Genomic DNA, 62,500 nt, shown 5'->3' on the forward strand with positions numbered 1-62,500 from the left:
AAGATATTGTTTCAAAAGGCAATTCGCTTCTGGTTGACACATTCATAACCATGGTGACGTAACGAGAAATATCGCTATTGAGCAATGACGCCACGATTCCTGCTTTTTTTTGTTTGTAGTAATACCCAGTATTTGTATTCAATCTCTACCATGTATATTCATTGCCCATATAATATAAAGAAAATTACACGTCAGCTAGAGGATATGAATTTTATGTTCTCCTGGCAAGAACAATATTCGCTGCCCTCACTCGTGAGATATTGTTTTTGCCACTCAAACTTAAAATTCATATCTTCACCGCATCGCGTTTCGACGAAGCGTAGGGCAAAAATGTTTGCGTTTTGTCGAAATCAAAGAAACTTGTTTATTTTAGCTGATTCAGTACCTGTTTGGCACAGATATCATGCAACTCCGCACAAGAGAGAGAAAAAGCTACAACAAGAGAACGTCACGGCGATCATATTGTTGGAGAGAGCAAGAGCGAAAAAGACTATTAGGAATTTGAATCTATTAGAGCGGTTTTCAATTGAGTGTCGAAAGTAAATAGTGAATTACTGTGGTCTTGCACTACTTCACTCAGTGATTGGTTCAAAGTTTTCGCGCCATTTTTTCAACCAATCAGAAGTGAAACCAAAACCAATCGTGGCTCGCGCGTACACATTTTCGCCCGCTTTGTGTTGGCTACGTGTAATTATTTCGAGTTTTGATTGGTTTACTGGATTGTCTCCGTCCTTTTTGATTGGCCAAAGTAGTTACTTTGGTTTTGGTTTTACGACACTTACTTGAAAACCGCTCTATTATGCAAAACTTAAGCTACATTTTTCTATTGTTTTGGCACCAATATGGCCGTCTTATCACGAGATTGCAATCAAAGAATAGAAAGCATAGGAAACCGCAATCTTTCTCTGATAATATTCACCATCGCCTCATACGTAACTCGTTACATCATTAGTCAGAGGAGATGTTGCCGGTAAAATCAGTTCTTAGGTTGAATCTGTTTTCAGTACCGAGGTTAAATTTGTGGTCGTCATTTTACCTAGGTTGAATATGCGCTCCACCTAGGCAACCCCCTAAAAAGGATTGGAAACACCTATACCTTCCCTTAAGCTCTGTCTTACGCGTCTTAACACATCTTCTTAATGTTTCCTATTAATCTCATCGATTTCTGTGTTAATTCACTTTTCCATTCAGTCTCAACATTACAACATGGTAAGGGAACAAAGAACTGTACTATGCACTTACCAGTACTCTAACTCGAACCCCCAGATCTATAGTCCTGTGTCTTCACCACTACAAGGAAGAACAAGCTCAACCCAAGACAGTTCTTTTCATTCATGATTTACTTTTCTATTATAAGTCAAGTGATATAAATGTATAATAACCAAAACTAATACTAACCTGACCCTATTTTTTCTCTAGGCTTAGGTTCCAAAAACTTTCCTCAATTCATCTGAGTGCGTATTCAACCTAGCCTAAAGATTGCCAATTTAACCTAGGTAAAAACGTATTCAACCTGAGAACGGATTTTACTGGCAACAGAGACTGGTTCTTTCTTCGATCCCTAAGAAATTGCAAAGTTAGCTTATAGTATCTGTGCTTGTTCGCAGCTGAGTGACGTTGATGCCGGAGGTTCGACGGTCTTCCTCGATATCGAAGAATTTGTTAATCCTAAAAAGGTTTGTTTTCTTGAAGTCCTTAGAATTCCCTCACCTACTTTTAATTACAGTTCTTATAACCATTCTGTGGCAATGTTGCAGCATCTTGTCCTAGAATGTATCGTCCCTCTAAGCCCCAGATACTCGTTTTTAACACTAAAACAGCTGATATATGCGCCTCCGTCTAAATCAATGCACGAGTATTAAAAGACAGCTTGTTAGACAGAAGTTTGATTGAAACTATTAAATTCTTCTTACAAGAAATGTTCGATACACGTCATGCAACGTGCAGGCTTTTTTTTCTTTCATACAAGTTATTTGTATGTAGCTACACTTTACGATGTTGATAGCTCCATAGCTGTCCGCAAGCTTGTCACTCCCTTGATCTTGATCTTGATCTGATCACCTTCTTGGCAGGTAAAAATTGTTTTAAGTATGCAAACATACAACGGAGGTAACAATAAACTCGTTCAAGACAGTGAAATAAAGTTGGGTTTTTGTTGGCTTTGTTTTGGCTATTTCCTGATCTTTAATATTGGCCTTAAAGCTTGCTAATATAAATTGCGCTCAGTTTGTTTTTTCCAGATCTCTTCATGGTTTCCTCGTCTTCCTTGATTTGTACTGGAAGGTCCTAATACGTGACGTAGCCCACAGTTTTGAGGGATCACGCGATAGAGACACGTGGACCCAGAGAACTAAGAAAATAGGGAAAACAATGGAGCTCATTTCCGTTCATTTCTACCCTTTTGCTTTAAAAGTGCGACTTTTTAAATATTCTCCAAAGGCAGTGACGAGCTTGCAACGTGTTCAACGTCGTTGTCTCGCTCCTACATCTCATCGATACTTTTGTTTTCGATTGTTCAATTTGAGTGGTCATTGAAAGTTATTGTCCGGCATGTTCAAGGCAAAACCGTACAATACTGTGGCGCTTAGAAATAGCAAAGGATGTCAAAGTGTGACCATTACGTCTCTCATTGCAGGGTGATGCTGTCTTTTGGTACAATCTTGATAAAAATGGTCGACCCGATGTGAGAACACGACATGCCGCTTGTCCTGTTATTGTAGGTTCAAAATGGGGTAAATATTTTCAAAGAAACATTTTCAATAGGTGAATCTAAACTGCTTCATGTTTATGTGGTATGCTTTTCTTGCTTTACATATATACTTATGTAAAATTGGCTGAGCATAATATATTCTTATCACATTTTGCAAACTCCGTTGGACAAGGGTAACGTAGGCTCTGGGGACGGTTTTAAGAAGCCGACTATTTTCTTTTTTTGCAGTCGCAAACAAGTGGATCAATGAAAGAGGACAGGAGTTTCGCCGTCCATGCACCAAGGGCTAATTTTAATTCGCCTTTGCAATTCACGAGCTGTCAAAAGTCATTGGGCTTTTAACTCCCGTCCATACTACCTCAGTTTTAATTGTCTCATAAATAACAAAATGGAGGGGTTTTCAAACGATTGTTGAATCAAATTGATTTCGCACATGCTTTTGCCGATGCATTGCACTTGGGGATTGCCTCAAAATCCTGTGCCTCATTCTTAGCCAATCAGGGTCAAAAGAAGAACTCAACTGTGACTTGTTCGCCACGTTTTCCCGCGCTCAGAGTCTGCTTCATGAATTTGGACTTTTTCACGTGACTGTGTCCGCGTCATTTCCTTCATGACCAACGACGTATTCAGAGTGAGGCAGTTCCAATTCCACCAGGACTAATTCTGCTTTCTTAGCTCGAGTGCAAAATAAATTTCACTGGATATAAAATTATGCTTGAAGCCTAAGAGGACATTAAATGGAGATTTTTAAAAAGGCTGCTGGTGTTTTGAAAAAGAACTCTCGTCTTTTTGAATTTCTCTCCGGCTTCCCGCACTTGTCGCACTTCTACGTCCTTCTACGTCCCCCGGGATCCCGTCCCCTCTCTCCCAGCTTTTGGAACAAGAATTTGTCAACAAGTGATTGGTCAAAGCACAGGAACCTTTCTGGAATACTTGTTGTCATGCTCAATCCATGCAAGCTCCAAGTGACCATGATAGCCAAGGGAATCTTCACAACAATGACTGCAGTTTCGATCCCAGTCGCCGTTTCATGTTACGGGCCACGTTCAAATCCATTCCAGTTTACTTTTTGCGCGAAACGAAAAACTCAAATTTTTGGGACATCTTGAGAACGTCTGAACACGTGACTTAAAAGTAAAGAGAAGAGTGAGGGACACCTCATGGCGTTTATCATGAAGAACAATTTTAATCCTGGAATGAAACTGATTAGGCTTTAACAGGCCTTTTGCAACAAACGATCACATGGTACAATATCCGCCATGCTGGAGGGCAAGCTCATGATTATTCCCCCACTGGGATATTAAAACAAAGAAACCTGAACCAGTCAAGCTTGACTTAATGGGGGAATAGTAATGAGCTTGCCCTCCGGCATGGCGGATTTTGTACCATGTGATCGTTTGTTGCAAAAGGATTTTTCTTGAGGTCGACTTGATCACCTTTCTTGTGCCTAAGAACCACTGTCGCATTTTTTCACCAATTAGACACCTTTAGACGGGTCAAATTTAAGAGCTTCCCAAAAATTGAGAATCTAGTAATTCCTTGTAATTTCTAGTAATTCCTTCTATGCGAGAGGACCTTGCTATTTTTGTTCATACTATACTAGGGTAATAGCGACCTTAAGCAAGGATGACGAAGACGGCTAGGAGAACGTCATATAACAATAGGTTTAATTAGCAAAAACAATAGTTCTGCATGCCCTGCACGTGCGTTTTACATTTTAATACATTTCTTTGCCTTTCTCGTCTTGAAAACGAGGGGAAATGATCAAATTTGATGCCATGTGGAGGACGAGACCACCTGACGATAAATTTTCAATTAAAAAAGAGGATTTTGTATGGTGTGGCTCAGTCCACAATAATCCGAATGTTTGTGCCGTGGATTAATTATATTTATTATATAAACACCAATGAGATACCAAGTGAGCTTTCGCGCGAAAACGTGATATCTTCACAAGTGAAGATAACATGTTATTTTCGCACGTGAAAAGATCACTGTTGTTATGGTTACACATAAAAGTCGCGCCTTTCGTTGCCTTTTGTGAATGATTATTTAATTAGTGTTTATATAATAAATAGAATATTACATGGCCGCTTGGAGATACGGAATTTCTCTTCTCGTGTTGACAAATACTTCACGAGTGAGCGCAGCGAACAAGTGAAATATTTTTCAACACTCGAAGAGAAATTTCGTATCTCCGCGCGGCCATGTAATATCCTCTATGTATTTAAAGTTCGGACAAGTTTGTATCTGGCCTTCCAAGGAAATTGTTCATAAGATAATGCCACCTGATTTTAAAGAAAAAATCCTTTTAACACGGGTCATCATTGACTGCACAGAGGTTCGATGTGAATTTCGAAGCAGCTTGTTCCTCAACTCAGAGTTATTCAGCTCATACAAACATCATGTAACTCTTAAAGGACTTGTGGGTATTTTTCCAAGTGGTGCATTTACTTTCATCAGCCAGTTATCCACAGGAAGTATCTCTGACCGGAAAATTATACAACGAAGTGGTTTTCTTTCACAGGAGTTTGATAATGGTGACAGTGTCATGGCTGATAAAGGATTCCAAATACAAGACATTTTACCTCTTGGTGTGAAACTTAACATCCCACCTTTCCTTGGAGAGAACTCTCAAATGACAGCTGAAGATGTTATGATAACACAGTCAACAAAGTGTCAGTTTGAGAATACACGTAGAAAGGGAGATAAATAAAATAAAAACTACCACATCTGGGATGGTTTGATACCCTTAAGTTTATTTGGGGTTGTCAACCAGACGAGGAGCGTTTAAACCTAAATAATGAGGCTAATGTCTATAATAAGTAATTTAAAATTATCTTGCTGCCTTGGCATTTTCATAAGAAAGTGTGTAAAATAGCAAGATTTCCTTTCCTTGGAGAGAACTCTCAAATGACAGCTGAAGATGTTATGATAACACAACAAAGTGTCAGTTTGAGAATACACGTAGAAAGGGAGATAAATAAAATAAAAACTACCACATCTGGGATGGTTTGATACCCTTAAGTTTATTTGGGGTTGTCAACCAGACGAGGAGCGTTTAAACCTAAATAATGAGGCTAATGTCTATAATAAGTAAATTTCAAATTCTCTTGCTGCCTTGGCATTTTCATAAGAAAGTGTGTAAAATAGCAAGATTTTAAATTTAGCACTCAAGTTATCCCAATAGTCAATGTCAAATGCAATACGTTCAATGTTTATGTCCTTGCTGGTATACACTATAAAGTCAACCCATTAGCTCCAGTGACATCCCATCATTCCTTGCACTTGAGAGTAGTATTCGTGATTTCTCTTGAGCCTAGGTTCACCATTTACTTCCTCCATAAAAAATCCATTCCCTGAACACGCATCAAGCGGTGTCACCAGGTACTTGGTTTCGGGACATTTTACCTCAGAGAGACCAAATGGTTCCGAATAGCTTGGGTCAATCACCTTGCCATCAGACGAGGCACCCAAATAAAGTGCAGTTAGGCTAATTACAAGTTCAGACTTAAAAACCCTGACAGGTCTTCTGATTCATATGTTTCTGATACTGCTTTAAAGCGACGGCTTCATATTTACGCCCATGATTTAAATACCTTGATGTAAACTGTTTAGGGTGCAAGAGGTTATTTACTAATGTGTCATGATTCATTTTTCTATTTCTGATTAATCCAAAATTTGAAGCTGTAAATCTAAACCTCCGTTCATTTTTCCATTCTTTACAGTCAGCCTGCCCCCTTGTGTTGCTTTCAACTTCATTAATTTTGTCACAGACAGCTGGTAGATTTTCTAGCAGGGCCTTCTCTGCTTCAGAAATACCAGTTGGTAGGCCAAATTGCTGTCTTTGGGTGCTGTAGGGAAATCTTGGGAAGCCGGGAAACTTTGGTACAGCTGTCAAGTTACAAAATACTTTAAGGACGGTGCCTACTATTGTTATTGCGCATACTTTCTGCGCTTCTCAAGATACTCGGATTTCCTATCGGTGATGCTTACTAATACTGGGATATTTTTGCGCGGTTTAAAACTATCTGGAGAAAGTAGATCTTAGTAAGTAGCCATGCATTTTTGAGAGATAATTAAGCTTCAATTTGAGAAAGAACGCCATACATTGCTTTGTATTTTAAACGGCTTTTTACAAATATTATTCATGAATTATCTCTCAAAAATGCGTGGTTGCCCCCAATTTTCTTTTTGGATTTCAATAACACTTGTTAAGATCTACATTTACTTCATAATCACACACCGGGGAAAAAATATCTTTAATTAGTAGGCACCGTCCTTAAAGTTATCTTCTGCGACAGCAAGTTGATAACTTGCAAAGGCCCCTGTTGGGCTTTTGCCAAATTTTGTCTCCATTAATTTCGGTACCTCCTCAGACTCAAGCACAACTTGCACCAGGGCCATTTTAGGGTTGCTTTCATTCAATCGTGACAGTAATTTGTGCTCATCTTCTTGCTGTTTTTCTGGCTTCATAAAGCTAGAAGGCACCTTAACCCAAGATCTCTTGTTGATGACATGTCCTGCTCTTGATGTTTGTTGGTGACAATTACCTCCATCAAGGGTTGTGGAGATATTGAATCCTCTCTTCCTCTTCTATGTCACTGCTGCAGAGTAGAGGGTACAGCTCTGCTTAGGCTGCATGTCATCTTCATTTTGAAGCTCACCCACGCTTTTGCACTCGTACAGGATGAACTTGCAAATTTTCATCAAAAGCGCGAGAACGTGATGGCAAAAACCGACCTTGCCAGCAACACATGTGCATGATTCAGGTCTCACTTCACTATTTAAGAGAGAAAGTGCTACTCTCAAGGAATGGGGTGGATCACTTTTGCAAAAACTATGATGACAATGAGCCGTAAAATAATAAAAAAAATTGAAGTCGCTTGTCGATTTTTATGTCTTTCAAATACTCGCCGTAAGGTTCAGAAATGTAGTTGTCTTTCTCACGCTTCTTGGCACATACGTTTTCTTGTGAGGGTCGATGTTTTTCCCCGATTTCGCGATGTATAAGTTCTTTTCTGCGCGCGTGAAAAATGGCATTGTGCGAAGATGGGTAGCCCAGCCATCTGAAGGAAAATTTGGTCGTATGCTGTTATCAGAGCCGCTATCTTCGTTTGCAATGCTCTGGACCTGTTTTCGTTTCGTATAATTTTTTTGCAAATGCGGGTCTACAGTATGATTTCCTTTCCCTGATTTTAGGGATTCTTCTACCCTGGTTAAAAGAAATATCGAAGCTATAAGAGTGTTAAAAACTTAACCAATATCACAATGTGTTCCAGATAAAGTAAACAAGTGAGAATTGCGAATTCGTGTCGTAGTCTTTTGCCTTACCTTTTCACCAACAATGCTTTCGTTTTTAATCGATATCCCTTTAATGGATCTCCCCTACATTTCAACCAAAAACGCAGTTCTTCAATTTTTATTGTCCCTGGTCCCCTCCCTGCCAAAGAGGCTCCTGGTATATCCTTTCCTGTCAAAATACAGGCCGCCCATGGCCAAACGTGAAGCCTAACTAGCCTCGCATTCGCGTAACTAGACCAGGGCCGTTCCAGTGGTCCGCCATATTTGCATTTGGTATCCTCTAGCGTGGCACAGATCGTGTGGACAATGTTTACGTCCATATCCGGTGCGCGCAGACTGACTGATTGGTTTTTGACAACTCGCTCAGTGTCGCATCAGCGGGGGTTTCTTGGGGGCGTCATTCAGAATTCTAAGCGATGCGGCAGGCTCTTCTTCCCGTTTTCCTTTCCTACGTATATCATCAGTTCCCCCGAAGATGCTGCTCGCAGGCTGACGAAATCCCCGTTGATAAACTTAATACGGTCAACGGACATATTCTGAAATCCCAACTTGTCTAATCCTTTATAATAATATAATCTATAATCTTCGTAATTGACCGAGCTCTCCTCCATCTCCATCACATATTTTTGACACTACACATGTTTACAAAATCTTTTCCCAGCGCGGAATCTCACAAAGCGCTTTAGGTATTAACTCACGATATTTTGTGTCCGTGCTGTGACAATAGGTCTTTGGCCTGGGAAAGCACTTCTGTTAAAAACCTGGGGAAACTAATGCTGCGGGGATTAGTACCAGAATCTGCTACAGGGAATTATCGTCAGAGACATCAACAGCACTCAGAAATTAGTTCCAACGAAGTCGTTTTAATCCAAGCACATAACTAAAGAATGTTTTACGAAGCACGACTATTTAGGCCGAAAGCACAATTATAAAGGATTACTGGCGTAAGGCTATTAAAAAGTCTAACTAAAAAAAGCACCTCATACGTTTCAGAAGGCGCGATTGGCTATAACGAAATTCATCGTTTGAAACATTAATAACTTTCAAAACAATACAGGTAGATCACACTTTAACAAAAGACTATCGCAGGTAGTAATTACAGTTCAACGGTTATTACATTACATACATAATTGACCGCTCCCCCCTAGGGGCTTTTCAGGGCCAATGGAACACAACGAAATGACGGAATTGAAGAACAAGAACAGCAACTGTTAAGAATCCCGACTGGCCGGAGGCAAACCAGTCGGCTATTTACAAGTACAGCAGGGAAGTTGAACCAGGGACTACCAGGATCAAATTCAAAGAGTGGTCAGAGCGGGTCTTGAACCTATAACAGGTGTTGTTACGGTTAATGAACTGAAACAGTAACCTGTAACTCAAAAATGTAAAACGAACTAAAACAAATACATCCATGTTAGATTTCTATTTTTTTGACAGGGAAAGCAAATATGTAAATTATAATAAACAATCTAATTTTCTCTCCCCACAGTGCGGAGATCGCCTCCTCCTCCGGAAATCGGGCGACTTCGACGCGCAAGAAAAATTGCAAGCCGGGGGAGGGGTTTGTAAATATTTGTCGTATCAAAATAACATGTCTGCATGGGAGATGGAGGGAAGCTCGAGCTCGCTGAATGAGACAAGGGTAACAGTAGATCATGTTGCGAAACAAGGGCATTCGAGCAAAAACTTGGCAAAAGACGCTAAAATTCTCCAACTGTCGTAAAAGTATGCAAGTGAATAAAGATATGAAAGATCATATATTTGAACTGCGGAGAAAAATATAAAGACATGACTGATGATCGCAGTTACACACAATGTATTTTTTCCAGGCCTTAAGAAAGTCAAGTATTTTCGTCTCTGTCCAGTTTGCCCGAAGTTTACAGTTTGATTTCAATATAATTTTCTATAGATAGGATAGCAACTAGTTTTTCAGCTGTAAGCCGTGAGCAGCCAGTGGTTAATGATATGCTGCTATTCTGGTGTTCCTGGTGTTAGCACACGTTCCGTAAACATTATTTGGTCCTAGTAGGAGAATTTTGTTTTTATTTTAGGCAGTATCCTAAAGTACCTTTCGTGATGGGCAGAAAGTGTGGGCACCTTCCTCCAAACAATAATCATGCATTGTTAGGAACAAATCGACTTAAACAGTAGTGTCTACAATACTACGGTTGTATAATGCATAGTTGCTTATTGGTCACTAGTTTGTAGACGAAACAATAAGATGAACAAGTGTAAACAGGTGGAAGCGTTTCCCCCGCAAACTAGGAGTAAAATTTAAGAAAGTAAACTGAATATTGGTTATGAGTTCAGCGTCAATGGTTTGAAATTGGAATACATATATGTCGTGACATTTCTACCTTGACTTATCAGTTGTATTCCAAAATAGCAATTCACTCTTGTTGTTTCTTCAGTCAGTGCATTTACCCAATTGAGTTCCTAGTATACAGCTTTTCATAGCTACGCTTCAAACATTCCGCAGAGCTTTAAAAGGAAGCTGGCAACAGTTTCCAGCACTTTTCCAAGTACCAATGTTTATCACCATACAGTGTCAACGGGCGCTAAGTAATCGATTTTATTCTAAATGCACAAAACTATTCCACGCTACCTTGTGTCCTCACCTCCGCCGCATGCTAGACATGTCGCTTTTTAAACAAATTTTGATTGTATGCCATTCGCGAAAGCAAGCGAAGTCGGCCAACGAAGAAAGCATTCTAATATACTAATTGAATCCCATTTTCGGAGACTGGCGGAAGTGGGGTGAAGGCGAGGGGATATCGAAACGGCAAGAAAACTAAACTCCGCGAATGAAAATTGAAGGCGAAAAAGAAGAGCTCTTTGGAATTGGCTGGCTACGGGACAATCTTTTTCACTTTCTTTCGCTATTTTTTTTCTCATCAAAGTAGGACTTAACCCAATAACTACCCAAGAAATACACTAATGAGCGACTGGGCTGACTGAAAGTGATTGTAATGAGTGAAATGGGAGCTAGGTAAAAATATCGATAGACAATTTATAGGACGAATTGACTGTTTTCTTTCTTCAGTGGAGAAATGCAAATGAAAGGCAACTCTTACGTTGCAAACCTCATTTCTAGGCTTGTAATGTGGCATGGCTATCTTTGTTTCGGAGTGACCCGAAGCAAGTAAGGTATTTCAGTTGCCAGAAATACGTTAAACTAACGGACGAAAATAAAACACATTTTTTTAACGAGAACATTCCTTGCCACCACAATAAAACACGAGAATGAAGACATGTTGTGTTTAAACCCGCCTGAAAGAAAGAAGTTAACCCTTGTGAATAGACTGTCCACTGCAATACTCAAAAACTTATCAATGAGCTTGCGGCGGACACGGCATAAAGTTAAGGTCTATTTATACAAGTGTGTAATTCGCTTTTAACAAAAGATTCCACGTGGAAGAGGAGGATAGACGATTTCCAGGGCAGTTCAGCCTCTATTAAACGCCTGGTTTATCAATAAGTTGAAACAGGTGAAATTTGACGTATATGGGCCTCTCATTTTGAAGCAATTCTCCAACTAAATAAAATAAAATAAAATAAATATTCTTTATTAAATACCAATAACGCATTAGCTGTGCCTTATTTACAATGGATATGAAATATGTGAAACAATATGAGATGAAAAATAGTTACTAACTACTAGCGAAAATATTAGACTAGGCTAAAAAGACATCTGTTTGCTAAAGTGGATTTAAAACGTGAAGTACAAACTTTAGGTAAGATGTAATCACGGCCTCTGCTGCATAATTGCTTAGTACGTCTCGGTGGTAAGACATCATCAAGTGCAATGGTGTTAGATGTGATCCACTTCCATAATTTGCTGTCTTTGGCGGTTAAAATATCGCAAATATTATATTTTTTCAAACAAAGTCCTAGCGAACAGTTTGTGTATTCTCTTTACATATTTGTCATGATAATAGCAGCAACACCGCACCTCAGTAGCACATGTGAAGACTGAGATAATTAAACTTTGGAAGAGCAGATCTAATTGCTCCTTAATTAATGTAGGCATAAAACTGAGTTACAAACTCCTTAACTATACAAACGACTGCCGACTTTACTAAGCATATAATCAATATGCGTGTCCCAGTTTACAGGGTCGTCCTCAAATGTAACATTGAGCAACTTGAGCTGGGTTTTACGCTCTACAATAGCAAGAGGAGCTGGTGGGACTTTCGGGCTTCTACATTTTAGGAACATTTCCCATGTTTTACTCAGGTTGGGTGTCATTTGATTCTTTTCAGCCCACTTACAAGTACCTTACACTTTCGACTACTTACAGTCGCACACGTGAATGTACCACATCATGAGAGGAAATTAACGCTCGTGTTAATCGAAATTAATGCGGCTTAAATTAACGTAAATTGCGATTGAAGGGAAATTTATTTCCCACTTAAGAAAATTAAGGCAAAATGAGGAAAATTAACATGACTAAGGAAACAATTTGCCGAGGAACACAATTTTGCTGGAACGAAAAATTTGATGTGAAAACAGTGTTCGTGGAATTGTTCCCTAACCTCGGGATTAAGCGAAGCAGCTGTGGCCGCTTTTGCCAGAGTCGATGATACAGGGGATATCTACCCTGAAAAAATAATGTTCATTTTCCTTGTTCTCTTCCAAGCCTCCCTACAATTCGTTCATTAGTTTCACCTGGCATGGCATAGAGAATTTGGGGCGAAAATAACAAATATTAAGGTCGCGAAAATTGACGCTCCTCTTAATTAATGACGATGAAATGATTGACTACTTTTAACTCGTAGTTTTAAAATTCACCTTAATTTCATGAAGAGTTAATTTCCTATTGTAAGTCAGGTAAACACTTCGTTTACAACATTTCATTGATTTGGCAGTAAACTTTGAGTAAAAGATCCTGAACCAAAATTTACTGAATTTGTTTTCGAACAAAATAATTTTATGGCGTTACTTGTCAATTTTCCTCTGGCTCTACTTAATAACTAACGAGATATACCCGCCTTTAATGAAACAGAGGATCTCTTTGAGATTATATTAGCACATTCGAGTCTTGAATTCTATTTACTATGTTTAAATAGACATTTCCATGGCTTTTTTTAAATTTCAACCTGTTCCATGTCACTAGTAGACCATGAACTCGATGGGTTTCACATTGTTCTCCTGGTTAACTAATTGCTGTGAAATGGTACCGGTCAAAATTGTGATTCTTAGCTAAGAAATAACGCGTTTTATAACTAATGACCGAGATCTTACTGGTCGCTGAGAATGACCTGAAATTTTTAAATGATAAGCTAGAAATTACGAGATTTGGAAATCAATTGAGATTCCAGACCCTCGATCATCGAGTCTCCCATAGGTTCGACCAAAGTTGGTGAACTGGGACATCCTTTATCTTTAAACAATTGCTTATCATTCTCATTGTTTATCTTTATCGTTTCCAAATTATTGGGTGTTATAATGATTAGGTATTATAGAGAAGGACATGAGTCACTCGTAAGAACCAACTGTATAAGTCATTCACTCGTAGCGGAGTGGTTAAAGTGTCGAATTGTTATTTGCAGGGTTTTTGGGTGGACTCCTTCCAAGACTCGAAGATTTTTTTAAAATATAATTTCATCATTCATATGATTTTAACAGAGCCAAGGCTGTAATTCCTCTTTATAATTTTCAATCTTTTTAGTTCTCCCTCTGAAGTTTTAGCACGGTGCACCTAACATTTTTATAGCTGCACTTTTTTTATATTTATTCAAAGGCGCCATTCACCAAACGTTATGAATCCATTCAAAGGAAGAATAAAGTTACAATGTAATTTTGGGTTCGGATCTTGGCTTGTCTTTCTCTGCGTTTGGTACGAGTTATGGAACTGCCTACACCCCGACTGGCGGCGTAAGCTCACGAAAAGAGCATTTAAAAGAAAAATCATAAGCTGCTTCTCACTATACTTGAGATTGAGGACTATTATGTTTACGTACATTCTCTGATATTGAATTTCAACACAAGTAATTATTGTACCTTATAGCTATAAGCTTCGCTTGTAGCCGTATATCTCATCTTTACCTTCCAGTTTGCTTTGCTCTTGTTCTTGATTATTATGTGTTGTTTAATTTAACTTTATTATTATTTTTAACTTGTAACTACATGATAAATGTATCTTTTAGCTTACAATGTTGTAAACTAACGCCAGCTTATAATCATAGTAAGCGGTGCCACTGTTTTCCACGCCCAAATGTCGCTGTGAGATTTGGAACTTTACCGACAGAAAAAATTTTAACAAAAAGAAAGAATGCTAAATTCGATCACCCGCCTCGACCTACATTTATTACCTACATGTGGTAGTAATGCGTGTAATCGCATTCTTTGTCCAATCGTTATCCAAATGTAAAGCAAACAGCGTGTCAGCCACTTGCACAAATTATCTCAGATGCTGTAAGAATAACAAATTAAGATTAATATATACTTTGAAAGAATCTCGTTTACCATACCAGCGCTAAACGACTTGGTTCAGAGACATCGGAGGCACCCAGCGAATTGTAAAGGTTAGCAGACTAGAACGAGACTTCACAATGTTGCGATTGATCACTATCTTTTAATTTAAATAGGTACACTTTAGGAGTCTTAGACGTCTTCACTCTATAATCTTAATTCTGTTTACAAGTAGTAATGAGGTGATTAGAGAAATGCGTTCAACCAAAAGGGGAGAAGTACCTTTAAGGGTTAAAATTTGTGGTTTGGTAAAGTGAAATGTGTCATTAAAAAATCTGAAATTACTAGTTTTAGAGTTATCTCAGTACCTTTCAGGTTATAAGCCGGAAAAATATGAGAACCTAGTTTTGTTAAATTGGTACCTTTTGGGATGAAAGTGAATTTGAGCCAGATCCACAAAGGGATATTTATATTAATTTTCGGCCAGGATGTGACCGCCGTCAAATGACAACAGAAACTTTCTCTCTTTTCAAAAACATTTGGTTACTTTAAAACAACAGTGCTAGTCACTTCATAGTTTTTTCGTGATGCTATTCCCTGCGATGGACTAACATCCCATCCATTCCTGGTCGCTTCATGCTACAGAAACCAGGTTAAGCTCCAGGCTGATGGGCCAGTTGGCTCGTATGCAGACTTTAACCTTTTTATACCTAACTGATTGTTAACTAGACGCTCCAGAAAGAGTACACTGGGTCGCCTGTAGTACGTGTTACACAAAAACAGAAGGCACTGAATAGACCACTTTCGATATATTAGGATTCAGCTTGGGAGCGAGGCCTAGAGGACACAAACAAATTAAACTCAATGAACATGTTTATTCATTTCTTTTGTTTGTGTCCTCTAAACCCCACTATCAAGCTGAATTTAATATATCGAAAGTGGTCTATTGGGTGGTATTGAACTTCAGCGTTCCAGGGGGTACCCAACGTCAATTTTCGGAAACTATCTGTTCGGAAGACGATTTGAGATCTAGAATTTTCGGAACATTTGTTGGAAAATTCCTTGCTTGCCTGCCAGTCCTAGGATTTTCGAACATCTATGAAACATGATATAATTGCCCATTTTTAACGGATTTTTACCCCAAAAAGGTCACCTAGAATTTTCGGGAGCCTTTTTTCTGGCTAAAATTTTCGAGAAGGTAAGTTTTGATCCCTATAATTTTCGGATCACTAGACTTTCAGCCAGGGAATCCGAACAGATGAAAACTTTTTAAGGGATAAAATTATGCCTATATCTACCGTTTAAATACTAAAATACGTTTAACAATGCTATATTTAAGTGGTTTTGAGCTATATTCTCGTTGAGTGCCCCTGCTTCTTTGTCGGGTTCCTGAGAAACGTATCTATTTTGACTTCAGGGTGAACTATTTACCCAATCATGAGGTTGAGTGGCCATGTAATTGAAAATCTAAACATCTATGAGGCCTTCCAAGGGTTTTTGGCGACAAGCGACATCGCTCCACAACTGCAAAAAATGTAGCGACGATCTTATTCTAGAACACCGACAGCCGACAGAACCTGACAGGAAAAAAGCGACAATTTGCGACAGCGACAATCCATTTTTAATTTCGATAAAGCGACATATTTTCAGTTTGTTATTTCGACATCGACATGGCCGACTCTAAATCTTCTCTTCTGATGGCGTTACTATATTTCTTGTGCAAATTACAAATCATTAAATAAACCATTAATGATTCAACACTTGACACACTTGTCATGCAGTGAGCGTCTTATGTCGCTTATTAACTTTTGTGGTACAAAGGTCGACACGTAGCCACGCTAGTGTGCCATGGTCGTTGCTGTCAGAGTTTGATTTTCTGTAACGCGGTGTCCCTTCATAAATCAGTCGAGCGGCCTGCTTTTCTGAAGCAGTCGTGTTTTGTCAGGCAAACAAATAGAATGACCGAGGGAGGCTTGGGAAGAGGAGAGAAAGAAGGGACTGCACTCGTTGCTGTAACCGACGCGTTCAGAATCAACAAATCTGCTAATCTAATAGACCTAATCGGCTAACTCAATGTTGTACCCAATTCAAACCCTTTGGGAATAAAACGTTTTGTTCCAGGTATTTCCACATCATTTAAATATGAATGCTACATTATCATGCAAATACAATACACAAAGAATCTTAATCCCGGGAGATTTGAATTGGGTACAACATTGAGTTAGCTGATTAGGTCTATTAGTGCTTAAAGTAATTACTTTTTGAGCAACAGTTTAAAGACACAAGCGTTAAAGCTCCTTGAAAACAGAATACAGAAAGGAAAATACTGGTTTCAGCCTTCTTAAGAAACACAACATCAAGCTACGCTCATATATATGGATAGACAACACATTAACTCCATTGGCTAGAATTCTAATAGCCGATCAGAATTTAGCAAGTTCGATCCTTCCATCGAGTACAAATAGAGACAAACACACATGGTGTTTGCAGACAAAGCTCTTCACCTTAAATCAAGCTATCGGCAACTGATGAGATCCATATGATAGGATCGAAACCGTGGTCTTGCCTGACCAAATGATATGTCAGAGAACCTCCGTCTAGAGTCGGGTCATCTAAATGCCTCAACAAGACATGGAAATCAAATATCAAAAGAGAATCGACGAGAACGAATTAACTCCAGAAGTTCAAGGAAGATAGTTACTGACCATGGCCACAAACCAAAACACGCTGAAGGAGTCAGAAGAACAAGTGAAACAATTTAAGAAAATAACGCCTCCAAAGAGCATAACGATCTGCTAAGAAACGCAGAAAAAAGGTAAACAAAGCCTGTAAAAAGCCAGCTATCTCACTGATACAGGGCACAATGTAACAGGCGTTCAAATCAAAATGAACCCTGGCCTGGGTCAAACATTTAAAACCAGAAGATCACTCGCTTCTACCGCCGATAAACATATCGGTCGAGCCTAGAATTAAATTGGCGCAAAAGCGTGAGGCCATAAGGTCACATTCACAATGCTGCTGAGAAAATCAACACCACGTAACTAAAACATTATTTTCGAGACCAACTATGTTCTTGAAAGAAAACGTATCACACAGCAGTATGGAGATTCAAATGTAAAGCCTCATAGGGCAAAAACCATTGCTAAATGAACCTTGCAGGAACCGCCTAAAAGAGGCGTCCATTCAAATAAGTACTTCAGAGAGCAAAATTGTGACAAAGGCAACAGAAACCAGACCATGTACAAGGGAGTCGTGTAGGCCTGTAAACCCTTTTTAGCACTATGAGATACAAAAACAGATTTGTGATGATTCGCAAGTTCACCGCAATGCTGACAAGCACAATGCTAACAAGCACAAAAGCAAAAGAAATGGTTCATAAATATGAAGCTTTTTACTATCTGAATGTTTTTTGGGTTAGAGTAAAGCGATATATTGTTGAAAAATATCCGTGGTAAAGGAGTTATGTCACGCAAACGATGTAATTTCATGACACTCAGACTTCGCAAAAAGCATGAGTAATTTGAACAATCATCGCATTAGTAAGTCAAAGCAATAAATTGGATTAACCTGGGGCCGGTTACTGAAAGGTGTAATAAATCTATTCTAGGGATAAATGTGCCTTATTCCGGCACATTTAACCCTGGAATAGAGCTATTACACCTTCAGGAACCGGCCCCAGGAAGTGAAAAATATGTTGTTCGCTTTCCAAATAAACTTCATTTTGCACTATAATCACAAAACAGATCTTTTTCTGAGAGAAAAAAAAAATCCTGTCTCCTCGCGTATCAAATTTCAACGCACGTATGCAAATTTGTTAAGATCGAATATTACACATGATGAATTAAAAAAGGCCACCTTTTCCAGCGAAAAATTCATTGAAACAAACAACATATTTGCTATTAGACGCAATAACCTTTCCTATTTCATTGCATGCGTGAAGACAAGAAACCGAATCGTGTCAAATTACCATACCAAATTACCAAATAATTATTGGCTGTCACATTTCCAATTATTTCTTTTGCCTGAAGACCGTGCAGAGTTGAGTACAAATAAATACAAATAGCCAGACAACAGAGATCACAGATCAAATTAAGGTGTTCGATTCCTTCTCTGTCTTTGTTGAACCCATAAGTTACCAGAGAATTTTCCATGGTTTAAATGTTGTACGTAACACCACACTTGGTGAAATATTACAAATACCGCTCATTTTGATTACGGCTCGACGGGCCAAAGATTGTTGGTCGAAGTCCATTACTCGTCGCTTTTAAGATTCCAGATATTTATTTTCCACCGCCTGTCTTGTTTATCCAATTGACGTTCTATTCTTGAGCTCCATAAAGTTGTATTTTGTTTGAAGATCCACCAAAACACCATTTGTGTTTCGATGACTTCGACACCATTGCAGGTTAATTAAATATTCTACTGTGTCCACCAGAGAAATCAACACATTTTTCCTCCCCCAAAACCCATCAAAATACACGCAGAAGACTCTACACACCTTGGTTTTTAATGCCTTGGGACCTTAGGTTTTAGTAGGATACCATTACTTGATAGTTAGTAGATTTCACATTTTTATTACAATGTAGTTTTAATGTTACAGTGCATTTCACAAAACTTTTGACAGGCGATTTGCGAAGTTCGTTGTTAATTTCATAATTAAGATCGCTTCTGTTAAACCCGGTAATGCATAAAGATAGTAGCAAAATTATCCGTGAACACAACACGAACACAAAATTGTAGTTTACAGTGGAACTCCGTTACTACTGGCACCAACTAGCCATGGAAATTTAAGAGACAGACGAGATGGGAACAATGGCACCAGAGCGAGGTTGGGGTGGACATTTTCATACATTTACTGTATTTTTGTCCACCCTGACCTCGACTGGGTACAATTGTTTGTTGGAATACGGGAAAGGTCTATTGCATTTCTAAACAATATTAACCATGGAAAGATGTCAACGACATGACATATTACGGGTACTTTGAATTAAAAATGGAGTATATTTCAACATTGTTTCTCGATATTTGTTTCTTTAGTCAATTACGAATGCTTACAGTTTGTATAGTGTGATCGTCCAGGTGAGGGTAGTTCTGAAAAGAACTGTTGTTGGTGACTGACGTTTCGACAACCTGAGCGGAAGTCATCTTCAGAGTCAAGTGAATAGTATTTGTCAGTCGATGACGATATAAGTCTGATCCGTTGAAATTTAGCCGTGATGGTATTGGCTGAAAGACTTGTGTAAAGTTTGTCTTCAGTCATTGGTCGGTTTCTATCCGTCCATTGTTAGTCAAATTGGTCGGTTTGAGGTTCGTGTATAGTTAGTCACATGAGGTCGGTCTGTTAGAAGTTCGTTTGTCGGTTTCGTTTACGTCGTGGGTAAGTCATTTGTAAGGTGACGGTAGTTGTTGACATCTGTTAAGAGGCGTTTCTTCTAAGTTAGTGTAACAGCTTTCAAGAGTCAGTGGTTGAAAATATTTCGTACTGTAGATGAAGCATTGAGCAGTGTCCCAGTCAACGTTGTGGTTTGTCAGTTGATGATGTGCAGCAATGTGATTGTTGCCATCACCATTTATCGTGGTTCGTTTGTGTTCATTCAGTCTCGTGTTAAGGTTTCTGCCAGTCTCATCAATGTAGGAAGCCTGGCAGTCGGAGCATTTGATCTTGTAAACTGCTCCCTGTCTGTTGTTGGGTTCGTCCCTGTCTTCGACGTTATTCAGCAAGTGTCGTAACGTGTTTGTAGGCTTGTGGGCTACACGCATGTTGCAGGGCCCGTGAAATGGTCTCAGAAGTGCCCTTAATGAAAGGTAGAGACACTGTAGTAAGAGGTGTCGGGTTCCTGTTCGTTGCGTCAGCTTCGGTAGGTCGGTAAATGTTTCCTCTAATAAAGTAAGTGTTGTATTTGTTCTTGTGAAAAACACGTTGAAGGTATTTGTTTTCGTCACGTAAACTGTCCGGTGTGTCACAAACTAGTTGTAAACCAATCCCTTTCAACGGACCAGACTTACAACATCATCGACTTACAAAATTATGCGTACGCTCACCATATTTGTAGAGCATGGTATAATGGCTCATAAGGCTGAGCCAATGAAAGCTCTCGCATTGCACTGTCCAATCATATAGTTTGTAATAAAATTGAATTTACAGATTGGAACTATAGAATGTGGCCACTGGCTGTATGAATTAATATGGGCGTTTCGCCAGAACAAACAATATTATAATATCGGCCGTAATAACGAAGTGACCGTAAGGCTCACCTGCAACCAAGCGTTTGATTTTGAAAAGGGAGAAGGAAATGATATGTAGGGAGGGAGGGTACAATCGCAGGTTACCGTAAGGTGAGCTTTCACTGTAATTTCATGCCAGTCATGCGGGAAAACAGTCAACCAAATTTTGGAGCACTCATCCATTACCTGTTTAGCGTTTAACCGCCATTAGAACCATCACTGCACTGCACTGCACTGAGCATTAGCCTTGTGTACCCTTGAGCTACCTATTTTTTCTCTTTACAGGGAAGCCATGTGTCTGATCACTTTTCTCATCACTCTTGGTGTTGCCGTTGTCACCCATGCTACCAAGGATGTGGAAACAGCCAAAGGTCTTAGATTTCTTGGTGTCGGCTATAATATTCTAAAAGGAAATCCTGACGGCGGCGGCAAATTGTCACTCGGTGGTGTCGACCCAGGTCTGCTCTCCACGAGAAAGATATTCGAACTGACATGGGATACAAATAAAACTTCTAATGATAGACTTTACAGGGTACCAGACCAGGTTGTCTTTGTTCATCGCTCATCCTGCGTCAAAACTACAACAAACGAAGTATTTTCCGGGGCCAAGTCTTATCAAGATAAACTCAAGGTTGATGTAGAAGCCAGCGGTGAGCTAGGACGTTTTATAATTTAAAACGATTGGACTTCAAGCATACAAATAGATTTGATGCAAACACCAGTGAAACTAGGAAGACTAATAGTTCTACAGGCAACACACTCAAGGCTGTATAAATTCCATTTCCATGGCAACTTACTTCTTTCTAGTCCCCTGAGACCTGTTTTCAAAATTTTAATGATTTTCATCTCGGAAAAATTGAACCAAGCCAAGAACTCGACTTAACATATTTATACGCTTGCTGGATTGTACAGATGAGGCACTATTGGCTAATACTAAACTGGAACGCCAAAGATGACCAGAAAGCCTTAAACATCGGGGAGGTGTGGAACCTAGTATGTTGCCATGGTAACAAAATTGTCAAGCTCATATTTTGGAAGACATCTAGCAGTTAATAAAACACTTCTGATAAAAAATCGGTTGAGATATATTTTTGTTCATAGTTGATAAAAATTTTGCTGAGTTTATTACGTTATATAACTTCGCTTATTTGCATATTTTAAAAACTTGAGCATATCTTAAACAAAAAGATATCTTTGAAATAAAGTAAAGAGCATTTTTTTTCGACATACAGACGTTTTTTAATGTTTTACAATAGCTTAGATAGGACAGCACCTTAATCCTCTGAGAAGAAGGCGTGATGGATTCAAACCTCTCCGATCTTTTTTGGAATTATGAAATAAGTATCTACCCCATGAGGCTTAAAGATTTCACGAGCTTTTCATTCATAAATTGCAGAAATTCTGATGTGCCAGTTGTGACATGCGGGCTTAGTCAAAAATAGTTTTTTTTTAACGTAATTCTTTTTTTTGATCTCAATTCAACATCGCCTCCGCAAAAATTCAGGATGACTGCCTTTTTACGATCCATAATCATTTGATTAATTTTTTCGTCAATTCTTGCTATCTTCGATGAAATTGAAAAAAATGCTGGAATGCTAGATCATGAAGCTACGATGGTGAATGACGTCATAAACGAAGAAATGACAATGTCATTTCAGGGCTATTTACTTGGTGCCAAATACTTGTGATGTTTTTTCCGTTTAAGAGAAAGCTTCGAGGTGCGTTAGATGGGGGAAAGGGTTCCTCCACAACCACCGATGGAGATTTGAATTTAAACACAGCATAAAATATTTATTGTTTTTATCATTATTAATTTTGCATAGCTGGTTACAACGCAGTTTTAGGGAGTGTTGCCTTCAGTCTCAGTACAAGTAAGAACTTATCAAATTTTTTAGGCCTAAAGATACTTAAAGTTGGTCATTAATGCGCGGACCAAATCGAAGCTTCAACATCCCCCCCCCCCCCGTCCTTCCTGGGCAAACCCCGGGCATTTGACTATCTTTCGTGCCCGGGGAGTGGGGAATTTGACCTTTGCGTCCGTGGAGTGGGGAAAATTGAACCGGAAGTGTCAAGTTTCAAATGATTTTTTTTTTCGGGCGCTGAAGTCGCTAACAGCTATAAAACACGTGTTTGGACGAGATGGAAGAGTTTAAAAGAAAGAGGTGGAGCATTTGTGAGCGATTGGCTTACAAAAAAGGTCTTCAAAAGGTCTTTATTAAAGACGGCGGGAGCCGACGACGATTGTTCTTTAGTAGGGTATGACAGACAAATCCGATGATAGGGTAGGGCATTTGAACACCATTTTTTCCCGAGGGCGGGAATTTGAACGATCCAATCTTCAAAAGTTCAAATGCCCGGGCTTTTCCCGGGAGGGGGGGAGGGGGAATGTTGAAGTTTCGAGTTGATAGGCGCATAACCATAGTGATTTTTAACATCTTTCATTTTCGTAACTAAAACAATGTAAGTTGAGTAATATCGTAGTTTAAAGGACATAAATTTCTCGCAATGACAGCTATCAGACAACAATATAGTATTTTGTTTAGGACCTAGAACCTGATGGTTTTCCGTCGAGATTTTGAGTTTTAAAAAGCAAGTATCAGCTCGAGAACGTTGTTTCGAGATGTTCGAGGACTTACATGTTCGAGGTTTTGTTCGAGCGCTTACATAAAATTTCCAAGGACAACTACCAGTCCACATACCCGAGAAATAAATTCTGTGACTTAACTAATGTTTCTAGTAATATTTTGGGGCAAGTTCTTATGAAATTAAATCTTGAAGTCGAGGAAAATAAAATATATCTTATTTGAACGTGCTCATTAACTCTTCAGAAAACGGAAGGGAAACGTGGAAACTGACAAGAAGTTCTTACTGTTCGTCTTTGTTCTCGATTTATTTTGATGTTATTTTTGCTAAGATATTTACATTACGACTCTCTTTTATTTTGGTAACAATTGTCGTTTGACTGGCAAAGCTTTCTTGTAAACAAATTTTATGTAATCAAAGAAACTCCAGCGGTTGGTAAATTAACCGGTCAGTATAAAACGCAGACTGCAGACTGCAGACCAGGGGTAAAATGCAGACTGAGGTTATAACGTAACTGTTGAAAAAGCCCAAACCCCTTAGAAATGCTAACCTTAGGCCTAATTAGGACTAAAACAATATTTAGGCTTAACTGTTAGCATTTCTAATGGGGTTGGGCTTTTTCAACAGTTAAATTATAACCTCAGTCTGCATTTTACCTCCGGTCTGCAGTCTGTAGTTTTTAGTCTGCGGTCTGCGTTTTACACTGGCCGATAAATGAAATGTGTCTGTTTCTGCCCCTTGTCTTTGTCTCCGCTTTCTCGCTTTTGTAGGTTATGAGAAGATGAAAAAAGAGACAACAAATAATCACAAAGTCTTTTTTGAAAAGAAAAAAGTCTGCAATAACGGCACAGCTCGATATCAACTGGACTTAGCTCGAGCTGAGAAGTATTCGGTTACGAAAGACTTTGCAGCTGCTGTGTGTAGTTTGCCCGAAGAGTACGATAAAGGAGCTTACCGTAAATTCATTGACAATTGGGGAACGGTGAGTGTGCTGACTACGTTTTTAGTGTAGCTGTTTGTTTAGATATTCTTTTTAGGCCCTTTTTGTGGCCCTAAATTTTTCGCCTTACGTCGACAAGTGTTTTACCGAGTACAAAGATTACATGTTACATGTTTCGAGTTCAAGACCCTTATTTCGACAACAAGCTCGTGCTGTTGGCGATGGTCACAGTTTTACCTACTGGCGTCTGAATTTCTAGCTTGTTTGGGTTATTAAAAATGTCTTGTTGTTCACTGAAATAGGTGAACGCTCTGATAGGTTAGTTGTATGAGGGTCACTTGTCAAAGGGCACGGAACTCTGATGTTAGCTGTTTGTTTACTGGTCTAAAGCTTCAAGCTAAAGATGAGCCTTGTTCTAACGACTGAGAATATTGAGATTTCGTGCCAGCTTAGAAGATGCGTATTAGAACAAATTGATTTTTAAAATACTCAATCCTATGTTACAAGTAGCAGGGTCATCACTTCGTAAGCGCGATGAAATGGACTTGATGTTGACATACCTTACACAGTGAGCGTCATTTTTGAGTTTTGGTCTTTTTGGCGGGAAATGACGTAACCACATTGTTGTCAAATTTTCTTTCAATTAAAGCATATCTAACGCGGTTTGTAAACATCTTACGATAAAGATATCGAAACTGAAGGAAGATTCATAATATGTCTATCCATTCAAAACTTATAGCAATTTAAAATTTGATTTTCCCTCATTTTGTGCTAGTTTTAGTAACAAGAATCATTTTCTTGCAGCACATTGTGCTAAAGGTGGTGCTGGGAACTAAGAAGACAGAACGTCGCGAAAGTTCGTACACTAAAATTGCCAAGTATGCCATGGAAAACGTAAGAATTGTGAAAAATTTTTAACACGGCTTGCACATTAATTAACCCACGATCAGTTAATGATTTACAAACTGAAGCCTTCAATCGACGTTATTAAACTATTGACTGCGAAACCAGACAAAATAGGGGCCGATGGTACTTACTCCACTTGTAATGTCAACAATTTAACCACAGGAGATGTCTTTAATGATCAGCTGATAGATTAGGGTTAGTCTTACAAGGTATATATAATAAAGAAATTAAGCCTACAATGTTTTCACTGTGAAAATCCAACACCAACTTGGCTGTTCTCTTCCTTTAACGCTTTTTGCCAAAAGTGCTTACTTGGCTCGATGTTTAGCGGAAACGTTTCCAAAGCACCCAATGTGGAATGAAGTTAAGGGTTCGTACTAAAAGAAGAAACGAAAACGAGAATGAATGAATGAATATGAATGAATGAATGAATGAATCGAATGAAAGCAAGTGAAGATCAAGGTAGGTACCTTAATCTTTTCTTGATGAAAGCAGTGTACTGCTGTTGCGTATATATACAGCAGCTCTATTCAAAACAGGAGTAATACGGGATAGACGAAAATTTGCTTTACAAGTTTGACAACTTGTAAAAAGTAATACAATATTCCTAACGTCTGATATTAAGTAAGTTTCTAATAGTAATGTTGTGGGTTCAGATTATAGTAGTATCCCACTACCCGTGTCGGAAAGTTTCGTAAACTATGTTTATTGAAGTAAATGATCTGTCAAGTTAAAGGCTGATTTGTACTACAAACTCAAAAACTGCTAGGCAACGATCGAATATGTTCAATCTGAGCAAGGCGATAAAAATTAAGAAGAAAGCTGCAAACGATAAAAGTCAGTTTGGCTTGGGACCGCGTCCAGGCGGCCAATAATGTCCCTGCCATATTAAATGAACGTGCCTCAAGCTGCTGTATAAACTGATCAGAATAGTGACCACGACAAAAAAACGTATGCATGCATAAACGACACCCCTATACAGTTTAAAATTCTGTTCAATTTTGTGATCGGTATATTAATTCGATAAAATCGTATGATGTAAGCGCTATGACTTTAACCAAAGTGAAATCTATTCCAACTAAATTTCCTTGCCTTACAAAAAACTTGGTTACCCTCACAAAAAGTTTGTCTTGCCAATAGAAACTGAATCATGTTAATGCTTTGGACTTGCAGATAGGAGCATCGGTGTCCGGTTCAGGTGGGTACAAGGGATTTAGTGCCTCTTTGAAAGTTGATGTCAGTAAATTCAAGGAATCCACCACAGACACGACTAACTTTACCGAGAACAAGGTGGAATTCACATCTGGAGGTCCCGACATGCCTGAGCCCATTAAATTAAAGCTGATGCCTATTGACAAAGCTGTTGAAGATAGTTTTTTCAGTGTCCTTGACCAGCAATATCAATGTGAAAATTTGGCACAGCGAAAAGAGAACTTCAAAAAGATCTTGCAGGAATACCCGCAGATAAATGATGTTTCTAGACCACAAGGTATGATTTCACACTATGCGTTAAAATATATTTACCGGTAAAATACTCAAACAAAACAGCCAGGAAAGCGTTGTTAGTAATAAATGTTACAGAAGTCCATGATCCTGTCATGGGTCATAGGTCATCGGCTCCTGGTGTTACAGCGACCTCCGGAATGAGAAATGAAAGTGCCACTCGTTTAATTTTCAGATCCTGAGGTACGCATTCCTCTTACTTGGCCATTCGGTACCTATGGTCTCCCCATGACAAAGTCAGGATGTCCGGATGGAGACTTTTGGCACAAGGGGACTCGTTACCATGACACCGAGGATGATGATTCAGACAACTATTGGTCTGACCCCTATGATTTAGCAGGCAAAGTCGATAAAAACAACATGGAACAAAAGTTTTGCATGAAGACAAAGAGCAAAACCTCTGAGTACGAGCTCCCTTGGCCCAAAGGAAAATACTGCATCTACAAGAAAGGAGATTGCCCTGAAGGTCAGTGTATTGCTCTTCTTGATGTACCCTACTTTAGTGATGAATCATTTTTGGTTAATCGTTCCGACTCAACAATATACATACATACATACATACATACATACATACATACATACATACATACATACTTAACTGACGCTTCCCACAGGGGCTTTTCAGGGCCAATGAAACACAACGAAAAGGACTGACAACAACAACCGATGATACACAGATCAACATCTTGCAACATTTGTTGCTCAACAAATGTCTGAAATGTTGAACCATGTTGCACAAACGTGTTGAACGGAATAGAGCTGGTCTCTATTTTCTTTCAACATCGTTCAACAACATTCAACGTGTTGAATGGCATATTTCAGCATTCAACATGACACGACATACTGTTCAACGTTTGTTGAACAAGAGCTGCAAGATTTGTTGAGCAACAAATGTTGCAAGATGTTGAAGCGTGTATCATCGGCTTTAGTAAAACTGACATGTAATTCTAGCTATACTTAAAATTTCAGAATCCTTTCCAGTAAAATTTAATTAATGTTCTGTATTGTGCCTATCAGGTTTCGGGAACGGATACGTTCGGTGGGACGATGCAGATGGCGCTAGCACGAACAAGGTCACCGGTCAGCTACCAGACGGCGTTTATGACAAGAACACAAAAATCTTCTTCTGCTGTCGGGATGATGGATACACAACTAATGTCATTAATCTTTCCACTAACGCGCCCTTCGTTTTGCTCAAGCATAATACCCATCAATGTCAGATGGTCAATAATACCAAAATCAAGGAAGAATTTTTCCGCTGGGACAATGAAGATTTCATACCCCATAATACTAAAGCTCAAGGCAAACACCCCTTTTTGGATATCGACAGTAATAATCTCAAAATCGACTACTGTTATTATTATAAATCGACATAAAAATATAAAGTTCTCACGTATGCATTATCTCCTGAAATGTATACTGAGAAATTAATGTACTAGAAATTTGTGAAACATCAAAGCAACGTGCTGAACAAGAAGGTTAAAAATAAAAGTGCAAATCAAATTGTTGAAGGTACAGGCCAATTTGATTTTATCATAATTGTTCTTTAAGAGAGAATTCATTAATCTCCTTATCATCTTTGCCGTTCGTTGTTACAGCGGGTGGCTCCCTTACAGCAACCTTGTGGCAGAAAGACCTTGAACTCCTTACGTCGCAAACACCCACGATACTCTATCCAAGATCTGTTCTAATACCATACGACTTATTATTCCACCAATCCGATGAGCATTCCTACAATGTAGTCGAATAGGTCGTGAGTGTTGTCTTCAATTATTCGCAAGTGGTCCCAGATCTTAGCTATGGCCCTAGTCGGGATATCTGTGCACTTCATCGGCGAGAATAGATACACTTGTGAAGGTGATTAGTATTTAAATCTTGGGGTCAAGATTGAGATTCTTTGGCCGTCGATGAGTGGCTCTTGACTTGTGATGGTACTCAGACGAAGCTTCGTTGGCTCGTCGCAGGTTTCTTTAAACTAAATGTAGCATCTATCTGGGTGTCCAACATTGCATAAACCAGTATTTCTTTCGGGTTTCGAGGATGAAGCGTGAAGGGCGACGGCAAAAGGCGCGGGAACCGAGTTTCGCCTACTGATCCATTCGACTATGCGTCAGCACTCATATCGCACAGCGGAGTTCCGTAGCGAACATTTGGAACCTCTGCGGAGGAGAGAGAGGCATTCAACTGATGATTCATGTACTTTTGGAATATTCACTGCAGTTGCTTCTTTGGAGTGTCATTTGGCTCTTTAGAACAAACTTCTGTTTTCTTGGTGGCATGAAAAATCTTGCAGGTTGCTTCTTTCGGTTTTGGTTTATTGACCAGTGTCGTCTCGTCTACCGAGTCTACCGCCGTTTCTACCTTCTTCACTGCATAAAAAGACGAAATGGGATTGCATAAGAGATGTCTGCTTCGTTATTGATGAAGTTCATAGAGGTCTTGAAATCTCGATACTTCTTTTCCTCTTTCATGCTTCTTGTGGCTTCTCTGTTCTGGGAACTTGGTTTCAGTGTTGTACATAACAGGACATTAATAAAATATTAACGAGAACTCGACGAAGAGGTAAATCAGCGACTAAAGTTCCTGTGCGAGTGGCAATGTTTATTTCACGCTTCGTTAGCAAATTTTTAACCTACAATGGCTTCGAAAGTCATTGTAATGCGAATGGCGTTTTAGTGGATCTTTAAACAAGATATACCCTTATGGAGCTCAAATGATAGAAAGTAAATTGGATAAACAAGACAGGCGGTGAAAAATAAATATCTGGAATCTGCAATTTTTTGACAGAGAATATTAAATTACAAAAAATATTCCACTTAAGGGTCGTTAAAGAGCTTTATTTTTGGGCGTTCAATTGAACGAAAAATGTCACACAAACCTTTTCCAGCGTAAAATTTATTGAAAGAAACAGAATATATGCTATTAGCTGAATTTTAAACCGTGAAAGTGATTATGGGAGCGGGATCGGTTCGCATGAGTTATAATACTTGCCTTCTATAAATGATCCTTCCTATTTTAATTGCGTGCGTGCAAACAAGAAAAAAAAACAGCAATTAAAGTAAATTTCAGTCTCACAGTTCAGGATCTTAAAACCCTTTTTGGAAGAACTTTGACCGTGAATAATGAAGCACAAAAAAGACAACAAGCTTTGTTTCAAATAATTCTTCACTGTAACATTTCCATTTTTTTTTTTACCTGAAGACTGTGCAGAGTTGAGTATAAAATAAATATAAATTGCCAGACAACTGAGATTCGACTTCAGTAAACAATGTGATGCATTCAAGGCGTTCGATTCCTTTTAAACTCATTCATAATTCGCCATTTGGTTTCAGTCTTGTACATAACATCACAGTTAGCCAAATAACATTAGAAACAAAGCTCACTCACAAAGCTCGCCGTCATATCCGACGGCGAAAAATGCAATTGTTGTCAAAGACGATTACTCGTCGCTTTGAGTATTCCAGATATTTATTTTTCACCTCTTGTTTATCCAATTGACTTTCCATTATTGAGCTCCATAAGGGTATATTTTGTTTAAAGATCCACTAAAACGCCATTCGCGTTACAATGACTTTCGACGCCATTGCAGGTTAAGTTAAATATTCTACTGTGTCCACCGGATAAAATCTACCCATTTCTACGACCTCCTGAAACCAACAAAACATACGCCCAAAGACACTACTTAGCAAGAGAGGCATACGGAGGGCTTTTCCCAACACGGAAAAGAAAAAGAATAATAATAAGAAGAAAACGACGAAATTCCACCCATTTTCCGACTGGGATTGCCATACTGGCAACCCTGTATTGACCGCTGACCAGGTACTGGTTTCTCGATTGGATCGCACGCTCAAGCCAGGTTATTACTCTGGGAGAGAAGGAGGGAGTACGTGCAAAGGCAAAATTTCGCCGGAGAATAATCCCAGGCGCGTTGTTCACTTTTCTTCCGGCATATTCCTCGCACAATCTATTCCTGTTTCTACAATATTGGGTACACTTATTGGGTATAGTTTGTTAAAATAAAACGGGGAAAACTAGTGAAACCACACGCTGAACAAGTACATGCTCACCATTGATCATTTTTTGAGTTTCTGATCCAACAACAACAACAATGCCTTATTTGCTCTAAAGGCTTAAAAACACATTATTAGTAACTTAAGAAATAGATGTGTTTAAAGTCGAACCAGGGGGATAAATGAACCTTGCGGTTTTCTAGTTATTCCCCTGCCTTTGACGTGAAAAACAAAATAAGATAAAGGCAATGAAAGAGACAAGTAGATAAGGTACAAACACAAGGAGACAGACAGAACTATATGAACAGTGGATATTCGAGAGAATTGAATATTTAACATGTTAGTTACTTCATGATAGTTCCGATTTGTTCAGAGGAGAGTCATTTCTTAATTTGTTTCAAAAATTGGTGCACATTTAGATTTTTTCAAATGAGAAGGAATATTATGCCTAAAGATGGAAGCCATCTTGGGATGTAGTTTGTTTCCCGGTGTTTGCTCTGACTCGTGATTTGTATAGATTTTGGCTAGCGGTTAGGGTTAGTAATATAAAATCTAATATAAAATCTAGTAATAACTTCTTTCTAACCGAGCGCGAGGGCCGTACTGGGGAATACTGGCCCTCGGTCGTGGCAGTACGGACCGAGCGCAGCGAGGTCCGTACAAAAACGACCTAGGGCCAATATTCCCCAGCACGGCTCGAGCTAGTTCGGTTAGTAAGTAGTTTATTATATGGCTTTTTAATTACCTTTTGCTTTGCTTTTGCAAGCCCGTAATCGGCCCGTGGGCATTACGGGAGAATAATGCCCTACAATTCAGTCAGAATTAGCCAACCAGGGCGCATGTTATATCGGCCACAAACACAACCATATAATAATATAATATAATATAAGTATTATGGAATTCGATGTATGTATGTATGCTACTAGCGTACTGGAAATTATCGTAAAAAGCGTTTGGAAGAAGGTTTTATGCCATAAGTGAGTAAATCTTAATGCATGTAAACGGTAAACAATGTTCACTGTGAGAAGTTCTAAAGGATTTAGGAGAGGGAGAGCGCTATCACTTTGTTCACCGAGAACTCTTGCAAAAAATATTAATCTAATGACATGGTTTTCCTTGGTCTGCTTGGTCTGCACTGATCCAAGAAACAAATCTCTTTTTTTCCGTTATGGTTAATTATCGCAATTAGGAGCTCCGTTCCTAGGCTTGGCTAAATCTATATATTATATTTGAAATGCGGAGAAGGATATGAAGACATGTATAACTGCGATGATCAATCATGTCTTCATTAGCACTTTGTTTATATCTTGCCATATCTTGCCTCACCATTTAGATCCAAATAGCGGGATCTTGTAACTAACAATAAGAATCTCAGAGGCTATGTAGGCTTATGTGCTCGATCTTGTGATCTGGAGTCGCACAAGCTTTGAAAATTATAAGCTATGTGGTATCCAACAGAGATGGTTGTGGAATTCGATCCAACGATTGGTTTATTACCTTTCGACCGAAGCGTGAACTAAAAGAACATCTGCGTGGCTTCGCAGGCGTGGTTTCAAAAACTATTCTAGATCAACAAGAAGCTCCTTTGGAGAGCTAAAGTCGTGCTTATATATGTGCTCTGTGCATTGATTATTTTTAGCTTAATTTATGCAATAGCAGGCGAAGTATTCAACAAGCCAGCAGAAAAGAGTACACTTATAGCTTGCTTGAAAAATGACAAGCGCACAGCAAAAAAACAAACAAAGAAACAAACAGAAATAAGGAAAATTTGAAAACAACAGCAAAAGAAGAAAACGTACCTAGCCTGCGAGGCTCTTTGCGCATGCGTGGCAAGAAAGAAGTATAGGATAAGAGGATGAGCCTGCCTGCATTGCTTAAAATTCTAAATCGGTGCGTCAAAATTTTGACTGATTGGCTGAGATTAATACGATGATATGACGACGCTATCAAACTGTGATCTCAGAATTCTTTAAATTTCTTTTAATTTCGAGCAACGCAATGCGGCAGCCTCTTTGATAAAAAGAAACAAGATTCTTGCTGTCTTATACAGGACTCAGGAAAAGTTTAATTTTCCAACTCTTTGTTTTTGTGGCTGAAATGGAACGTCGCGTTAGTCACGGTCTGGCCTTTACAGGACATTATCGACAAGCAGACAGGTCTTTCAGCTGCATCAATTTTAACGTAGGAGGACTTGAGATCGGCGGAACTTCAGCTAATGTTTGATTCTGCCGGAAAAGTGAGTGTTCAAGCAATGATCGCTGAATGTCCTGAAAAAGAATTGTTCTTCGCTCTACCAAAATTTGGCAGTTGTGTTTTTTCTCTACATGGGGACGGTTTACAGCCGGACTCTTTCTGAGAAGTACACAATAATAATATGCCGCCATAGAAACCCAGCTTGCCGGATGAAACACATCTTCTGAGCACACGGTTTTCAGTGAGGCTTTAAAGCATTTGTCAATAGTCGTTTGGTCTAGGTTTTCTTTGCTTGCCTATCTTATTTTGCATTAGCCATCGCCAGTCCTATATCATACACCGAATGCAAATACGGCGGACCACTCGGACAGCCCGGGTCTAGTTACGCGAATGCGAGGCTAGTCAGGCTCCAAGAGAACTTGGTCGAGCGAAAGCGATGCTCTCATGCCCTCGAGTTGTTGCGTGCCTGAGTGCCACCAAAAAGGGGATTTCATTCCAGCGGGGACTAAACTTAATTACTTCAACTTTCCCAAAATCCTTTTCCAAAGAAAGCAATAGCTTCACGCGATTCGGCGCGTAGAAGGAAAGTACTTCACTATCGTAAAGAGAACTAGGTATGTTCGCCTCACTTTAAAAGAAAAGACTTGCGAAAGTCTTTTAACGGAAGAGTTTATGTAAGGGATGGTGCTGTTCCATCAAATTTTGCATGGTCTGACCCTTCTCCAACAAAAAGAAAACCTCCTGGAGAACGAAATCCTCCACTATCATCTTCGCGATCTTTAGATTTCACACCTGAAGCAGCTGCAGTTGTGAACGGACCACTCCAACACCCGGCACTACTAATCCTACTAGCGTTGCCTGTGAAATCGAGAAAGAACCCGAAGAAAGTGACCTGTGCGCTGATGAACGATGTGATAAAAGGGAGGGATTGGAGGACCTTTCAGAGGAGCTATCGAGAACTGAGAAAGAACTGAAGCGTCTGCATAAGGACACTAAAGATCGCCTGGCTTAGAAAGAACTTGAACTGCAAGCTCTTTCTTCGCGCGTGTTCTGTCTTACCAATCTGCAGAATGATTCAAACATTAACTTTTATACCACTTTTCCAAACTTCCTGAATCCAGGCGAAATTTGGGAAAACATTCGGCCTCAAGGTACAAATTTTACAGATGTTCCAGAGGATTTTTGTGATTCCGACTGCTCGAATGATGACCAAGACACCTACAACACTGCATCTGCCAAGAGAGGGCCTCGCCGAAAAATCAGACCTTTGGACGAGTTTTTCATTGTTATGTGTCGATTTTCTCTCTAAATATCCACGCCGTGCTCACCAATTTTATTAGGGAGCTTACGAAACAAAGACGGCGACGGCTACGTGGACTTCATTTAAAAATACGACTTCGCGTTATTCATATCACTACGAAACTATTTCATGTCGTTCCGCGTTAAAAATGTGTAGCAACTAACAAGGAATTAAACTGGTATGAGTGAGTTGGAAGCGTAGAGAGAGAACTGAAAATTCATAGTCATGTGCTAACGTCCTCCACAGAACCTTGAATTTAGTCATTTCACGTCGTCATTTAGGCGATGGCGGCAAAGAAATATACCAAAACGTAAAACGCACGTGCAGAGCGTGCAGAGCCATTGTTTTTGATAACGAAACCTATTGTTTTGTAGCGTCGTCGTTGCCGTCGGCGTCGTCGTTTCGTAAGCTCCCTAAAATTCTTGGAATGTGTACTCACACTTTCCAAGCCGCGCGTCGACTCGGACGGTAATGGCAAAATTATTACAATAACGGGAATTAATATTTTTGGACAACGTTCTCGCAGCCGTTGTCGCCGTCCTTGTACGCATGTGCGTGCCGAAGCTCAAAACTTGAAAAATTCTGCAGAACATTTCAAGATTGTCCCGACTAAAACATGATGGCGGATGCAAGTGGAGGGACGATTCAGGTAAACTCGAATTGCAATCGTTATTATTTTTGTTAAAATGACAACTTACCCTATTCTTACAGGGTTTTTCTCTCGTGCCGCAATTACAATTGTCTCCCCCAATAAATTCTGGCCTTTGCACGGACATCCTCTGTTGCTGTTTCCTTTGCGCTTCGTGCTGCACGAGCTCTTACAACGACATCCATGTGATCTTTTCTAAACGATAAGAGTTTGATTTTGCGGGTTCTAGATGTCAAAATAAAGAAATCGAGGACATTCCATGCAAAACATTCCCACTTACCGAAGAATCTATCATAGCGGCCTTGATAAACAAGAGCGCTGTAAGAGCGATTTCCCGAGCATGCGCAACTCATGAGACTGCCCCTTTAATATCTCCGAGCAAACGACACTCAACAACAACAACAACAACAACAACTTAAGAATCGATCCCAGCTCGCCAGAGGCAAACCAGTTGCTATTTAAAAGTGCAGCCGCGAAGTTGAACAACAAGGGATCACCAGTACAACATGTCTTCTTCCTCTCAAACAACGGTTATCGACAATCTCTAATTTTCTCTGGATTGACTGTTATCGTCAATTTAGATTACTCTGTCCCAGGACTTGTGGTAGGAGATGAAAGGAAAAAAAGTAAAAGTTACATTCCTGGACGGTATTTCAACCCGGAGCACCCACTGAGAAGGAAATGTTTTCATCCACTTAACAGCTAAAAATCAACTGGCTGACAATTCTACCGATCATTTACCAACACTAATTAGTATACATGAAATCATTGCTGAATAGCGGTTAAGTCTAGTGTTTGTTTTTAAAATGGTTAGCTTTCTCTTGAGGTTTGGTAACCGACATTTTCTCCTGTTTAAACTTGTTTCTTAGGGCGGATGATAATACACATTTACAGCGGCATTCGGAAGAAAAAAAAATTGACATATCAAAAAAAATGGACTGGCAGTCAGCGATGTGGTAGTCTAGTGTTTAAGCGAAAGAGACAAACTTATTATTTTGAGCAAGAGCCGATACAACGTAGATTTGATTTTAGTGGTGTACTATATTTCGGCTGGCCAAACCAGCCTTCTTCGGGTACAATGAGAGTTTACATTGGATTCCTTCTTTTTCCATATATAGAGTAAATGGATGTTGACGAAATGCTGGGAAAAATGTGATAAAATATGGTAGTTACAACAAATTTGAATTCAAATACTAAGAGTAACAGGAAAATAACGGAAGTGACTGTAAATAATAATCTAAAATAAATACGTTTCTTCGCGGATATTAAGACCGTTGGGATCGATTGTCCTACCTTTTGAAATGAACTTATTAATCGAACATTCCCAGGTTCGAGTCCTGCGAGTTCAGTTGCGTGGTGGTTCGGAGTTTCAAAATATATATTCATTTCCCAAAATCCCTATCAAGCGCTGAGCGTCCAAGCTTGAGAATAATAGTCAATTTGGAGAAAATTAGGAATTGTCGATAATCGTCATTCAGAGGTTGAGGATGGGTTGACCAGGATCAATAGACCAATTTCGATATATTAAAATTCATTCCTAAACAAAAGACATCAACTCGAGGCTCAGGGGAATAAAAATACGGATTTGCATGAGTTTATACACCTAATTCCAAAATGGCCGCTGATTTATGAGCATACAAATTGGCCCTTGTTGCCTCGTTCAAAATAAAATATTCTTTTAACCCTTTGGCTACTAGAGATTTGACCAAAAAACACGTTTTGAAGCTAGTTAAGGGGTTTTTTGGTCACTGTCGTGCTGTTTAAGAGCCTGAAACCTCCCTACAAACCCGTCTCCAGGTTTTACACTCCGTGGCCTTTTCAGCCAGGTGCGAAATAAGCGCTTGCAAAGTTCGGCATGCGCAGAAAGCAAAATTTCGACATAGTTTTTGGGTTTAAAAGTAGCACAACACTATCGACTTTCACTTTTCGCTTTCTCTCCTTCCCTCTCTTTTCGTTTTCTTTGCCTCATTGTCTTTTTTTTTTTTTGAACTTGCTGGGCATTTGGTAGGCTTTATTTTGGTGGGAAGAGTTTCTGAGAAACCCTTCATCATCTTAGAATTAGGTGCTCAGAAAGGTAGGTGGGTAATGGAGCAAGCTTTTCATGGAGATTTTCAGGTCAGTCTTACATGGTTTTTTTGGCCGTTTCTCCAGTTTCCTTGACTGAATTGTGCTCATTCTGGTATAGTTTGAAAGATCTCTTCTCCCTGCACAAGTTAGTGGACAAAGCTGTTCCTGACCGTTAAAAGTGATGACGTCACAAGATGGGACCGTGGATAAAGCTGGACGTATTTTTCCAGATAGTAATCAAAGGCTTTGACAAAAAAAAAATAAAAAAAATAAAAATATGGCAAAAACTCTGTTTGGGGTCCCCCGTGCTACTTTCATGCATTCGTAAAATACGTATTAACCCTTTGGCTACTAGAGATTTGGCCGAAAAACATGTTTTGAAGCTAGTTGAGGGGTTTTTTGGTCACTGTCGTGCTGTTTAAGAGCCTGAAACCTCCCTACAAACCCGTTTCCAGGTTTTATACTCCGTGGCCTTTTCAGCCAAGTGCAAAATACAAAAATTCCACACAGTTTTGGGTTTAAAAGTAGCACAACACTTTCGACTTTCACTTTTCGCTTTCTCTCCTTCCCTCTCTTTTCGCTTTCTTTGCCTCATTTTTTTTTTTAACTTGCTGGGCATTTGGTAGGCTTTATTTTGGTGGGAAGAGTTTCTGAGAAAAAAAAAAAAAAATGGCAAAAGCTCTGTTTGGGGTTCCCCGTGCTACTTTCGATCCAAGGAGGGAGAGATTAATCGGTCCCTGAGCCATGCATGATTAACCCCTTGACTACGGTAGCTCCTTGATTAGTTTACTGAAAACTAAGGATAGTCCATAGTTTTGAATTTTTTTCCTTCTTCTTGTTCATGTGGTAAGCAGTAAGCAAAGTTAGTACAGAACGCATGCGCATTCGTAAAATACGTATTAACCCTTTGGCTACTAGACATTTGGCCGAAAAACACGTTTTGAAGCTAGTTGAGGGGTTTTTTGGTCACTGTCGTGCTGTTTAAGAGCCTAAAACCTCCCTACAAACCTGTTTCCAGGTTTTACACTCCGTGGCCTTTTTAGCCAGGTGCGAAATAAGCGCTTGCAAAGTTCGGCATGCGCAGAAAGCAAAATTTCGAGATAGTTTTGGGGTTTAAAAGTAGCACAACACTTTCGACTTTCACTTTTCGCTTTCTTTGCCTCTTTTTTTTTTTTTTTTTGAACTTGCTGGGCATTTGGTAGGCTTTATTTTGGTGGGAAGAGTTTCTGAGAAAAAAAAAAAAAAAATGGCAAAAACTCTGTTTGGGGTTCCCCGTGCTACTTTCGATCCAAGGAGGGAGAGATTAATCGGTCCCTGAGCCATGCGTGATGAACCCCTTGACTACGGCAGCTCCTCGATTACTTTACTAAAAACTAAGGATAGTCTATAGTTTTGAATTTTTTTCTTTGTTCTTGTTCATGTGGTAAGCAGTAAGCAAAGTTAGTACAGAACGCATGCGCTTTCGTAAAATACGTATTAACCCTTTGGCTACTAGAGATTTTGCCGAAAAACACGTTTTGAAGCTAGTTGAGGGGTTTTTTGGTCACTGTCGTGCTGTTTAAGAGCCTGAAACCTCCCTAAAAACCCGTTTCCAGGTTTTACACTTCGTGGCCTTTTCAGCCAGGTGCGAAATAAGCGCTTGCAAAGTTCGGCATGCGCAGAAAGCAAAATTTCGACATAGTTTTGGGGTTTAAAAGTAGCACAACACTTTCGACTTTCACTTTTCGCTTTCTTTGCCTCTTTTTTTTTTTTTTTTTGAACTTGCTGGGCATTTGGTAGGCTTTATTTTGGTTGGAAGAGTTTCTGAGAAAAAAAAAAAAAAAATGGCAAAAACTCTGTTTGGGGTTCCCCGTGCTACTTTCGATCCAAGGAGGGAGAGATTAATCGGTCCCTGAGCCATGCGTGATGAACCCCTTGACTACGGCAGCTCTTCGATTACTTTACTAAAAACTAAGGATAGTCTATAGTTTTGAATTTTTTTCTTTGTTCTTGTTCATGTGGTAAGCAGTAAGCAAAGTTAGTACAGAACGCATGCGCTTTCGTAAAATACGTATTAACCCTTTGGCTACTAGAGATTTGGCCGAAAAACACGTTTTGAAGCTAGTTGAGGGGTTTTTTGGTCACTGTCGTGCTGTTTAAGAGCCTAAAACCTCCCTACAAACCTGTTTCCAGGTTTTACACTCCGTTTCCTTTTCAGCCAGGTGCGAAATAAGCGCTTGCAAAGTTCGGCATGCGCAGAAAGCAAAATTTCGACATAGTTTTGGGGTTTAAAAGTAGCACAACACTTTCGACTTTCACTTTTCGCTTTCTTTGCCTCTTTTTTTTTTTTTTTTTGAACTTGCTGGGCATTTGGTAGGCTTTATTTTGGTGGGAAGAGTTTCTGAGAAAAAAAAAAAAAAAAAATGGCAAAAACTCTGTTTGGGGTTCCCCGTGCTACTTTCGATCCAAGGAGGGAGAGATTAATCGGTCCCTGAGCCATGCGTGATTAACCCCTTGACTACGGTAGCTCCTCGATTAGTTTAGTGAAAACTAAGGATAGTCCATAGTTTTGAATTTTTTTCCTTCTTCTTGTTCATGTGGTAAGCAGTAAGCAAAGTTAGTACAGAACGCATGCGCTTTCGTAAAATACGTATTAACCCTTTGGCTACTAGAGATTTTGCCGAAAAACACGTTTTGAAGCTAGTTGAGGGGTTTTTTGGTCACTGTCGTGCTGTTTAAGAGCCTGAAACCTCCCTACAAACCCGTTTCCAGGTTTTACACTTCGTGGCCTTTTCAGCCAGGTGCGAAATAAGCGCTTGCAAAGTTCGGCATGCGCAGAAAGCAAAATTTCGACATAGTTTTGGGGTTTAAAAGTAGCACAACACTTTCGACTTTCACTTTTCGCTTTCTTTGCCTCTTTTTTTTTTTTTTTTTGAACTTGCTGGGCATTTGGTAGGCTTTATTTTGGTGGGAAGAGTTTCTGAGAAAAAAAAAAAAAAAAAATGGCAAAAACTCTGTTTGGGGTTCCCCGTGCTACTTTCGATCCAAGGAGGGAGAGATTAATCGGTCCCTGAGCCATGCGTGATTAACCCCTTGACTACGGTAGCTCCTCGATTAGTTTAGTGAAAACTAAGGATAGTCCATAGTTTTGAATTTTTTTCCTTCTTCTTGTTCATGTGGTAAGCAGTAAGCAAAGTTAGTACAGAACGCATGCGCATTCGTAAAATACGTATTAACCCTTTGGCTACTAGACATTTGGCCGAAAAACACGTTTTGAAGCTAGTTGAGGGGTTTTTTGGTCACTGTCGTGCTGTTTAAGAGCCTAAAACCTCCCTACAAACCTGTTTCCAGGTTTTACACTCCGTTTCCTTTTCAGCCAGGTGCGAAATAAGCGCTTGCAAAGTTCGGCATGCGCAGAAAGCAAAATTTCGACATAGTTTTGGGGTTTAAAAGTAGCACAACACTTTCGACTTTCACTTTTCGCTTTCTTTGCCTCTTTTTTTTTTTTTTTTTGAACTTGCTGGGCATTTGGTAGGCTTTATTTTGGTGGGAAGAGTTTCTGAGAAAAAAAAAAAAAAAAAATGGCAAAAACTCTGTTTGGGGTTCCCCGTGCTACTTTCGATCCAAGGAGGGAGAGATTAATCGGTCCCTGAGCCATGCGTGATGAACCCCTTGACTACGGCAGCTCCTCGATTACTTTACTAAAAACTAAGGATAGTCTGTAGTTTTGAATTTTTTTCTTTGTTCTTGTTCATGTGGTAAGCAGTAAGCAAAGTTAGTACAGAACGCATGCGCTTTCGTAAAATACGTATTAACCCTTTGGCTACTAGAGATTTTGCCGAAAAACACGTTTTGAAGCTAGTTGAGGGGTTTTTTGGTCACTGTCGTGCTGTTTAAGAGCCTAAAACCTCCCTACAAACCTGTTTCCAGGTTTTACACTCCGTTTCCTTTTCAGCCAGGTGCGAAATAAGCGCTTGCAAAGTTCGGCATGCGCAGAAAGCAAAATTTCGACATAGTTTTGGGGTTTAAAAGTAGCACAACACTTTCGACTTTCACTTTTCGCTTTCTTTGCCTCTTTTTTTTTTTTTTTTGAACTTGCTGGGCATTTGGTAGGCTTTATTTTGGTGGGAAGAGTTTCTGAGAAAAAAAAAAAAAAAAATGGCAAAAACTCTGTTTGGGGTTCCCCGTGCTACTTTCGATCCAAGGAGGGAGAGATTAATCGGTCCCTGAGCCATGCGTGATTAACCCCTTGACTACGGCAGCTCCTCGATTACTTTACTAAAAACTAAGGATAGTCTATAGTTTTGAATTTTTTTCTTTGTTCTTGTTCATGTGGTAAGCAGTAAGCAAAGTTAGTACAGAACGCATGCGCTTTCGTAAAATACGTATTAACCCTTTGGCTACTAGAGATTTTGCCGAAAAACACGTTTTGAAGCTAGTTGAGGGGTTTTTTGGTCACTGTCGTGCTGTTTAAGAGCCTAAAACCTCCCTACAAACCTGTTTCCAGGTTTTACACTCCGTTTCCTTTTCAGCCAGGTGCGAAATAAGCGCTTGCAAAGTTCGGCATGCGCAGAAAGCAAAATTTCGACATAGTTTTTGGGTTTAAAAGTAGCACAACACTTTCGACTTTCACTTTTCGCTTTCTTTGCCTCTTTTTTTTTTTTTTTTGAACTTGCTGGGCATTTGGTAGGCTTTATTTTGGTGGGAAGAGTTTCTGAGAAAAAAAAAAAAAAAAATGGCAAAAACTCTGTTTGGGGTTCCCCGTGCTACTTTCGATCCAAGGAGGGAGAGATTAATCGGTCCCTGAGCCATGCGTGATGAACCCCTTGACTACGGCAGCTCCTCGATTACTTTACTAAAAACTAAGGATAGTCTATAGTTTTGAATTTTTTTCTTTGTTCTTGTTCATGTGGTAAGCAGTAAGCAAAGTTAGTACAGAACGCATGCGCTTTCGTAAAATACGTATTAACCCTTTGGCTACTAGACATTTGGCCGAAAAACACGTTTTGAAGCTAGTTGAGGGGTTTTTTGGTCACTGTCGTGCTGTTTAAGAGCCTAAAACCTCCCTACAAACCTGTTTCCAGGTTTTACACTCCGTTTCCTTTTCAGCCAGGTGCGAAATAAGCGCTTGCAAAGTTCGGCATGCGCAGAAAGCAAAATTTCGACATAGTTTTTGGGTTTAAAAGTAGCACAACACTTTCGACTTTCACTTTTCGCTTTCTTTGCCTCTTTTTTTTTTTTTTTTTGAACTTGCTGGGCATTTGGTAGGCTTTATTTTGGTGGGAAGAGTTTCTGAGAAAAAAAAAAAAAAAATGGCAAAAACTCTGTTTGGGGTTCCCCGTGCTACTTTCGATCCAAGGAGGGAGAGATTAATCGGTCCCTGAGCCATGCGTGATGAACCCCTTGACTACGGCAGCTCCTCGATTACTTTACTAAAAACTAAGGATAGTCTATAGTTTTGAATTTTTTTCTTTGTTCTTGTTCATGTGGTAAGCAGTAAGCAAAGTTAGTACAGAACGCATGCGCTTTCGTAAAATACGTATTAACCCTTTGGCTACTAGAGATTTTGCCGAAAAACACGTTTTGAAGCTAGTTGAGGGGTTTTTTGGTCACTGTCGTGCTGTTTAAGAGCCTAAAACCTCCCTACAAACCTGTTTCCAGGTTTTACACTCCGTTTCCTTTTCAGCCAGGTGCGAAATAAGCGCTTGCAAAGTTCGGCATGCGCAGAAAGCAAAATTTCGACATAGTTTTTGGGTTTAAAAGTAGCACAACACTTTCGACTTTCACTTTTCGCTTTCTTTGCCTCTTTTTTTTTTTTTTTTTGAACTTGCTGGGCATTTGGTAGGCTTTATTTTGGTGGGAAGAGTTTCTGAGAAAAAAAAAAAAAAAATGGCAAAAACTCTGTTTGGGGTTCCCCGTGCTACTTTCGATCCAAGGAGGGAGAGATTAATCGGTCCCTGAGCCATGCGTGATTAACCCCTTGACTACGGCAGCTCCTCGATTACTTTACTAAAAACTAAGGATAGTCTATAGTTTTGAATTTTTTTCTTTGTTCTTGTTCATGTGGTAAGCAGTAAGCAAAGTTAGTACAGAACGCATGCGCTTTCGTAAAATACGTATTAACCCTTTGGCTACTAGACATTTGGCCGAAAAACACGTTTTGAAGCTAGTTGAGGGGTTTTTTGGTCACTGTCGTGCTGTTTAAGAGCCTAAAACCTCCCTACAAACCTGTTTCCAGGTTTTACACTCCGTTTCCTTTTCAGCCAGGTGCGAAATAAGCGCTTGCAAAGTTCGGCATGCGCAGAAAGCAAAATTTCGACATAGTTTTTGGGTTTAAAAGTAGCACAACACTTTCGACTTTCACTTTTCGCTTTCTTTGCCTCATTTTTTTTTTTAACTTGCTGGGCATTTGGTAGGCTTTATTTTGGTGGGAAGAGTTTCTGAGAAAAAAAAAAAAAAAATGGCAAAAGCTCTGTTTGGGGTTCCCCGTGCTACTTTCGATCCAAGGAGGGAGAGATTAATCGGTCCCTGAGCCATGCGTGATGAACCCCTTGACTACGGCAGCTCCTCGATTACTTTACTAAAAACTAAGGATAGTCTATAGTTTTGAATTTTTTTCTTTGTTCTTGTTCATGTGGTAAGCAGTAAGCAAAGTTAGTACAGAACGCATGCGCTTTCGTAAAATACGTATTAACCCTTTGGCTACTAGAGATTTTGCCGAAAAACACGTTTTGAAGCTAGTTGAGGGGTTTTTTGGTCACTGTCGTGCTGTTTAAGAGCCTAAAACCTCCCTACAAACCTGTTTCCAGGTTTTACACTCCGTTTCCTTTTCAGCCAGGTGCGAAATAAGCGCTTGCAAAGTTCGGCATGCGCAGAAAGCAAAATTTCGACATAGTTTTTGGGTTTAAAAGTAGCACAACACTTTCGACTTTCACTTTTCGCTTTCTTTGCCTCTTTTTTTTTTTTTTTTTGAACTTGCTGGGCATTTGGTAGGCTTTATTTTGGTGGGAAGAGTTTCTGAGAAAAAAAAAAAAAAAATGGCAAAAACTCTGTTTGGGGTTCCCCGTGCTACTTTCGATCCAAGGAGGGAGAGATTAATCGGTCCCTGAGCCATGCGTGATGAACCCCTTGACTACGGCAGCTCCTCGATTACTTTACTAAAAACTAAGGATAGTCTATAGTTTTGAATTTTTTTCTTTGTTCTTGTTCATGTGGTAAGCAGTAAGCAAAGTTAGTACAGAACGCATGCGCTTTCGTAAAATACGTATTAACCCTTTGGCTACTAGAGATTTTGCCGAAAAACACGTTTTGAAGCTAGTTGAGGGGTTTTTTGGTCACTGTCGTGCTGTTTAAGAGCCTAAAACCTCCCTACAAACCTGTTTCCAGGTTTTACACTCCGTTTCCTTTTCAGCCAGGTGCGAAATAAGCGCTTGCAAAGTTCGGCATGCGCAGAAAGCAAAATTTCGACATAGTTTTTGGGTTTAAAAGTAGCACAACACTTTCGACTTTCACTTTTCGCTTTCTTTGCCTCTTTTTTTTTTTTTTTTTGAACTTGCTGGGCATTTGGTAGGCTTTATTTTGGTGGGAAGAGTTTCTGAGAAAAAAAAAAAAAAAAATGGCAAAAACTCTGTTTGGGGTTCCCCGTGCTACTTTCGATCCAAGGAGGGAGAGATTAATCGGTCCCTGAGCCATGCGTGATTAACCCCTTGACTACGGCAGCTCCTCGATTACTTTACTAAAAACTAAGGATAGTCTATAGTTTTGAATTTTTTTCTTTGTTCTTGTTCATGTGGTAAGCAGTAAGCAAAGTTAGTACAGAACGCATGCGCTTTCGTAAAATACGTATTAACCCTTTGGCTACTAGACATTTGGCCGAAAAACACGTTTTGAAGCTAGTTGAGGGGTTTTTTGGTCACTGTCGTGCTGTTTAAGAGCCTAAAACCTCCCTACAAACCTGTTTCCAGGTTTTACACTCCGTTTCCTTTTCAGCCAGGTGCGAAATAAGCGCTTGCAAAGTTCGGCATGCGCAGAAAGCAAAATTTCGACATAGTTTTTGGGTTTAAAAGTAGCACAACACTTTCGACTTTCACTTTTCGCTTTCTTTGCCTCTTTTTTTTTTTTTTTTTAACTTGCTGGGCATTTGGTAGGCTTTATTTTGGTGGGAAGAGTTTCTGAGAAAAAAAAAAAAAAAAATGGCAAAAACTCTGTTTGGGGTTCCCCGTGCTACTTTCGATCCAAGGAGGGAGAGATTAATCGGTCCCTGAGCCATGCGTGATGAACCCCTTGACTACGGCAGCTCCTCGATTACTTTACTAAAAACTAAGGATAGTCTATAGTTTTGAATTTTTTTCTTTGTTCTTGTTCATGTGGTAAGCAGTAAGCAAAGTTAGTACAGAACGCATGCGCTTTCGTAAAATACGTATTAACCCTTTGGCTACTAGAGATTTTGCCGAAAAACACGTTTTGAAGCTAGTTGAGGGGTTTTTTGGTCACTGTCGTGCTGTTTAAGAGCCTAAAACCTCCCTACAAACCTGTTTCCAGGTTTTACACTCCGTTTCCTTTTCAGCCAGGTGCGAAATAAGCGCTTGCAAAGTTCGGCATGCGCAGAAAGCAAAATTTCGACATAGTTTTTGGGTTTAAAAGTAGCACAACACTTTCGACTTTCACTTTTCGCTTTCTTTGCCTCTTTTTTTTTTTTTTTTTGAACTTGCTGGGCATTTGGTAGGCTTTATTTTGGTGGGAAGAGTTTCTGAGAAAAAAAAAAAAAAAAATGGCAAAAACTCTGTTTGGGGTTCCCCGTGCTACTTTCGATCCAAGGAGGGAGAGATTAATCGGTCCCTGAGCCATGCGTGATGAACCCCTTGACTACGGCAGCTCCTCGATTACTTTACTAAAAACTAAGGATAGTCTGTAGTTTTGAATTTTTTTCTTTGTTCTTGTTCATGTGGTAAGCAGTAAGCAAAGTTAGTACAGAACGCATGCGCTTTCGTAAAATACGTATTAACCCTTTGGCTACTAGAGATTTTGCCGAAAAACACGTTTTGAAGCTAGTTGAGGGGTTTTTTGGTCACTGTCGTGCTGTTTAAGAGCCTAAAACCTCCCTACAAACCTGTTTCCAGGTTTTACACTCCGTTTCCTTTTCAGCCAGGTGCGAAATAAGCGCTTGCAAAGTTCGGCATGCGCAGAAAGCAAAATTTCGACATAGTTTTGGGGTTTAAAAGTAGCACAACACTTTCGACTTTCACTTTTCGCTTTCTTTGCCTCTTTTTTTTTTTTTTTTTGAACTTGCTGGGCATTTGGTAGGCTTTATTTTGGTGGGAAGAGTTTCTGAGAAAAAAAAAAAAAAAAAATGGCAAAAACTCTGTTTGGGGTTCCCCGTGCTACTTTCGATCCAAGGAGGGAGAGATTAATCGGTCCCTGAGCCATGCGTGATGAACCCCTTGACTACGGCAGCTCCTCGATTACTTTACTAAAAACTAAGGATAGTCTATAGTTTTGAATTTTTTTCTTTGTTCTTGTTCATGTGGTAAGCAGTAAGCAAAGTTAGTACAGAACGCATGCGCTTTCGTAAAATACGTATTAACCCTTTGGCTACTAGAGATTTTGCCGAAAAACACGTTTTGAAGCTAGTTGAGGGGTTTTTTGGTCACTGTCGTGCTGTTTAAGAGCCTAAAACCTCCCTACAAACCTGTTTCCAGGTTTTACACTCCGTTTCCTTTTCAGCCAGGTGCGAAATAAGCGCTTGCAAAGTTCGGCATGCGCAGAAAGCAAAATTTCGACATAGTTTTTGGGTTTAAAAGTAGCACAACACTTTCGACTTTCACTTTTCGCTTTCTTTGCCTCTTTTTTTTTTTTTTTTTGAACTTGCTGGGCATTTGGTAGGCTTTATTTTGGTGGGAAGAGTTTCTGAGAAAAAAAAAAAAAAAAAATGGCAAAAACTCTGTTTGGGGTTCCCCGTGCTACTTTCGATCCAAGGAGGGAGAGATTAATCGGTCCCTGAGCCATGCGTGATGAACCCCTTGACTACGGCAGCTCCTCGATTACTTTACTAAAAACTAAGGATAGTCTATAGTTTTGAATTTTTTTCTTTGTTCTTGTTCATGTGGTAAGCAGTAAGCAAAGTTAGTACAGAACGCATGCGCTTTCGTAAAATACGTATTAACCCTTTGGCTACTAGAGATTTTGCCGAAAAACACGTTTTGAAGCTAGTTGAGGGGTTTTTTGGTCACTGTCGTGCTGTTTAAGAGCCTAAAACCTCCCTACAAACCTGTTTCCAGGTTTTACACTCCGTTTCCTTTTCAGCCAGGTGCGAAATAAGCGCTTGCAAAGTTCGGCATGCGCAGAAAGCAAAATTTCGACATAGTTTTTGGGTTTAAAAGTAGCACAACACTTTCGACTTTCACTTTTCGCTTTCTTTGCCTCTTTTTTTTTTTTTTTTTGAACTTGCTGGGCATTTGGTAGGCTTTATTTTGGTGGGAAGAGTTTCTGAGAAAAAAAAAAAAAAAATGGCAAAAACTCTGTTTGGGGTTCCCCGTGCTACTTTCGATCCAAGGAGGGAGAGATTAATCGGTGCCTGAGCCATGCGTGATGAACCCCTTGACTACGGCAGCTCCTCGATTACTTTACTAAAAACTAAGGATAGTCTGTAGTTTTGAATTTTTTTCTTTGTTCTTGTTCATGTGGTAAGCAGTAAGCAAAGTTAGTACAGAACGCATGCGCTTTCGTAAAATACGTATTAACCCTTTGGCTACTAGAGATTTTGCCGAAAAACACGTTTTGAAGCTAGTTGAGGGGTTTTTTGGTCACTGTCGTGCTGTTTAAGAGCCTAAAACCTCCCTACAAACCTGTTTCCAGGTTTTACACTCCGTTTCCTTTTCAGCCAGGTGCGAAATAAGCGCTTGCAAAGTTCGGCATGCGCAGAAAGCAAAATTTCGACATAGTTTTGGGGTTTAAAAGTAGCACAACACTTTCGACTTTCACTTTTCGCTTTCTTTGCCTCTTTTTTTTTTTTTTTTTGAACTTGCTGGGCATTTGGTAGGCTTTATTTTGGTGGGAAGAGTTTCTGAGAAAAAAAAAAAAAAAAATGGCAAAAACTCTGTTTGGGGTTCCCCGTGCTACTTTCGATCCAAGGAGGGAGAGATTAATCGGTCCCTGAGCCATGCGTGATTAACCCCTTGACTACGGCAGCTCCTCGATTACTTTACTAAAAACTAAGGATAGTCTATAGTTTTGAATTTTTTTCTTTGTTCTTGTTCATGTGGTAAGCAGTAAGCAAAGTTAGTACAGAACGCATGCGCTTTCGTAAAATACGTATTAACCCTTTGGCTACTAGACATTTGGCCGAAAAACACGTTTTGAAGCTAGTTGAGGGGTTTTTTGGTCACTGTCGTGCTGTTTAAGAGCCTAAAACCTCCCTACAAACCTGTTTCCAGGTTTTACACTCCGTTTCCTTTTCAGCCAGGTGCGAAATAAGCGCTTGCAAAGTTCGGCATGCGCAGAAAGCAAAATTTCGACATAGTTTTTGGGTTTAAAAGTAGCACAACACTTTCGACTTTCACTTTTCGCTTTCTTTGCCTCTTTTTTTTTTTTTTTTTAACTTGCTGGGCATTTGGTAGGCTTTATTTTGGTGGGAAGAGTTTCTGAGAAAAAAAAAAAAAAAAATGGCAAAAACTCTGTTTGGGGTTCCCCGTGCTACTTTCGATCCAAGGAGGGAGAGATTAATCGGTCCCTGAGCCATGCGTGATGAACCCCTTGACTACGGCAGCTCCTCGATTACTTTACTAAAAACTAAGGATAGTCTATAGTTTTGAATTTTTTTCTTTGTTCTTGTTCATGTGGTAAGCAGTAAGCAAAGTTAGTACAGAACGCATGCGCTTTCGTAAAATACGTATTAACCCTTTGGCTACTAGAGATTTTGCCGAAAAACACGTTTTGAAGCTAGTTGAGGGGTTTTTTGGTCACTGTCGTGCTGTTTAAGAGCCTAAAACCTCCCTACAAACCTGTTTCCAGGTTTTACACTCCGTTTCCTTTTCAGCCAGGTGCGAAATAAGCGCTTGCAAAGTTCGGCATGCGCAGAAAGCAAAATTTCGACATAGTTTTTGGGTTTAAAAGTAGCACAACACTTTCGACTTTCACTTTTCGCTTTCTTTGCCTCTTTTTTTTTTTTTTTTTGAACTTGCTGGGCATTTGGTAGGCTTTATTTTGGTGGGAAGAGTTTCTGAGAAAAAAAAAAAAAAAATGGCAAAAACTCTGTTTGGGGTTCCCCGTGCTACTTTCGATCCAAGGAGGGAGAGATTAATCGGTCCCTGAGCCATGCGTGATGAACCCCTTGACTACGGCAGCTCCTCGATTACTTTACTAAAAACTAAGGATAGTCTATAGTTTTGAATTTTTTTCTTTGTTCTTGTTCATGTGGTAAGCAGTAAGCAAAGTTAGTACAGAACGCATGCGCTTTCGTAAAATACGTATTAACCCTTTGGCTACTAGAGATTTTGCCGAAAAACACGTTTTGAAGCTAGTTGAGGGGTTTTTTGGTCACTGTCGTGCTGTTTAAGAGCCTAAAACCTCCCTACAAACCTGTTTCCAGGTTTTACACTCCGTTTCCTTTTCAGCCAGGTGCGAAATAAGCGCTTGCAAAGTTCGGCATGCGCAGAAAGCAAAATTTCGACATAGTTTTTGGGTTTAAAAGTAGCACAACACTTTCGACTTTCACTTTTCGCTTTCTTTGCCTCTTTTTTTTTTTTTTTTTGAACTTGCTGGGCATTTGGTAGGCTTTATTTTGGTGGGAAGAGTTTCTGAGAAAAAAAAAAAAAAAATGGCAAAAACTCTGTTTGGGGTTCCCCGTGCTACTTTCGATCCAAGGAGGGAGAGATTAATCGGTCCCTGAGCCATGCGTGATTAACCCCTTGACTACGGCAGCTCCTCGATTACTTTACTAAAAACTAAGGATAGTCTATAGTTTTGAATTTTTTTCTTTGTTCTTGTTCATGTGGTAAGCAGTAAGCAAAGTTAGTACAGAACGCATGCGCTTTCGTAAAATACGTATTAACCCTTTGGCTACTAGAGATTTGGCCGAAAAACACGTTTTGAAGCTAGTTGAGGGGTTTTTTGGTCACTGTCGTGCTGTTTAAGAGCCTAAAACCTCCCTACAAACCTGTTTCCAGGTTTTACACTCCGTTTCCTTTTCAGCCAGGTGCGAAATAAGCGCTTGCAAAGTTCGGCATGCGCAGAAAGCAAAATTTCGACATAGTTTTTGGGTTTAAAAGTAGCACAACACTTTCGACTTTCACTTTTCGCTTTCTTTGCCTCATTTTTTTTTTTAACTTGCTGGGCATTTGGTAGGCTTTATTTTGGTGGGAAGAGTTTCTGAGAAAAAAAAAAAAAAAATGGCAAAAGCTCTGTTTGGGGTTCCCCGTGCTACTTTCGATCCAAGGAGGGAGAGATTAATCGGTCCCTGAGCCATGCGTGATGAACCCCTTGACTACGGCAGCTCCTCGATTACTTTACTAAAAACTAAGGATAGTCTATAGTTTTGAATTTTTTTCTTTGTTCTTGTTCATGTGGTAAGCAGTAAGCAAAGTTAGTACAGAACGCATGCGCTTTCGTAAAATACGTATTAACCCTTTGGCTACTAGACATTTGGCCGAAAAACACGTTTTGAAGCTAGTTGAGGGGTTTTTTGGTCACTGTCGTGCTGTTTAAGAGCCTAAAACCTCCCTACAAACCTGTTTCCAGGTTTTACACTCCGTTTCCTTTTCAGCCAGGTGCGAAATAAGCGCTTGCAAAGTTCGGCATGCGCAGAAAGCAAAATTTCGACATAGTTTTTGGGTTTAAAAGTAGCACAACACTTTCGACTTTCACTTTTCGCTTTCTTTGCCTCTTTTTTTTTTTTTTTTTGAACTTGCTGGGCATTTGGTAGGCTTTATTTTGGTGGGAAGAGTTTCTGAGAAAAAAAAAAAAAAAATGGCAAAAGCTCTGTTTGGGGTTCCCCGTGCTACTTTCGATCCAAGGAGGGAGAGATTAATCGGTCCCTGAGCCATGCATGATTAACCCCTTGACTACGGTAGCTCCTTGATTAGTTTACTGAAAACTAAGTATAGTCCATAGTTTTGAATTTTTTCCTTCTTCTTGTTCATGTGGTAAGCAGTAAGCAAAGTTAGTACAGAACGCATGCGCTTTCGTAAAATACGTATTAACCCTTTGGCTACTAGACATTTGGCCGAAAAACACGTTTTGAAGCTAGTTGAGGGGTTTTTTGGTCACTGTCGTGCTGTTTAAGAGCCTAAAACCTCCCTACAAACCTGTTTCCAGGTTTTACACTCCGTTTCCTTTTCAGCCAGGTGCGAAATAAGCGCTTGCAAAGTTCGGCATGCGCAGAAAGCAAAATTTCGACATAGTTTTTGGGTTTAAAAGTAGCACAACACTTTCGACTTTCACTTTTCGCTTTCTTTGCCTCTTTTTTTTTTTTTTTTTGAACTTGCTGGGCATTTGGTAGGCTTTATTTTGGTGGGAAGAGTTTCTGAGAAAAAAAAAAAAAAAAATGGCAAAAACTCTGTTTGGGGTTCCCCGTGCTACTTTCGATCCAAGGAGGGAGAGATTAATCGGTCCCTGAGCCATGCGTGATGAACCCCTTGACTACGGCAGCTCCTCGATTACTTTACTAAAAACTAAGGATAGTCTATAGTTTTGAATTTTTTTCTTTGTTCTTGTTCATGTGGTAAGCAGTAAGCAAAGTTAGTACAGAACGCATGCGCTTTCGTAAAATACGTATTAACCCTTTGGCTACTAGACATTTGGCCGAAAAACACGTTTTGAAGCTAGTTGAGGGGTTTTTTGGTCACTGTCGTGCTGTTTAAGAGCCTAAAACCTCCCTACAAACCTGTTTCCAGGTTTTACACTCCGTTTCCTTTTCAGCCAGGTGCGAAATAAGCGCTTGCAAAGTTCGGCATGCGCAGAAAGCAAAATTTCGACATAGTTTTTGGGTTTAAAAGTAGCACAACACTTTCGACTTTCACTTTTCGCTTTCTTTGCCTCTTTTTTTTTTTTTTTTTGAACTTGCTGGGCATTTGGTAGGCTTTATTTTGGTGGGAAGAGTTTCTGAGAAAAAAAAAAAAAAAAATGGCAAAAACTCTGTTTGGGGTTCCCCGTGCTACTTTCGATCCAAGGAGGGAGAGATTAATCGGTCCCTGAGCCATGCGTGATGAACCCCTTGACTACGGCAGCTCCTCGATTACTTTACTAAAAACTAAGGATAGTCTATAGTTTTGAATTTTTTTCTTTGTTCTTGTTCATGTGGTAAGCAGTAAGCAAAGTTAGTACAGAACGCATGCGCTTTCGTAAAATACGTATTAACCCTTTGGCTACTAGAGATTTTGCCGAAAAACACGTTTTGAAGCTAGTTGAGGGGTTTTTTGGTCACTGTCGTGCTGTTTAAGAGCCTAAAACCTCCCTACAAACCTGTTTCCAGGTTTTACACTCCGTTTCCTTTTCAGCCAGGTGCGAAATAAGCGCTTGCAAAGTTCGGCATGCGCAGAAAGCAAAATTTCGACATAGTTTTGGGGTTTAAAAGTAGCACAACACTTTCGACTTTCACTTTTCGCTTTCTTTGCCTCTTTTTTTTTTTTTTTTTTGAACTTGCTGGGCATTTGGTAGGCTTTATTTTGGTGGGAAGAGTTTCTGAGAAAAAAAAAAAAAAATGGCAAAAACTCTGTTTGGGGTTCCCCGTGCTACTTTCGATCCAAGGAGGGAGAGATTAATCGGTCCCTGAGCCATGCGTGATTAACCCCTTGACTACGGCAGCTCCTCGATTACTTTACTAAAAACTAAGGATAGTCTATAGTTTTGAATTTTTTTCTTTGTTCTTGTTCATGTGGTAAGCAGTAAGCAAAGTTAGTACAGAACGCATGCGCTTTCGTAAAATACGTATTAACCCTTTGGCTACTAGAGATTTTGCCGAAAAACACGTTTTGAAGCTAGTTGAGGGGTTTTTTGGTCACTGTCGTGCTGTTTAAGAGCCTAAAACCTCCCTACAAACCTGTTTCCAGGTTTTACACTCCGTTTCCTTTTCAGCCAGGTGCGAAATAAGCGCTTGCAAAGTTCGGCATGCGCAGAAAGCAAAATTTCGACATAGTTTTTGGGTTTAAAAGTAGCACAACACTTTCGACTTTCACTTTTCGCTTTCTTTGCCTCTTTTTTTTTTTTTTTTTGAACTTGCTGGGCATTTGGTAGGCTTTATTTTGGTGGGAAGAGTTTCTGAGAAAAAAAAAAAAAAAATGGCAAAAACTCTGTTTGGGGTTCCCCGTGCTACTTTCGATCCAAGGAGGGAGAGATTAATCGGTCCCTGAGCCATGCGTGATGAACCCCTTGACTACGGTAGCTCCTCGATAAGTTTACTAAAAACTAAGGATAGTCTATAGTTTTGAATTTTTTTCTTTGTTCTTGTTCATGTGGTAAGCAGTAAGCAAAGTTAGTACAGAACGCATGCGCTTTCGTAAAATACGTATTAACCCTTTGGCTACTAGACATTTGGCCGAAAAACACGTTTTGAAGCTAGTTGAGGGGTTTTTTGGTCACTGTCGTGCTGTTTAAGAGCCTAAAACCTCCCTACAAACCTGTTTCCAGGTTTTACACTCCGTTTCCTTTTCAGCCAGGTGCGAAATAAGCGCTTGCAAAGTTCGGCATGCGCAGAAAGCAAAATTTCGACATAGTTTTGGGGTTTAAAAGTAGCACAACACTTTCGACTTTCACTTTTCGCTTTCTTTGCCTCTTTTTTTTTTTTTTTTTGAACTTGCTGGGCATTTGGTAGGCTTTATTTTGGTGGGAAGAGTTTCTGAGAAAAAAAAAAAAAAAAATGGCAAAAGCTCTGTTTGGGGTTCCCCGTGCTACTTTCGATCCAAGGAGGGAGAGATTAATCGGTCCCTGAGCCATGCGTGATTAACCCCTTGACTACGGTAGCTCCTCGATTAGTTTAGTGAAAACTAAGGATAGTCCATAGTTTTGAATTTTTTTCCTTCTTCTTGTTCATGTGGTAAGCAGTAAGCAAAGTTAGTACAGAACGCATGCGCATTCGTAAAATACGTATTAACCCTTTGGCTACTAGACATTTGGCCGAAAAACACGTTTTGAAGCTAGTTGAGGGGTTTTTTGGTCACTGTCGTGCTGTTTAAGAGCCTAAAACCTCCCTACAAACCTGTTTCCAGGTTTTACACTCCGTTTCCTTTTCAGCCAGGTGCGAAATAAGCGCTTGCAAAGTTCGGCATGCGCAGAAAGCAAAATTTCGACATAGTTTTTGGGTTTAAAAGTAGCACAACACTTTCGACTTTCACTTTTCGCTTTCTTTGCCTCTTTTTTTTTTTTTTTTTGAACTTGCTGGGCATTTGGTAGGCTTTATTTTGGTGGGAAGAGTTTCTGAGAAAAAAAAAAAAAAAATGGCAAAAACTCTGTTTGGGGTTCCCCGTGCTACTTTCGATCCAAGGAGGGAGAGATTAATCGGTCCCTGAGCCATGCGTGATGAACCCCTTGACTACGGCAGCTCCTCGATTACTTTACTAAAAACTAAGGATAGTCTATAGTTTTGAATTTTTTTCTTTGTTCTTGTTCATGTGGTAAGCAGTAAGCAAAGTTAGTACAGAACGCATGCGCTTTCGTAAAATACGTATTAACCCTTTGGCTACTAGACATTTGGCCGAAAAACACGTTTTGAAGCTAGTTGAGGGGTTTTTTGGTCACTGTCGTGCTGTTTAAGAGCCTAAAACCTCCCTACAAACCTGTTTCCAGGTTTTACACTCCGTTTCCTTTTCAGCCAGGTGCGAAATAAGCGCTTGCAAAGTTCGGCATGCGCAGAAAGCAAAATTTCGACATAGTTTTTGGGTTTAAAAGTAGCACAACACTTTCGACTTTCACTTTTCGCTTTCTTTGCCTCTTTTTTTTTTTTTTTTTGAACTTGCTGGGCATTTGGTAGGCTTTATTTTGGTGGGAAGAGTTTCTGAGAAAAAAAAAAAAAAAATGGCAAAAGCTCTGTTTGGGGTTCCCCGTGCTACTTTCGATCCAAGGAGGGAGAGATTAATCGGTCCCTGAGCCATGCGTGATTAACCCCTTGACTACGGTAGCTCCTCGATTAGTTTAGTGAAAACTAAGGATAGTCCATAGTTTTGAATTTTTTTCCTTCTTCTTGTTCATGTGGTAAGCAGTAAGCAAAGTTAGTACAGAACGCATGCGCATTCGTAAAATACGTATTAACCCTTTGGCTACTAGACATTTGGCCGAAAAACACGTTTTGAAGCTAGTTGAGGGGTTTTTTGGTCACTGTCGTGCTGTTTAAGAGCCTAAAACCTCCCTACAAACCTGTTTCCAGGTTTTACACTCCGTTTCCTTTTCAGCCAGGTGCGAAATAAGCGCTTGCAAAGTTCGGCATGCGCAGAAAGCAAAATTTCGACATAGTTTTTGGGTTTAAAAGTAGCACAACACTTTCGACTTTCACTTTTCGCTTTCTTTGCCTCTTTTTTTTTTTTTTTTTGAACTTGCTGGGCATTTGGTAGGCTTTATTTTGGTGGGAAGAGTTTCTGAGAAAAAAAAAAAAAAAATGGCAAAAGCTCTGTTTGGGGTTCCCCGTGCTACTTTCGATCCAAGGAGGGAGAGATTAATCGGTCCCTGAGCCATGCGTGATTAACCCCTTGACTACGGTAGCTCCTCGATTAGTTTAGTGAAAACTAAGGATAGTCCATAGTTTTGAATTTTTTTCCTTCTTCTTGTTCATGTGGTAAGCAGTAAGCAAAGTTAGTACAGAACGCATGCGCATTCGTAAAATACGTATTAACCCTTTGGCTACTAGACATTTGGCCGAAAAACACGTTTTGAAGCTAGTTGAGGGGTTTTTTGGTCACTGTCGTGCTGTTTAAGAGCCTAAAACCTCCCTACAAACCTGTTTCCAGGTTTTACACTCCGTTTCCTTTTCAGCCAGGTGCGAAATAAGCGCTTGCAAAGTTCGGCATGCGCAGAAAGCAAAATTTCGACATAGTTTTTGGGTTTAAAAGTAGCACAACACTTTCGACTTTCACTTTTCGCTTTCTTTGCCTCTTTTTTTTTTTTTTTTTGAACTTGCTGGGCATTTGGTAGGCTTTATTTTGGTGGGAAGAGTTTCTGAGAAAAAAAAAAAAAAAATGGCAAAAGCTCTGTTTGGGGTTCCCCGTGCTACTTTCGATCCAAGGAGGGAGAGATTAATCGGTCCCTGAGCCATGCGTGATTAACCCCTTGACTACGGTAGCTCCTCGATTAGTTTAGTGAAAACTAAGGATAGTCCATAGTTTTGAATTTTTTTCCTTCTTCTTGTTCATGTGGTAAGCAGTAAGCAAAGTTAGTACAGAACGCATGCGCATTCGTAAAATACGTATTAACCCTTTGGCTACTAGACATTTGGCCGAAAAACACGTTTTGAAGCTAGTTGAGGGGTTTTTTGGTCACTGTCGTGCTGTTTAAGAGCCTAAAACCTCCCTACAAACCTGTTTCCAGGTTTTACACTCCGTTTCCTTTTCAGCCAGGTGCGAAATAAGCGCTTGCAAAGTTCGGCATGCGCAGAAAGCAAAATTTCGACATAGTTTTGGGGTTTAAAAGTAGCACAACACTTTCGACTTTCACTTTTCGCTTTCTTTGCCTCTTTTTTTTTTTTTTTTTGAACTTGCTGGGCATTTGGTAGGCTTTATTTTGGTGGGAAGAGTTTCTGAGAAAAAAAAAAAAAAAAATGGCAAAAACTCTGTTTGGGGTTCCCCGTGCTACTTTCGATCCAAGGAGGGAGAGATTAATCGGTCCCTGAGCCATGCGTGATTAACCCCTTGACTACGGTAGCTCCTCGATTAGTTTAGTGAAAACTAAGGATAGTCCATAGTTTTGAATTTTTTTCCTTCTTCTTGTTCATGTGGTAAGCAGTAAGCAAAGTTAGTACAGAACGCATGCGCTTTCGTAAAATACGTATTAACCCTTTGGCTACTAGACATTTGGCCGAAAAACACGTTTTGAAGCTAGTTGAGGGGTTTTTTGGTCACTGTCGTGCTGTTTAAGAGCCTAAAACCTCCCTACAAACCTGTTTCCAGGTTTTACACTCCGTTTCCTTTTCAGCCAGGTGCGAAATAAGCGCTTGCAAAGTTCGGCATGCGCAGAAAGCAAAATTTCGACATAGTTTTGGGGTTTAAAAGTAGCACAACACTTTCGACTTTCACTTTTCGCTTTCTTTGCCTCTTTTTTTTTTTTTTTTTTGAACTTGCTGGGCATTTGGTAGGCTTTATTTTGGTGGGAAGAGTTTCTGAGAAAAAAAAAAAAAAAATGGCAAAAGCTCTGTTTGGGGTTCCCCGTGCTACTTTCGATCCAAGGAGGGAGAGATTAATCGGTCCCTGAGCCATGCGTGATTAACCCCTTGACTACGGTAGCTCCTCGATTAGTTTAGTGAAAACTAAGGATAGTCCATAGTTTTGAATTTTTTTCCTTCTTCTTGTTCATGTGGTAAGCAGTAAGCAAAGTTAGTACAGAACGCATGCGCATTCGTAAAATACGTATTAACCCTTTGGCTACTAGACATTTGGCCGAAAAACACGTTTTGAAGCTAGTTGAGGGGTTTTTTGGTCACTGTCGTGCTGTTTAAGAGCCTAAAACCTCCCTACAAACCTGTTTCCAGGTTTTACACTCCGTTTCCTTTTCAGCCAGGTGCGAAATAAGCGCTTGCAAAGTTCGGCATGCGCAGAAAGCAAAATTTCGACATAGTTTTTGGGTTTAAAAGTAGCACAACACTTTCGACTTTCACTTTTCGCTTTCTTTGCCTCATTTTTTTTTTTAACTTGCTGGGCATTTGGTAGGCTTTATTTTGGTGGGAAGAGTTTCTGAGAAAAAAAAAAAAAAATGGCAAAAGCTCTGTTTGGGGTTCCCCGTGCTACTTTCGATCCAAGGAGGGAGAGATTAATCGGTCCCTGAGCCATGCGTGATTAACCCCTTGACTACGGTAGCTCCTCGATTAGTTTAGTGAAAACTAAGGATAGTCCATAGTTTTGAATTTTTTTCCTTCTTCTTGTTCATGTGGTAAGCAGTAAGCAAAGTTAGTACAGAACGCATGCGCATTCGTAAAATACGTATTAACCCTTTGGCTACTAGACATTTGGCCGAAAAACACGTTTTGAAGCTAGTTGAGGGGTTTTTTGGTCACTGTCGTGCTGTTTAAGAGCCTAAAACCTCCCTACAAACCTGTTTCCAGGTTTTACACTCCGTTTCCTTTTCAGCCAGGTGCGAAATAAGCGCTTGCAAAGTTCGGCATGCGCAGAAAGCAAAATTTCGACATAGTTTTTGGGTTTAAAAGTAGCACAACACTTTCGACTTTCACTTTTCGCTTTCTTTGCCTCATTTTTTTTTTTAACTTGCTGGGCATTTGGTAGGCTTTATTTTGGTGGGAAGAGTTTCTGAGAAAAAAAAAAAAAATGGCAAAAGCTCTGTTTGGGGTTCCCCGTGCTACTTTCGATCCAAGGAGGGAGAGATTAATCGGTCCCTGAGCCATGCGTGATTAACCCCTTGACTACGGTAGCTCCTCGATTAGTTTAGTGAAAACTAAGGATAGTCCATAGTTTTGAATTTTTTTCCTTCTTCTTGTTCATGTGGTAAGCAGTAAGCAAAGTTAGTACAGAACGCATGCGCATTCGTAAAATACGTATTAACCCTTTGGCTACTAGACATTTGGCCGAAAAACACGTTTTGAAGCTAGTTGAGGGGTTTTTTGGTCACTGTCGTGCTGTTTAAGAGCCTAAAACCTCCCTACAAACCTGTTTCCAGGTTTTACACTCCGTTTCCTTTTCAGCCAGGTGCGAAATAAGCGCTTGCAAAGTTCGGCATGCGCAGAAAGCAAAATTTCGACATAGTTTTTGGGTTTAAAAGTAGCACAACACTTTCGACTTTCACTTTTCGCTTTCTTTGCCTCATTTTTTTTTTTAACTTGCTGGGCATTTGGTAGGCTTTATTTTGGTGGGAAGAGTTTCTGAGAAAAAAAAAAAAAATGGCAAAAGCTCTGTTTGGGGTTCCCCGTGCTACTTTCGATCCAAGGAGGGAGAGATTAATCGGTCCCTGAGCCATGCGTGATTAACCCCTTGACTACGGTAGCTCCTCGATTAGTTTAGTGAAAACTAAGGATAGTCCATAGTTTTGAATTTTTTTCCTTCTTCTTGTTCATGTGGTAAGCAGTAAGCAAAGTTAGTACAGAACGCATGCGCATTCGTAAAATACGTATTAACCCTTTGGCTACTAGACATTTGGCCGAAAAACACGTTTTGAAGCTAGTTGAGGGGTTTTTTGGTCACTGTCGTGCTGTTTAAGAGCCTAAAACCTCCCTACAAACCTGTTTCCAGGTTTTACACTCCGTTTCCTTTTCAGCCAGGTGCGAAATAAGCGCTTGCAAAGTTCGGCATGCGCAGAAAGCAAAATTTCGACATAGTTTTTGGGTTTAAAAGTAGCACAACACTTTCGACTTTCACTTTTCGCTTTCTTTGCCTCTTTTTTTTTTTTTTTTTTAACTTGCTGGGCATTTGGTAGGCTTTATTTTGGTGGGAAGAGTTTCTGAGAAAAAAAAAAAAAAAATGGCAAAAGCTCTGTTTGGGGTTCCCCGTGCTACTTTCGATCCAAGGAGGGAGAGATTAATCGGTCCCTGAGCCATGCGTGATTAACCCCTTGACTACGGTAGCTCCTCGATTAGTTTAGTGAAAACTAAGGATAGTCCATAGTTTTGAATTTTTTTCTTTGTTCTTGTTCATGTGGTAAGCAGTAAGCAAAGTTAGTACAGAACGCATGCGCTTTCGTAAAATACGTATTAACCCTTTGGCTACTAGAGATTTTGCCGAAAAACACGTTTTGAAGCTAGTTGAGGGGTTTTTTGGTCACTGTCGTGCTGTTTAAGAGCCTGAAACCTCCCTACAAACCCGTTTCCAGGTTTTACCCTCCGTGGCCTTTTCAGCCAGGTGCGAAATAAGCGCTTGCAAAGTTCGGCATGCGCAGAAAGCAAAATTTCGACATGGTTTTGGGGTTTAAAAGTAGCACAACACTTTCGACTTTCACTTTTCGCTTTCTTTGCCTCTTTTTTTTTTTTTTTTTTTAACTTGCTGGGCATTTGGTAGGCTTTATTTTGGTGGGAAGAGTTTCTGAGAAAAAAAAAAAAAAATGGCAAAAACTCTGTTTGGGGTTCCCCGTGCTACTTTCGATCCAAGGAGGGAGAGATTAATCGGTCCCTGAGCCATGCGTGATTAACCCCTTGACTACGGCAGCTCCTCGATTACTTTACTAAAAACTAAGGATAGTCTATAGTTTTGAATTTTTTTCCTTCTTCTTGTTCATGTGGTAAGCAGTAAGCAAAGTTAGTACAGAACGCATGCGCTTTCGTAAAATACGTATTAACCCTTTGGCTACTAGACATTTGGCCGAAAAACACGTTTTGAAGCTAGTTGAGGGGTTTTTTGGTCACTGTCGTGCTGTTTAAGAGCCTGAAACCTCCCTACAAACCCGTTTCCAGGTTTTACACTCCGTGGCCTTTTCAGCCAGGTGCGAAATAAGCGCTTGCAAAGTTCGGCATGCGCAGAAAGCAAAATTTCGACATGGTTTTGGGGTTTAAAAGTAGCACAACACTTTCGACTTTCACTTTTCGCTTTCTTTGCCTCTTTTTTTTTTTTTTTTTTAACTTGCTGGGCATTTGGTAGGCTTTATTTTGGTGGGAAGAGTTTCTGAGAAAAAAAAAAAAAAAATGGCAAAAACTCTGTTTGGGGTTCCCCGTGCTACTTTCGATCCAAGGAGGGAGAGATTAATCGGTCCCTGAGCCATGCGTGATTAACCCCTTGACTACGGCAGCTCCTCGATTACTTTGTTAAAAACTAAGGATACTCTATAGTTTTGAATTTTTTTCTTTGTTCTTGTTCATGTGGGAAGCAGTAAGCAAAATTAGTACAGAACGCATGCGCTTTCGTAAAATACGTATTAACCCTTTGGCTACTAGAGATTTTGCCGAAAAACACGTTTTGAAGCTAGTTGAGGGGTTTTTTGGTCACTGTCGTGCTGTTTAAGAGCCTGAAACCTCCCTACAAACCCGTTTCCAGGTTTTACACTCCGTGGCCTTTTCAGCCAGGTGCGAAATAAGCGCTTGCAAAGTTCGGCATGCGCAGAAAGCAAAATTTCGACATAGTTTTGGGGTTTAAAAGTAGCACAACACTTTCGACTTCTTTTCGCTTTCTTTGCCTCTTTTTTTTTTTTTTTTTGAACTTGCTGGGCATTTGGTAGGCTTTATTTTGGTGGGAAGAGTTTCTGAGAAAAAAAAAAAAAAAAATGGCAAAAACTCTGTTTGGGATTCCCCGTGCTACTTTCGATCCAAGGAGGGAGAGATTAATCGGTCCCTGAGCCATGCGTGATTAACCCCTTGACTACGGCAGCTCCTCGATTTTGTTACTAAAAACTAAGGATAGTCTATAGTTTTGAATTTTTTTCTTTGTTCTTGTTCATGTGGTAAGCAGTAAGCAAAGTTAGTACAGAACGCATGCGCTTTCGTAAAATACGTATTAACCCTTTGGCTACTGGAGATTTTGCCGAAAAACACGTTTTGAAGCTAGTTGAGGGGTTTTTTGGTCACTGTCGTGCTGTTTAAGAGCCTGAAACCTCCCTACAAACCCGTTTCCAGGTTTTACACTCCGTGGCCTTTTCAGCCAGGTGCGAAATAAGCGCTTGCAAAGTTCGGCATGCGCAGAAAGCAAAATTTCGAAATGGTTTTGGGGTTTAAAAGTAGCACAACACTTTCGACTTTCACTTTTCGCTTTCTTTGCCTCTTTTTTTTTTTTTTTTTGAACTTGCTGGGCATTTGGTAGGCTTTATTTTGGTGGGAAGAGTTTCTGAGAAAAAAAAAAAAATAATGGCAAAACCTCTGTTTGGGGTTCCCCGTACTACTTTCGATCCAAGGAGGGAGAGATTAATCGGTCCCTGAGCCATGCGTGATTAACCCCTTGACTACGGCAGCTCCTCTATTACTTTACTAAAAACTAAGGATAGTCTATAGTTTTGAATTTTTTTCCTTGTTCTTGTTCATGTGGTAAGCAGAAGCAAAGTTAGTAAAGAACCCATGCGCATTCCTAAAATACGTATTAACCCTTTGGCTACTAGAGATTTTGCCGAAAAACACGTTTTGAAGCTAGTTGAGGGGTTTTTTGGTCACTGTCGTGCTGTTTAAGAGCCTGAAACCTCCCTACAAACCCGTTTCCAGGTTTTACACTCCGTGGCCTTTTCAGCCAGGTGCGAAATAAGCGCTTGCAAAGTTCGGCATGCGCAGAAAGCAAAATTTCGACAGTTTTTGGGTTTAAAAGTAGCACAACACTTTCTACTTTCACTTTTCGCTTTCTCTCCTTCACTCTTTTTTCCCTTTCCTTGCCTCATTTTTTTTTTTGAACTTGCTGGGCATTTGGTAGGCTTTATTTTGGTGGGAAGAGTTTCTGAGAAAAAAAAAAAAATAATGGCAAAACCTCAGTTTGGGGTTCCCCGTGCTACTTTCGATCCAAGGAGGGAGAGATTAATCGGTCCCTGAGCCATGCATGATTAACCCCTTGACTACGGTAGCTCCTTGATTAGTTTACTGAAAACTAAGGATAGTCCATAGTTTTGAATTTTTTTCCTTCTTCTTGTTCATGTGGTAAGCAGTAAGCAAAGTTAGTACAGAACGCATGCGCATTCGTAA

The 62,500-nt window shown here is 39.8% G+C and overlaps 2 protein-coding genes and 1 pseudogene across 2 annotated transcripts in view; 2 read left to right on the plus strand and 1 right to left on the minus strand.

Moving 5' to 3' along the window:
• Nucleotides 1–3,466, plus strand: part of LOC138054649 (prolyl 4-hydroxylase subunit alpha-1-like) — a 22,503-nt gene extending 19,037 nt beyond the window's left edge. The window contains exons 11-13 of the mRNA XM_068901137.1: nucleotides 1,608–1,676; nucleotides 2,636–2,732; nucleotides 2,939–3,466. Of these exons, the coding sequence (XP_068757238.1) occupies nucleotides 1,608–1,676; nucleotides 2,636–2,732; nucleotides 2,939–3,000 (228 nt within the window). The 3' untranslated portion in view covers nucleotides 3,001–3,466. The remainder of the gene's footprint in view (nucleotides 1–1,607; nucleotides 1,677–2,635; nucleotides 2,733–2,938) is intronic.
• A 2,328-nt stretch (nucleotides 3,467–5,794) lies between these two features.
• LOC138053199 (uncharacterized) lies at nucleotides 5,795–7,183 on the minus strand (annotated as a pseudogene).
• Nucleotides 7,184–20,202: 13,019 nt separating this feature from the next.
• On the plus strand, nucleotides 20,203–27,958 carry LOC138053201 (uncharacterized). Its single transcript, XM_068899857.1, has 8 exons — nucleotides 20,203–20,291; nucleotides 20,936–21,300; nucleotides 22,474–22,521; nucleotides 24,004–24,215; nucleotides 24,978–25,067; nucleotides 26,253–26,568; nucleotides 26,758–27,048; nucleotides 27,600–27,958. The coding sequence occupies exons 1-8, from the start codon at nucleotides 20,203–20,205 to the stop codon at nucleotides 27,956–27,958; spliced, it is 1,770 nt and encodes a 589-aa protein (XP_068755958.1).
• The last annotated feature ends 34,542 nt before the right edge of the window (nucleotides 27,959–62,500 follow it).

This window comes from Montipora capricornis, chromosome 6 (genome assembly GCF_036669925.1).
Source record: "Montipora capricornis isolate CH-2021 chromosome 6, ASM3666992v2, whole genome shotgun sequence".
Lineage (NCBI taxonomy): Eukaryota > Metazoa > Cnidaria > Anthozoa > Scleractinia > Acroporidae > Montipora > Montipora capricornis.

Coding starts and splice junctions, on each gene's coding strand:
- LOC138053201 (XM_068899857.1), top strand. CDS start 20,203: ATGGTCTCAGAAGTGCCCTTAATGAAAGGTAGAGACACTGTAGTAAGA. Junction 22,522..24,003: donor TGCCTTCAGTCTCAGTACAA/GTAAGAACTTAT, acceptor TCGCTTTTGTAG/GTTATGAGAAGATGAAAAAA. Junction 25,068..26,252: donor CCAAGTATGCCATGGAAAAC/GTAAGAATTGTG, acceptor TTGGACTTGCAG/ATAGGAGCATCGGTGTCCGG.